The 72,089-nt window shown below is 31.4% G+C and overlaps 1 protein-coding gene and 2 long non-coding RNA genes across 4 annotated transcripts; 1 reads left to right on the forward strand and 2 right to left on the reverse strand.

Moving 5' to 3' along the window:
• Positions 1-4,509: 4,509 nt before the first annotated feature.
• On the forward strand, positions 4,510-7,235 carry LOC143044231 (TGF-beta-activated kinase 1 and MAP3K7-binding protein 1-like). The gene is made up of 2 exons (XM_076216162.1): positions 4,510-4,733; positions 5,117-7,235. The coding sequence occupies exons 1-2, from the start codon at positions 4,546-4,548 to the stop codon at positions 5,961-5,963; spliced, it is 1,035 nt and encodes a 344-aa protein (XP_076072277.1). The 5' UTR covers positions 4,510-4,545; the 3' UTR covers positions 5,964-7,235.
• Positions 7,236-8,744: 1,509 nt separating this feature from the next.
• On the reverse strand, positions 8,745-13,140 carry LOC143044232 (uncharacterized). Its single transcript, XR_012968600.1, has 2 exons — positions 12,925-13,140; positions 8,745-9,220 (listed from the first exon to the last, which is right to left on the reverse strand). It is a non-coding gene; the product is annotated as an uncharacterized LOC143044232 (long non-coding RNA).
• A 53,362-nt stretch (positions 13,141-66,502) lies between these two features.
• On the reverse strand, positions 66,503-71,670 carry LOC143044233 (uncharacterized). 2 transcript variants are annotated; one of them, XR_012968601.1, is made up of 3 exons: positions 71,536-71,670; positions 69,353-69,789; positions 66,503-67,656 (listed from the first exon to the last, which is right to left on the reverse strand). It is a non-coding gene; the product is annotated as an uncharacterized LOC143044233 (long non-coding RNA). The 2 variants fall into 2 exon arrangements; XR_012968602.1 differs by lacking the exon at positions 66,503-67,656 and having other exon boundaries at positions 69,311-69,789.
• Positions 71,671-72,089: the final 419 nt, after the last annotated feature.

Raw genomic sequence — 72,089 nt, forward strand, 5'->3', positions numbered from 1 at the left:
ATAGAAAACTAAAGACTCAGCAACACGAACCCCACCAAAAACTGGGGGTGATCTCAAGTGCTCCGACAGGGTAAAGCGCTTCTAAGGGATTTCTAAGACATGACTTAGCTTTGATTGTTCTTTCTTTTGATCGTTTTCCATGTGACTTTATTGTTCAGATTACAAACATTACAAATATAGCAGTATTTTAATAATTTGATAAAACTTGAAAATTTGAATCCAATACCAATTCACTATTAGCAGATTACTAACATGATAACAAACGTAACGTAGAAGAAGAAAATATACTAATTAAGGTATCATCGGTTTTTACCTATTCTACTTCAACATATTTAATATATACACACTGACGTACGCATTTCTTTTAAAAATGATAAAGAAGTTAATACATTCTTTATTTCAGCATCGGTTGATCCCAAATGTATAGCAAAAGCAAACAGTGGCGATTGTCAATTTTACCAATGTTTTGAACAGCAGAGACAGTGTGGTAAATCTGGTTATCTTATTGGATATGGCTTCAAGTACTGTAACAGATTCAAAAGTTTTAACTCGAGTTTTACCACAGCTGGGAACAAATGGATCAACTGTGTGAGGCCTTGTTTAACAAAAGCTCTGATAGGAAAATATAACGAATCTTTGGGGACAGGACAGAAATGTAATCAATTGAAGACGTTCGCCTTTGACACACATGTCAAGTGTTATCTGGATTGTGAATTCTGTAAAGTCTATACATCTAACCTTTCAGCATTGCGTAAAGTTCTGAGTTTCACGGATCTTCTTTCAGTAGATGCATTGAAACAAATCATAAAGGTTGGAAAAGAATGTATTTTTAGTTAGATTGAAACTGAAATTATTTATCCAATTAAAATATTGAATTCTGTATTCTCTGTTGAGTGTTAAATCAACTTTCTTTCAGGAAAGAAAACACTACCACAAACACACAGCTGCAAGACAAACAACTCTATCTATCCTTTAAAGATTGAAATAAACAATTAATTTCCCCATTGGCGACAATGGTAGCCGTTTTCGAGATACAGACTTTAGAAAGTTGATTTTTTTAACGAAACCTTGCTAGAATTAAAGAAAAGTTATTAGGACAGTATTTTTTGGTCCCAAAAATATAGGTTCGCGTTGCTTTTCTTAGCGTATTTTGTACTTATCAAACGGGTTATGATTTTGCCATGAATTAGAATTATGTGTTAAATTTTGCCATGAAACAGAATTTATTTGATTGTTCTTGAATTAAGACGTAAAATTGTTTATACAGCCATATATATGTATATACACGATTTTTGGAACTGTTGTTGATATTCACTGTGGCATATTATGTTTAGACTACACTAAAGATGATTTTTTGTTATATGTACCATTAACTCCACTGAATGTTGCCCACATTTCAATAGGCATAGCTATGACTTTAAAAATACATGGTCGAAACAATTTTAAAGGGCATGGTATTATTATAATAGCTTGCAAGTCAATTTTCAGCTGAAACTTAATGATCGTGTCGAAAATAACCTTAGTTCTGAAATGTTCAAATGTATTTCTTATCTGACATTGTTGAGAACTAGTTTCAAATTTGCGGTCATTTTATAAAGTGGACACTATACATGCTATATGAAAATTCAAAAGTACATGGTCTGCAATTGTTTTAGCATACTCATATCTTATTTCCATGGAGATTATTAGACCCAGTACCTTCGGTCATGATTTATTGACTTGAAATGTTTTGCATAGTTTCTAGTCAAGCAATGCCATTAATATTTCAACATTTACATTTTACTTCCTATCGAAATAACACAAAATGTGCTTGATATCTCTGTGTCAACAGTTTATCCTAAAACAAAATTTATATGAAATGCTGGCGGATCTATACAAATAGTAGATATTGTTCTTGTTAAATTCCTTACCTACTTCTTTAAACAAATGATAGAATGAGACAATTGAGAGCTTATCATGCTCTATGGTATGTTTTTTTAAAGATCATATTTCAGTAATTCTCAATGGACTAGCAAAAGTGTACTTTAGAAGGTTGCTTAACAATTCATACATGTTCACGACAAATCCAAGAACAATATCTTCACATATACAAATGGGTTTAGCCCTTTTTACAGTGTGCCAGTTTAACCCGCCACATTTTGTATGTACATGTTATTCATTAGTCTTTCATAGTTGCTGTTTAGCGTATTGTGTTTTCATTCATTAATAAAGATCTTATTTTGTACATAAATCAGGGAATTAGTTTTCTTGTTTGAATCGTTTTACTTTTGCATGTCATTTCAGTCCCTGTACATTTGTATAGACCTTACTGTCTGTGATTCAAGAAGTCACAGAAACAATATCCCTGTTTAAATGAACGCTCAGCTCTAAGAAATATTCAATAGACATTTAACCAACACATTATCTTCTTATCAATATAATATTAATATTTGAAATGGGTAATACATAAAAAAGTTAATAGCATAAGCTTTTTGAAATTTATTTTTAAAAGCACCAGCTCTTTACCATGTTTACTCTTGTTTTAAAATGTCACAATTATTTCCCATTGCTTTCTCAAAGCTAAAAGTCAGTAATAAAAATTATATAACACAGCAATGATATCATGTAAACATAAATATGGTGATTTATCAAAAACTTTGTTGATATAGTGGATTGCATTCATTCTTGTTTTATACAAATTACAAACTTAATGTTTAATGAATATTGAGAAAGCAGCACAATTCTTTTAAAATTTAAATGTTATTGAAACTCATGGATGAGTTATGGTAACTATAAAATGTTCACTATTTATTTGAAAAATTCCATCATGTTCATATTCTTGCAAACATTCTTTTTCAAAAGTAACCCTGAATATGTATGTGTTGACCCAAAATCTTATTAATTAAAGACTTAATTACAGACCTTTATAATAGAGACTAGTATTTTTCTAAATTAAAAATGTGTACACACTAATCCTAGTGTGTACAGATAAATCCTGGCAACTAAGCTTACATCTAAAAAGGTATAATCATATAATAATCTAAAGTTATTAAACTATATGTATTGCACAACAAGTGAGAAATATATAGTCCTGTGAAAATGAAGTAAATTCATCTCATAGTACATGGAAGTTATGATGGAACCATCAACTGTTTTATTTTCAACAGTCAACATTCTGAAAGATGAAGGCCAAAATGTGGCCTCATCTTTCCCTTCAACTACTGTGATTGGCCGTTTCAGAATCTGAAAAATCATTGGTAATTTCATTGTTCGTACCCCAAAATGAAAATAATTTTACATCATTTTCCATTGTTTATTACATCTTGAACCAATCACAACATTTTGGTGTACACTTTGAAAATATTACCCAGGATGCATTAGATCTGAAACGGCAAATTCCTGAAGGTATTGTGAACATTTATCATGATGGTTGTGATTTTTAAAGAAGGTACAAAGATACGGATTTATTATTGTGATAGGAAAATCTGAATACAAATGTAAACATCAAATATCTGAATGCAAGCTCTAACTTTAGCAATACTCATCCAGCTGCATTAATTCATAGTGACTTATACCCTGTAATGAAAATTACCATGTATTGCTGAAAAGACCACAATACAGTTACAACTACCAGAGGTAAAAATCCTTCTATGGGTAAAAATATTTCAGTAAGGGGTATTTGAACTTTTCCACAAAATATGTTTGACACCACAATAACATTTCTGTTACAAATGAAAATATGAATTATGGGTGGTGGAACATAAAAAAAGTCTTGTATGTTTATTTGATGAAGGTAAAATTATTAAATAGAATATGTAAATTGTTTTGGGATATTGGAAATCCCTTCTGACCCAACCATGTATGACATACATTTAAATAGAACCGTCCTGAAAATGATGTTTTGTTATAAAAGACAATGTAATTCTTGAAATAGCTCTACAAAAATTGTTGACGGCTTGCATGAAGAATAGTTTACAGAGTTTTGGTTTAAATTAAAGTAATTAAGGACGTAAAATCAAAAGCAATAGACAAGTATTTAAAAGAGGAAAACAAAAAAAATTAATTTGTTCATGAGAGTTGTATTGTTGTAAAAATTTGCAAGCTGGGTGTTTTTTTCTGTTATCTACTTATCTTGATAATATAATCCCAAAAATAAAACATCACCTTCCCGCAAATACTCTGCTTTTATGATCTATTATGAAAACTAAATTTTTTAAGCATTTATCATTTTTAAAGATTAATCATTTATGGCACACTTTTTAAAAAAAACTGTACATATTTTTATATTTTCTTTTTGTGGAATATAAAAAGATTTGGTAGTCAAGGCTATCATGTATTTATTTGTTTCTATTACTTTTTGTAGTTGGAGAACATTTTACTATTTTGATGTATTTTTTTTCATTACATTCATTCAAAGTAATTTAACTAAAAGTCTGTAGTATTCCACAAGAAAGATAAGAATATGGGTCTAAATTAATCCAAAATAACAACAGAATTTAACAGACATTTTGCAATTTTTTTGTAGATGATACAAGGGCCTTGCTATGCATCACTGACCAAGAGGGCATGCTTCGGGTCATGCAGTTGTCCGTGGACCATTCGTTAGTCAATGAGGAGGAATGTAACAGGATGACATTGTTAGGTCTAGACATGGAGAAACTGAAGCAACATAGACTGATAGGAAGTTCGGACAGTACAATATGTCTAGGAGATTATCATGTGAAAGGCGGATATAAAGATATTGATCTATTGCTGTATGTATACTTGGTTCTGGACTTCATTCATTACAAAAGTTACTTCCCTTAAAATAGTTTTATAAACATTTTCATTTGGGAAAAAATAAAATAACCAAAATACTGAATTGCAAGATTCAAAATGGAAAGTTCCTTATCAAATGACAAAATCAAAAGCTCAAACACATCAAATGTGGTAGAATAATAAACTTTAAGTTAACAAAATTGTAAGTAAATGTACCTGGTACAAAAAGATTATGAATTCCAAAAAACTGCAATTGTCTTTTGGGCCTATTTTGATTTAAAAAACTACTTTGGATTAATAATTTTTATGCATTGAATAAATCTGCTGATTTAATAACAAATCATCAATATTCTGAAGTTGCTTTTCAATTATTTTTCAGGGATGCAAGCAGGGAACCAGTGATTGCTGATCCCTTTGTTCATGGAGGTATACCTTTAGACAAGTCCTCCAGTTTCCTGATTATCATGTCAGATGGATTATATCAAGCCTTACAAGATGCCATCCAGTGTGATCGTGTCAATGTTGAAGTGGCTCGCATGGTGGCAGCAGAGTTTTCAATTCAGGGCACACTGCACGGTGTGGCACAGGCTGTCGTTGACAAGGTTGTGAGAATGCATCATGATGCATATATGACTGGCACCCCAGAAATAAAGAGTTTGTGTAAGAAACGAGGGGACATAACTCTACTGGTTCGAAATTTTAATTATCCATTGGCAAATGCAATTAATTCACCAAACCGAACTGGACCTTATAATCCGTTATCTCCACCCACTCCAGCAAGAATCCCGAGTCATTTACCGCTGACTCCATCTTTAAGTATAGAACTGTCAGATCACAGCAGTTCCCAATCCCCAGCAGGAACTCCTACTCCTACAAAACAGAGGTCACCACCTAGAGACATCATGCTAACCACAACAAGTACACTAGCATCAACCTTACCTGACTCCACTTTAAATACCAGTAATGGAGGTACCAGTACAGAATCATCAACACAAAGTAGTGGAGATACCAGGTTTCCGAGTCGATTTTACCAATGCGCAAAACTAGAACTTGATGAAGACGGTAAAATTGAACCATATGTTGATTTTTCAGACTTTTATAAAGCAATTGCAGAATTAACAGAAGCACAGAGAGAGACGTTGAATGCAGAGACCAATCCAAAATCTGGATATGAGACAATTACCGAGGAATCTGAGACTTCACTAACGTCTGGACCAGAAAATTGAAATTTATAATTTTGTGATGTTATTCTGTTTTCTTGACAGATTTTATATATGATGTAGCTCTGTGTTTGTATCTAAGGTTGTTTGTTGGATAAAGTTTGAAAGCAAATCATGAAGACAACTTAAGTAAGATTTGTTTTCACTTGAGTCACAATTGACTTAATACTAGTAGCTGATGCTTAACTTTAAATTGAACTTACAGTTGCAAGAATATAAAGAAATGTATGCAAGTTTTAGATAGTAATGTAATTTTTATGCAATTTTAGTACTTTCATAAAACATCATGGCAATCTGTTGTATTTGATTACAAAACTTAGAGCCCCAAGTGATCAATCAATTTACTTAGACAAGTTTATGACAAACAGAGTGCATTTTGTCTGATTATTTGAAATTACTGTTTTTGAAACTTTGTAACAGATATACTTATGCAAGGTTTTTGGGTAATGATTGCATTGATAGTTAAAAAAAATCAGATATTCAGATTTTGTCACCATTTTTTATGTACACAAAACATAGAACATAAATACCTTCAGGAATTACAGTAGTTAAAGGAAAATATATGATGAGGTCACATTTTGGTCTTCATCTTTCACAATATTGACTCTGGAAAATGAAACAGTTGATTGTTCCATGTACTATGAGATCAATCTACTGCTTATTAACATGACTATATATATATTTAAGTTATTGTGCAATACACACAGTTTAAAACATTGATTATTAATGTAATAAAATATTTTTAGATGGAAGCTTAGTTAACAGGATTTATCTGTGCAAACTAGGATAATTTCATTTTTAATTTAGAACAATACTGGTCCCTATTGTAAAGCTCTGTAATTAAGTTTTTTATGGATATTTTATTAATCAGATTTTGAATCAGTACATAAATATTCAGGGTTAATTAAGCATTTTGAAAAAGAATTTTTGCAAGAATATGAACATGATGAAATTTTCTAAATGAATAGTGAACGTTTTTAGTTACCATAATTTTTCCATGAGTTTCAATTAGATTTAAAGTTTAAAACAATTGTGCTGCTTTTTGAATGTTCATTGAACATAAAGTTTGTAATTTGTATAAAACTAAAATGAATGCAACTCATTATATCAGAAAGTTTTGGATAAATCACATTATTTATGTTTACATGATCATTGCTTTGTTATTTATAATTTTTATCACTGACTTTGAGAAAGTGATTGAAAATGATTGTGATATATTCAAAAAGAACAATAAAATGGTAAAGAGCTGGTGCATTAAAAATTAAATTTTAAAAAGCTTTTCTTGTTATCTTGTTTTGTGTATTTATAAAACCCATTTCAACTATTAATATTATATTGATAAGAAGATAATGTGTTGGTTAAATATTTATTGAATATTTCTTAGAGCTGAGCATTCATTTAAACAGGAATATTGTTTCTGTGACTTCTTGAATCACAGACAGTAAGGTCTATACACATGTACAGGGACTGAAATGACATGCAAATGTAAAATGATTCAAACAAGAAAACTAATTTCCTAATTTATGTACAAAATAAGATCATTATTAATGAATGAAAAAAAAATACGCTAAACAGCAACTAAGAAAAAACAATGAATAACAGGCACATACAAAATGTGGCGGGTTAAACTATTTTGAAGACATGCAAATCTTCATCTAACATGTGACAATGGTGTAATAGTACAACATAAACGCATACTTTAAAAATCAGTTGAAAAGGGCAAAACCAATTTGTATATTTGAAGATATTGTTCTTAGATTTGTCCTGAACATGTATGAATTATTAAGCAACCTTCTAAAGTACACTTTTGCTAATCCATTGAGAATTACTGAAATATGATCTTTAAAAAAACATACCATATATAGAGCATGATAAGCTCTCAATTGTCTCATTCTACCATTTGTTTAAAGAAGTAGGTAAGGAATTTAACAAGAACAATATCTACTATTTGTATAGATCTGCCAGCATTTCATATAAATTTTGTTTTAGGATAAACTTGACACAGAGATATCATGCACATTTTATGTTATTTCGATTGGAAGTAAAATGCAAATGTTGAAATATTAATGGCATTGCTTGACTAGAAACTATGCAAAACATTTCAAGTCAATAAATCATGACCGAAGGTACTGGGTCGAATAATCTCCATGGAAATAAGATACGAGTATGCTAAAACAATTGCAGACCATGTACTTTTGACTTTTCATATAGTGTCCACTTTATAAAAGGACCGCAAATTTGAAACTAGTTCTCAACAATATCAGAGAGGAAATACATTTAAATGTTAAAGAATTAAGGTTATTTTTGACACGATCATTAAGTTTCAGCTGTAAATTGACTTGCAAGCTATTATTATTACCATGCCCTTTAAAATTGTTTCGACCGTGCATTTTTAAAGTCATAGCTATGCCTATCGAAATGTGGTCAACATTCAGTGTGTTAAGGGTACATATAAGAAAATTCATCTTTAGTGTAGTCTAAACATAATATGCCAACAGTTCAGAAAATCGTGTATAGATGGCTGTATAAATAATTTTAAGTCTTAATTCAATAACAATCAAAATCAAGGAGTAAACAAAGACTCACAAAACCAAAGGACATTTACATCAACAGTTATAAATAATAAATAAGAAACAACACGAACTCCACTAAAAACCGGGAGTGAAATCAGTAAATTAGAAGGATTTCATGTATTCGTTTGAAGGATAGATAGAGTTGTTGGTCTTGCAGCTGTGAGTTTGTGGTAGTGTTTCCTTTGCTGAAAGAAAGTTGATTTAACAGAGAATACAGAATTTATTACTTTATTGGATAAATAATTTCAGTTTCAATCTAACCAAAAATGCACTCTTTTGCAACCTTTATGATTTGTTTCAATGAATCTACTGAAAGAAGATCCGTGAAACTCAGAACTTTACGCAATCCTGAAAGGTTAGATGTATAGACTTTACAGAATCCACAATCCAGATAACACTTGACATGTGTGTCAAAGGCGGACGTCTTCAGTTGATTACATTTCTGTCCTGGCCCCAAAGATTCTTCATATTTTCCTATCAGAGCTTTTGTTAAACAAGGCCTCACACAGTTGATCCAATTTTTCCCAGCTGTGGTAAAACTCGAGTAAAAACTTTTGAATCTGTTACAGTACTTGTAGCCATATCCAATAAGATAACCAGATTTACCACACTGTCTCTGCTGTTCAAAACATTGGTAAAATTGACAATCGCCTCTGTTTGCTTTAGCTATACATTTGGGATCAACAGATGCTGAAATAAAGAATGCACTAACTTCTTTATCATTTTAAAAAGAAATGCGTACGTCAGTGTGTATATATTAAATATGTTGCAGTAGAATAGGTAAAAACCGATGATACCCTAATTAGTTGACTTTCTTCTTCTACGTTACGTTTGTTATCATGTTAACATTATCATAATTCTGCTAATAGTGCATTGGTATTTGATTCAAACAATTTTAACAGATTATTAAAATTTGTCATGTTTATAATCTAAAAAATAAAAGTCACATGGAAAACGATCAAAGAAAGAACAATCAAAGCTAAGTCATGTCTTAGAAATCACATAGAAGCCTATTACGAGATACTGTTTAATGTTTACATTGATTTTGCTTCTTGTAAAGTTCATTTTCAATCTATATTCTTTCGATGAGACCAATTAGATTTTAGATTGTCTTTACAGACAACAAAAGATTCGAGAATACTAAGAATGAAAATTACTATAATTGAAATTACACCTTATATAAGAATCCTGGGTTTTGATTGGTTGATAGCCAGTGTATTTTTCACCAATTTACTGTTATCAAATGAATATCGTTCATTTTTAACGTCGCCGGGGTATATGCAAAAAGGATATGCCTTTTTTTCTGTCGTGGTATTTGCCAAAAAATACTCTATCCGACTGGACGCTTGTAACGTCACGATCACGATGCTTTTTGAATATTAACATTCGGTGTAATTAAACAGATATAGCATGTTCTTGAGGGTAATGGCCTTACGGCTCGCGAAATTTAACATTCTCTCGACTGGATATATCTGTTCAAAATAAGAAGATCTAGCATGATTGGCAACGAGACAACAGTTTCTCTCCGCCAAAGTCCAATTAATGTAGTAGGAATCAACTACAGGTCAGATTGTATAGGCAAATCAATACGACGCCAATTAAAGGGGCACTAGCTACGAGAAATATAAAAAATCTAAATTTTAATTTTTTTTCTGTTCAATCAATAATGAAAGTGAAATAGTGAAATAACAATTCGCTTTTTGCAGCAAAAAGGTTCAATTTTGTCAAATTACGCTGAGAAACATTGCTAATTAGTTATTCACTTGCAAGTGAATGAGTCGACCTCTTTAAATCCGTATTCATGTAGACTTCAATTTAACCCCTAGCTAGAGATTGACAACGCATGCATTGTACGTGTACCGGTTATTTAAAGAAAAAGAATGTCAACAATGAAAGTGAAACTACGGTAAATCATTTGATTACTAATTCGATGCACATAAAATCATTCTTTTACGGTTAAAAACAATGAGAAGCATCTATTTTTAATCTATAAAATAAAATCAAACAAACCTATACAAATCAAATTGCACGTGTTGGTTTAATCTATTCATATCTTTATTTATGTTTACATCGCTTATATGGTCATCTGAGGTCAAATCGATAGTTAATTAGATGGCGTCTGGACTAAAGTACACACGAAACGAACCTATATATTATCTACCCCATGCTCTATAAACTGTTTATTTTAGACTTTTGATAGTTTGGTTAAATGTTTTACATTGTTATAAATCAAATATGAGAATTTGAGTCAAATCGGTAACCATGAATTTGACAGCTAGTGCCCCTTTAAATTTGTGAACGGTTTCTAAAATGAAACTGCTCACGTTTTGTTTTCCCCAAAAGGATCAACATATTACTTAAAGAAAATAATGATCGTGGTTCGACTTCGAAGCATTCAAATGTTATGAGGGGTCGCGGGTCTAAATCAAATTTTTTTCTTAATATAGAATTTCGCTATTTTTTTCTATAAATGAACTTTATCTTATTTTTAATAGAAAAATAAAATAAAAAATGAGGTCATCGTTCATTTACGCTCACAATCTACCTTCGAAAGAAGCATACATTTTTGTAAAAGTACTTTTTTTTCTGTTGAACTAATAGGAGAAAAATAGAAGAGGTTATATCGAAATAAAAAAAGAACTAAATTACCGAAATCGCTATCTTACAATATTTTAGTTTAAGTACAGCTTATTTGAAAATAATAATAATAAAAATATAGGTCACCGATGATTTAAAACAGATTTTTCAATTCTATTGCAAAAAAATGGTATTTTTGCACCAAAGGGAGATAATTCGGAGTTTTTTTTAGTGAAACATACATTTAAAAAGTCATCTGATGCCAAAATGAATTGAATTGTTTGAATGATTTGTGTACATATGATAAAGTAACAACTGATAAAGTAATAAATAAAATTTGTAATGAAAAAAAAAATGTTAAATATTTTTTTCTGAAATTTTTATACCCTCGAGCCTCCTTAACCGGAATGGCTGGGTCTAAAATGTTAAATTACACAAATTCCAAACTCCAAAAAAAGCTCTAAACTGATAGTCCTTAAAGAAGTTAAACGAATGGGTACAGAACCCAAAGACAAATTGAAAAGTTGGAAGTCCATAAAACTGACAATCAACCGTAATTGACCAACGGAACAAGTATTAAACACTGTCATATTCTTGACTTGGTTTGGTAATTTTCAGAAGGGAATTATGGATTAACCCTGATTATTTAGCTAGTTAAACCTCCCATTTGTATCGCCGTGGGTTAAAGTTCAGTTCCCGGCATGTATCGACACAATTGCGGGAGTAACCCAAACAGACATAATAAGTGAATGTGACACTAATTGTGATGAGAAGTTGTAACTATGTAAACATATATTATATATAAACTCATCACAGATACCAGGATTAAATTTTGTATTTACGCCGACGCGCGTTTTGTCTACAAAAGACTCATCAGTGACAATCCCATCCGAAAAGTTTAAAAGGCCAAATAATATAATGTACGAAGTTGAAAAGCATTGAGGACCAAAATTCCGAAAAAGTTTTTTACCAAATAAACAGACAGATAACATAAGTGGCCAAATGCTAACAAACACAAACAAATCTAGCAAAGCTGCGATCAAAAAATGTGTTGAAGACCCGTATTGTATAAAACCCGGGCGGAACTGATATTTGCTATTATACAATAACATGCTTTTCTCTGTTTGAGACGTCATTTAAATCAATCTGTTGGATGCGTACCGATTGATAATTATATAATTAAGTTGTGATCTGTTCTGAACTAGCTTTCAGTAAATCTGATATCTGTACTGTGTGTTGTTTCGCTCTGTCGCTTTGTTATTTGATTTTTGTGCTTCGCACGATTTGATGATTCAACCCATTCCTTTTGATTTTTAGAAAGTGTTCTTATGTTTTCATTATGTATCACTGTCTCAGGTAAGGGCTAGACTGAGCTATCTATGTCTGTCCTTAGTCAGGTCCCTGTACTTCATTGGTATTTTATTTTTTGCTGTATATCATTAATACTTGTGTGATCCTAAATCAGGCTGGTATTTTTTCTTGTTTTATTTTTTTCACATTTTGTCATATCTCAACCTTTACTTGTATAGCTTCTTTTACAATATGGATTTTGCTCATGGTTGAAGACCATACAATCACCACTTCATGTTGGTATGTATTGAATTGTTTTTATACATTTTTGTCAATAAATACTTTGACCTATAATGGTTTACTGTTGCAAAATGTTACTTGGATGGAGAGTTGTCTCATTGTCAATCATACCACATCTTTACATGCGCATCCAAAAAGTGACAAACTAATCAGTTTGTTGATGGTTGCCGCAAAATGGTACAAGTAGAATAAGAAATCTTCTTATGTCTATATAAAACAAAATTTACCTGTAGTAAATGTGTTTAGAGTAACCAGAAAAATAAATACCGACTTCCATAGAGTAAGATCCATGTTCCTATAGCTAGATTTGTATGTAGTGCAAATTTAATTCAAATGGAATACAATAATCCTCTGAAGAATCCAGATTTTAATTTATATAGGCTTTTACTAACCAATGATACACTTGCACTAATTTAATCGCTGAAGAAAGAAAATGTCAACATTAAAACTATGTTACAAAAACGAATCGGAGACTAGAATATTTAACCTCAATGAAATGTTTACATGTTATTGTCAATGTTGTTTTAATTTTATCCATGTTTATGTAAATGTTGTCATAACATCAAAAGAGGATAAATAGCTAGGATGCATGACAAGGACTTATAAAATTGTACAATAATGTTACATACTTTTACAGGTAGTTCCATAGTCTAAGGTTATTTCCTTTTAGGAATATTTTTTTGTCATCTACGTTTTCCAATAGTCCCAACTTTCTAAACATTAAATTAATGTTTTTATTTTATCAATTTTATATATCGGTATAATATCTCAATTAAAATGGTCGAAATATTCCTTATAATCGCAACAAGGAATATAGTTCAAATGTGAAATATATCGCAATAATAATAAGATCAACAAGGAGAAGTGTTATATTGAACCAACTATCAACCAGACTACATGCAGAGACCAAAAAACGAGGATTTCAACGTTTGCAGATCTCAACTACAATGACCACATTCATATCGTATGATATATCGGATTTTTTTGGATCTCGATTTATGACTTTCAAACAGCGGGTTACTTTGTATAGTACGCTACAAAAACACTTTACATAACACAAAATGTAGCAAATCAAAAGAGAAAAACTGAAAAGAGATAGACGTCGCGTACGGTGTTGGTGATAATACGGGTTTTGCTTTCCAGTTCGCCTTTATTGCATTGTTTAGAAGTTTCGGAATTGATAACTATATAAATGTATATATCAAAATGAGCGTAATTAAAAGTAGAAATGGAATATGCCTTAAAATCAATACTTTTATTCATTTTTGTCGAGCCTTCGACTTTAGTCGAAAAAGCGAGACTAAGCGATCCTACATTCCGTCGTCGTCGGCGTCGTCGGCGGCGTCAACAAATATTCACTCTGTGGTTAAAGTTTTTGAAATTTTAATAACTTTCTTAAACTATACTGGATTTCTACCAAACTTTGACAGAAGCTTGTTTATGATCATAAGATAGTATCCAGAAGTAAATTTTGTAAAAATAAAATTCCATTTTTTCCGTATTTTACTATAAATGGACTTAGTTTTTTCTGCGGGGAAACAAAACATTCACTCTGTGGTTAAAGTTTTTAGAATTTTAATAACTTTCTCAAACTATCCTGGGTTTGTACCAAACTTGGACAGAAGCTTGTTTATGATCATAAGATAATATCCAGAAGTAAATTTTGTAAAAATAAAATTCCATTTTTTCCGTATTTTACTTATAAATGGACTTAGTTTTTTCTGCGGGGAAACATTACATTCACTCTGTGGTTAAAGTTTTTAGAATTTTAATAACTTTCTTTAACTATCCTGGGTTTGTACCAAACTTGGACAGAAGCTTGTTTATGATCATAAGATAGTATCCAGAAGAAAATTTTGTAAAAATAAAATTCAATTTTTTCCGTATTTTACTTATAAATGGACTTAGTTTTTTCTGCAGGGAACCATTACATTCACTCTGTGGTTAAAGTTTTTAAAATTTAAATAACTTTCTTAAACTATCCTGGGTTTGTACCAAACTTGGAAATAACCTTATTTATGATCATAAGATTGTATCCAGAAGTAAAGTTTGTAAAAAGATTACTCTGTTTTTTTCTGTAATTTACTTTCAAATGGACTTAGATTTTCTTACAATCATAAAATAGTAACAAGAGGAATATTTTTATTGATTTTTTTCCTCATTGTTGTTGAGCCTGTGATTTACAGAAAAAATAGGCGAGACACTGGGTTCCGCGGAACCCTTACAAATTTTGTTAAACGAATGATCCATCATATCACTGATTTTGAGCGTGTAGACAAGTAACACAGCGACATATGATCAGCGTTGCTTTGAAGTTATTCTTGTCATTTTTTAAACTTATTAAAAAAAAGTTGTACTCCTAGCAAGAGTAGTCTTTGGTGTTAATGGTGTATGTTTTATTTATGACGTCATCGTTAACTGGACGCGTCTGACCAGGACGAAAAGTTGACTTTGTTTTGTGGTCAAGCCGAAAATAGAAAAAAAATGTGGATAGGTGTAAAGTTAAGAGTGATTTTAAAAGGTAATTCAAATAGATTATTCCGAAAATGATATATCTTTTTATTCCGTATATAATAAGGAAAAAAAAATAAAAAGTTTTGTTACAACATTTCAAAAGATCGTGTCAGAATTACTGATTTTTTGAAATTTGTATTTCTGTCACAAAACCCAAATCTCGCATATTTTTTGGAGCTCTTTAAAATTCGAACGAATGCTGCAGATCCAAACCACAATTTACATATCAACCCTTCCTGTGTCAAAATTATATAATAAATATACAACTTTATATGTCTTCAATTAGTAAGTATTGTTTAAATTATGTCCTAAATTGTTCATTTTATTAAATCCGTTGACATGTCACACTCGCCGTTTTCTGACTTTTTGGCGTATTTGTTAAGTGTCTTATGAAAAGTAATAGGCAGTTACAGTCTTTTCTACGATATGAAATTTTATCCAAACGTGAAAACTATTTTTTTAAGTGTATGAAAAAAATTGTGTCGAAGTTTTAAGAGAAAATGTCGAGAAAAAAAATAAACGCGATCTTTTTGTTTTTGTCTAGTCAAAATGTCACAAAACGCCGTTTTTTACATTTTTGTTACAAGTATGATAAGTCATATTATACAGGTTTGAAGGGGGAAAATTTGAAATTATAATAGCACAAAAAATACTATATAACATTAAAATCTACTGTTCAAGGATTTTTTTGAACCCATTTTCGATCACATGTCTGAAGAATTAACGACACAGTCAGCGACTATACTTTTGTCTAGTCATAATGTCACACCATGCTTTTTATACGACCGCAAAATTTGAAAAATTTTTCGTCGTATATTGCTATCACGTTGGCGTCGTCGTCTGCGTCGTCTGCGTCGTCGTCGTCGTCGTCGTCGTCCGAATACTTTTAGTTTTCGCACTCTAACTTTAGTAAAAGTGAATGGAAATCTATGAAATTTTAACACAAGGTTTATGACCACAAAAGGAAGGTTGGTATTGATTTTGGGAGTTTTGGTCCCGTCATTTTAGGAATTAGGGGCCAAAAAGGGCCCAAATAAGCATTTTCTTGGTTTTCGCACTATAACTTTAGTTTAAGTTAATAGAAATCTATGAAATTTTGACACAAGGTTTATGACCACAAAAGAACGGTTGGGATTGATTTTGGGAGTTTTGGTTTAAACAGTTTAGGAATTAAGGGCCAAAAAAAAGCCCAAATAAGCATTATTCTTGGTTTTCGCACAATAACTTTAGTTTAAGTAAATAGAAATCAATGAAATTTAAACACAATGTTAATGACTACAAAAGGAAGGTTGGTATTGATTTTGGGAGTTTAGGTCCCAACAGTTTAGGAATTAGGGGCCAAAAAGGGACCCAAATAAGCATTTTTCTTGGTTTTCGCACCATAACGTTAGTATAAGTAAATAGAAATCTATGAAATTTAAACACAAGGTTTATGACCATAAAAAGAAGGTTGGTATTGATTTTGGGAGTTTTGGTCCCAACAGATTAAGGGGCCCAAAGGGTCCAAAATTAAACTTTGTTTGATTTCATCAAAATTGAATAATTGGGGTTCTTTGATATGCCGAATCTAACTGTCATGACTGTGTATGTAGATTCTTAACTTTTGGTCCCGTTTTCAAATTGGTCTACATTAAGGTCCAAAGGGTCCAAAATTAAACTTAGTTTGATTTTGACAAAATATGAATCAGTTAGGTTCTTTGATATGCTGAATTTAAAAATGTACTTAGATTTTTAATTATTGGCCTAGTTTTCAAGTTGGTCCAAATGGGGGTCCAAAATTAAACTTTGTTTGATTTCATCAAAAATTGAATAAATGGGTTCTTTGATATTCCAAATCTAACTGTGTATGTAGATTCTTAATTTTTAGTCCAGTTTTCAAATTGGTCTACATTAAGGTCCAAAGGGTCCAAAATTAAACTAAGTTTGATTTTAACAAAAAATAAATTCTTGGGCTTATTTGATATGCTTTATCTAAATATGTACTTTGATTTTTGATTATGGGCCCAGTTTTCAAGTTGGTCCAAATCAGGATTCCATATCAAGTATTGTGCAATAGCAAGAAATTTTCAATTGCACAGTATTGCACAATAGCAAGAAATATCTAATTGCACAATATTGTGCAATAGCAATTAATTTTCAATTGGAGTTATCTTTCTTTGTATAGAATAGTAGTTGATAATATATGTTGGAAATTTGCCAGACATGACTATGATGTCATTTTCTATTTTTATTTGCCAATAACTTTATGTAAATAACTTCATTGGAAATTTGCCAATATAAAATGTTGCTGATGAAGCTTTTTTTCCTTATCTTATCTAAAATGTTTTTAGATAATGTATGTTGGACATTTGCCAGACATGACTATGATGTCATTTTCTATTTTTATTTGCCAATAACTTAATGTAAATAACTTCATTGGAAATTTGCCAATATAAAATTTTGCTGATGAAGTTTTTTTATTGTTTTATACAATAAACAATGTATATTCACTTTTACTACCAACCAATCTTTACCATTCAGTGATAACAAGCACTTTATTTTACATTTTAATATTTTATGATGTATTTAAAAGAGTAGTTATTGTTGCAAACTCCATTAGAAATTTGAATTGATATCAGTTTTGGAAAAAGGGAAACAGGGATGTGAAAAAAAGGAGGGGGGGGGGTTTAAATTTTTCTCATTTTAGATTTCATAAATAAAAAGAAAATTTCTTCAAATATTTTTTTGAGAGGATTTATATTCAACAGCATAGTGAATTGCTCAAAGGCAAAAAAAAAATTTTAAGTTCATTAGACCACATTCATTCTGTGTCAGAAACCTATGCTGTGTCAACTATTTAATTTTAGATTTAAAAAGTTTAAAGAAGAAATCTTTAATTGATTTGTAAAATCTTGACATTTGTTTTGTGTAAAAAAAAAACCATGTAATGTCAAAAATTTGATCACAATCCAAATTCAGAGCTGTATCACGCTTGAATGTTTTGTCCATACTTGCCCCAACTGTTCAGGGTTCGACCTCTGCGGTCGTATAAAGCTGCGCCCTGCGGAGCACCTGGTTTTACTTGTTTTGACGTAACGTTCTGTAAAACTTGACATGTAGTGCCTAACCGTCGCAAATTACGGAAGCCTTTACGTGCCATGCTAATTAACTTTTTCCAATTTGATATGACGAATTATGAATTTGATATAACAGATTATGAATTTGATATAACAAATTATGAATTTGATATAACAAATTATGAATTTGATATAACAAATTATGAATTTGATATAACAAATTATGAATTTGATATAACAAAATATGAATTTAATATAACAAATTATCAATTTGATATAACAGATTATCAATTAGAAATAACACAAATTGTCAATTTGATATAACAAATTGTTAATTTCTCTACCAGTAGTATGATTTAATTATAATAATGAGATTGATTGAAACAACATTGGCGCATTTTTTTGTGTATTGAGACATTGTTTATCTGACGTCCAGCGACAAATATGTCATTGAATGCTTATTCAAAACTTTCTTAACAGGTCTGAAACCCTCACCCTCCCCTTTTATCTATTATTTGAAGTTTGAAGTTCTCTATTCAGTTCATGGGACCTGGTGTCTTAGAACGAACGATTATAATAGAAAAAGGATCAATTTATGCTGCACATTTTCAAATCAGAAAGAATGCACATGGATAGTGTGTTTCTAGGGACATGGGAACATGCAAGGATAAAAAATGCTTCCCCTCCTCAAAATCCTGGCATGCTTCTTTATCAATTTCGATGGGCACATACAAGGATTAATGAAACATCCTTAAGTTCATCCTTGCATTTTTCTTTATATGTTTGTTTCAATATTTATTTTATTTGCACACTTTTTATTAAAAACAAAGACCCATGCGCGAGATCTAGAAGAGAAAACCCATGCACAATCAGTGCAAAAGGGATCTGATATATAAAATTTATAATTTTTCATTTCTAATTATCATAATTTTGATACAATATCTTAACAGATTTTTATCGAATCTAGTTCAAATTAATATCTGTATCTGTTTCGGTGGAGGACATTTTAGCGCATTGTTAGGACATTTTAGAGAAAGAGAATCTAATGTTTTAGCGCCGAAGTAAAGCCCATTTTAGCCCAAAATTTTAAACGCATTCGAGCGAAAATGGAAATTATCAATGCCCACTTTAGAGCAATGCTTTAATCCATTTTATGATTAATGATTAATGATCAATATATTTTTTAAATAGAAGCAAGACAGCACAATTGAAAAAATTTCATGTCCATTAAAGTATATAACACTAAAATTTTAAAATCAAATTTTTAAAGTCCGTTCTAGTCTGGAATTTATATTCCAGAGAACGTACATAATGCGCTCTGGGTATACCCCCTGTACAATACTGTTCATAAAGTTGCAGTAGGAACTGATTTTTCTCTTTATCGTGTCTAGATTGTGGTGCACATTCGTCTATACATTGTATTTTTATATATGTTGTTGTTTGCAATTTGATGATAGTATCAAGAAAAACTATAGAATAACTTTTATTTCCATGATGAACCAAAATGAACATATATATATATACATACAACTTTAATATTAAGCCAGCATAAATTAATGCTCGTGGTTTTAGTATTATTCAACTAGGAAAGTTTTCGCTAAAATGGTCTATTGAAAATACAGCTGAACAGATTAATCCTGCGCTAAAATGGGCTCTAATGTCTGCGCTAAAATGTCCTCTAGTAGTTTTCCGCTAAAATTATCTGCGTCCATTTGTTTTCTTGTTCATAGGTGAGATTAAATTTGCTTTAATTTGTTTATGAAATGGGCAAATTTGATTAAATTAACTATATTGTGGTAAATTTTGAATTTGCTTTCAACTGTTGATTCTTTTAAAATTTAATACAGGCGATGAAACAAACCAGTCGGAAACCCGGTTGAAATAGAACAAAAGAATCGAAGCTCTTTGTTAGAGAAGGCGATAAATGTGAACTGTAATGTTTACTATAGTGACAAAATTTTTAAAAGTTAATAGAAACAAACAAAATTACAATTTTCTTCTCAATAACGAAGTGTTATATTTTAAAAACACCATTTGCATAAGTTTTAAATTTATCTAGACGTACATAGTTAAGCAGAACAATTAGATATCAGGTCGACGACATGGGTATCTTTCAAGTTGGATGCAGAAAATGCATATCATCCGATTTCTTTAAAAAAAAATTACCACGGACGGAAAACATATCAATCTATTAGTTCAGTAATTTTCGTGTCTGCCCTTCTATTATGTGACTCAAGAAAAATTCCAAAAAATGGGTAACAATAGTATCGAAAAGAGAAAATCGAGTGCACCTTTTTATGTTAGGGCGTGTGCTATAGCACCGACTGTTAAATACTTAAGGTTCATCATAACAAACGGACAAATATGGCTGTATTTACATGCCAAAAATTACTCTGAGTACAGACTTACCTGTGAAGTTGGAAAACTTTTTAATGCCTGGCATCCACTAGATATAATAAAGTTAAATGCATTTTGTGTTTCAGAAAGATAAAATCTCTTTTGGATTTTGCTGGGCATTTTTTTTTCCTTCATGCAAAAGGTCTGAAAATTAACTAAGTTGTGGAACAACTATGAGATGCTCCCTCAGGTAAAAACCGGTTTGTATTGTTTTGTTTGTCCTTAATTGACATGGACAAGAGGTATCTTCACAACTACAGGTGAGTTAAAGAGTATATCTGAGTCAGTGAGTGGACAGTATCAAAGTAATTCAGGTGTTTGTTTATTTTTACACCTTCTGCAGAAAGGGAAAAAATGCCCAGCAAAAACCAAAAAAGATTTTATCTTTCTTTAACACAAAATGAATTTAACTTTTATATATCTAGTGTATGCTAGGCATTAAAACTTTCCAAACAGCACAGGTAAGTCTGTACACAGAGTAGTTTTTAAGGTGAAAATACGGCCATATTTGTCTATTTGTTATGATGAACCTTAAAAAGACAAGACAAATACCAGGCTTGGAACTGCGCCGCGGTGCATGTAATTGATTGAGGTCACAAAACAGACGCACAAACGATAAATCCCTTTCATTAAAAGTTAAACAAACATGTTCGTTGTACAATGTTCTTTGAAAAATTTCAAACTATCAATGATGGGCAATGTTGTTACGATCTTTGAAAAGACAGTGTTCAACGAAAGAGGTTGACGTTCTGGTGTAGCGAGACCATTTTAATAATGCGTTTTGATTTTTGGTAAAGTATTTTTAGACCTTGCAATCGTTAATAGATTTATTGTAAATTTAAACAGTTGCATGACAACTAGACTTATAATGCAGGTGTTTTGTGTGTTTGCCATATTGTCTAGACAGGTTTAATACAACGACAGGTTATGTCTGTACCAAGTCAGGTTGTCTGCACGATGCGTTGTTTGCTGCTATTGAAACTGTATGAACATATACAAAAGAAGATGTGGTATGCTTGTCAATGAGCCAACTCCCCACCGAAGAATAAAGGACACAGAAACTAACAACTATAGGTTAATATACATCGTACGCCCTTCAACAATGAGCAAAGCCCGTACCGCATAGTCAGAAATAAAAGGCAATAAATGACAATAAAAACAATTCAAGCGAGAAAACTAACGAATTTATGTACGTCTATCTTCTCGAGGTTTCAGTTGTCAGTTAACTAGTTGATCTGGGCTGTACAGTCCTGATGATCTTGACTGTTGTGCAAAGTTTTTTTTTTTTTATAAAATGCCATCTTCATTCAATCCGTTTATACCAAACTACACCCATCTCCCAAATTAACAAAAGATGCATTGGAAAATAATTCCGAGCTGAAAGCTACAAGTTTCATATCTTCAGTCATAACGTTATAATCTACGTTAATGCCTTAAAATACGAATGGGTGTTATATGGATTATTTTCAAAAAATGTAGATATTTTGTAATGGTGTTTTTCAAAAATAAAATTACTCATATCGTTTTAAATTTTATTTTGTTTCAACACAGAACTATTCAACTGTATGAAAAAATAACAGAGCATTACTTTTGAATGCACAAAATGTCAAAAATTTTAAAAAATGTACATCTTGCTGTCTGCAAGTGTCACTTGTGTTACCATAACAACTTATTTGAAAAAAAATACTTTATTATTTAAAACCATCTTTGTAAACGTTCTAAAAGGATTATTAGTTGAAAATTACTCGAATGTTATATATTCTATCTAATTTTAAAGATTTTTGAATATTTTTTTTCTAAATTAAAAGTCAGTCACAGAAAAAGCAAATTTTAAGTAATAAACTTTGGTAATTTTTGTGAAAACAAGTTGAATAAAAATATTCGTTCTCTCTCGAATGAAATGAACTGGCAATGCATTGTCCAAAAGCGAAACAATTATTAATTTAATTCAGGGGTTCATCTTTAGTATGCATTTTTCTATCAGTAACGCAAGTGACAATTTGGTAACACAAAAATGAAAAAAGTAACACTAGTGACAATCATACAAAATAACAACATATTTGATACAGTAAAAAAACTATCAATGTTTCTGAAATATTTAATATGACATTCTTTGTTGTTCATTCATATCTAAAAACCTATATTGATCTAGACACACATTTGAGGTCTATCAGTTAAGTCACATTTTGATCATTTCAAGGGCTTGTTTCCAAAGACTGACATCAACGATGTACTTTTGTCCAACAAGTTTGGGTTCTGGCTAGCGAAGATGCCCCTTTTGTCGAATCTACGTTTAGTTATTGCACATAAATATGTCATAAACAACTTTTTTCCTATGGTCTTTACGTAGTAGGATTAGCAGGATTACACAATGCAACTAACAATTAAGAATTGAATGTTTCTTTTTGTAAATTTATTGGGGTGTAAAAGCGTTGACCGCAGTACATTTTGTATGAAGCGCGGAAGCGCTTCATTCTAAAAATGTGCGCACGGTCAACGCTTTTACAACCCTATAAAGTTACAAAAAGAAGCATTCAATACTTGTAATTACATTTTTTATCTATGATCATTAAAACACGAATTTTTATATATTTTTTTATTTAATTAACCTGTGCACTTTATTGTTGGACCACGTGTTATCATGAATGAAAAGTTGTATTGAGCAATGCAACTGCTTACGGAATAACACGTGATGTGCAGTTAGCCAATCAGAATAAAGTATTATAATGAAACATACATCTAATGTAATTATTGTGATATGATAACTCCCATAATGTCCTAAAAAATGCATTATAAAATTCCTGCCAAATATCTGTCCGGGTATAAAAGGAAAATATATTTCATTCCTTCATGTGCATTTATATATTGCACCCTGATCTGAGCCGGATCACCCCTACCAGATCACCCCAGTTTAAGTTTGTTTGTTATGCATGCTTTCCTTTGTTCTGTAACATTTTGGCGGGAATGTCAAATCCAGTATAAAACTTATAATCAATTATACGGAGAAGACTGTCTATCAAAGTTCACGTAGAAAAAATCCAGTGTATATGCATAGCGTCGCTGGGCTTCTAAAATGTCGTATATGACTTTTTTGGCTAAAAAAAACCTTTTGACACCAATGGTCTGGGCGGGAGGAAATCTTCGGTATTACAAAATAGCATACAGTTAGACCAATCAAAATGTGTGAAATAAGACATATTACAAAATTGCCAATGTCAGTTGTTTGTAAAGTTTGCTTCCAAAATGTTGTATTAAAACTTGAAAATCGTTGTAGAATGGCTTTGGGATAAAAATAATTGTACATTTCTTTTTTTCTCTGAAAATAGTTTAAGTTCTTGGATAATCCAGAAATGTCAAAGCTTTTATTTCACTGCTATTTACAAAAATGTTCAAGTTCACATACGAAATTTTGGAAGCATGCATTTTGCCAAAATTTTCAAAGCCTGTTTGTGAGATATTTTTTTATTGAAAATTTTGTAATTTATAACATTTTAGAAGCCAAGCGACGATATGCAACTATTACAGTCATAATAACGTTCGATAACTCTGCATGTTACTGGTTCAATTAGGATTATGTAAAATTACTGGTTACCTGATGAATGATTTAAAGAAAATTGAAAAAATATATTTATTTCACCTCGGTTTATATCCATTCGAGGTCTTCTTTTATAAATATAAAAAAATATCGCAATGAATTTCATTGGTAATCGGACAACACTATAACCTGCATAGGTATTGTTAAAACTTACATCTACATAGATATTGTCAAAACTTCCATCGTGATTAGGTGCCATATTTGTTTTCTTTGATCACGTTGATGTTATGACTTATCGTAAGGAAAACACCACACCCCGGTTGGAAATCAAATCAAAATAAGTAAATAATAGTATTTTATGGTTAAAACTCAGAGAAAGTTTCAGTAAATCCTAATGAGGGGTTTAGAAGAAATTACGGAAATAAAATAGATTCATTCAGAAAAGGGCAAAATATAAGTACTCAGGAAATCCCTCCCCCCTTTATTTGGGTTCTTCTGTAGTAGGGTTGTCAAATCAATGTCTGACAAAGGATTAGTATGTGCATAGACAAATGTTGCTTAATCGAATTTAGCACTTTTTTATGTGACTGTCATACAAGTAAGAAAATTAGCAAGCTTAAATACAAGGTTTAATCCGCCATTTTCTACATGAAAAATGCCTGTATCAAGTCAGGAGTGTGACAGCTGTTTTCCATTCGTTTGGTGTGTTTGAGCTTTTGTTTTTGCCATTTGATAAAGGACTTTCCATTTTGAATTTTCCTTCCTGTTCGGTATTTTTGTTATTTTACTTTTCACAGGAGTACATGTTTCACTTCTTAGCTCGTTTTATTTTAGTGGACATTCATTTATACAAATTCAACTTGAGATTCACAGGAATGAAATTTTCCTTTGTATGTCTATCAGATATTAATCATAGCTTAAAAATGTTCTCATTGCTCAGTCTTTAGTTTTCTATGTTGTGTGGTTTATTCTGTTGTTTGTATTTGTGGCCGTTTTGTATGATATGACTTTGTTGGTTTATTGTCGACTTATGAGTTTGAGTGTCCGTTATGTATCTTTCGCCTCTCTTTTAAACAGATAATTGTTAATCTATTCATTTCACAACATTATCAAAGATATGTTAAAAATCACAAATTCGTCGACCAATACCATGTGTCTACTTCTTAACTCTTGTTCTTTTGATTCCAACATAGACGTTAATTCTGTCATTTTAATGATTTTCTGTAGTGACAATTTGCAAAATATCAGCGGAAATGTAAACAACATAATACCTGAAACAGCCAATAGTTGTCAATTAAATATAGTTAACCCCATAAATTCATTCTAACGAACTAAACATTCATAGTACTGACTTTCTTTCTTTACATTGATATAACATTTTATCGTTGGACAAAAGGACGACTTTTCCTTTTCTTTTTTTTTTTAAACATTTCAAAATTTCATGATGTTAATGTTAATACTTCATTGGCTATAACGTTTTACTTTGGGTGGAAGTGAGCTTGTTTTTAGTTTCGACTTGATTTTAATAGGGATATCAAAAGTGGACATTTATCATGGAAATGATTAAAAGTGATCAAACACTTCCCACCACTACTCTGTATTTTTCTACAATAACGGTGTAGGTTTTGCATACGTTATCATTTTTGCATGACAAATATGGCAAATATGTTATTGTAAAAAGGAAAATCACAAAAATACTGAACTCCGAGCAAATTTCAAAATGGAAAGTCCCTAACAAATGGCAAAATCAAATAACAAAACACATCAAACGAATGGACAACAACTGTCATATTCCTTACTTGGTACAGGCATTTTCAAATGTAGAAAATGGTGGATTGAACCTGGTTTTAAAGCGCTGAACCTCTCACTTGTAACAGCTGATTAAAGTTTTTTTTTTCGTATGTAAAAACCATTATTTGCAATTTTTCTCAAAAGAGTAAAAAATGAAAAGCTAAATTGGTAATCTCACATATTCATTAACTTCATTAATAAAGAATGAAATTCTACAAAGTCTCAAATCTTTCCCTCTTTCCTTTTGTATTAACATCAAAGAAAACAAAGACTCATAGGTCATTAAACTGGATACAAAAACTTCACAAATCCTTATAAAGAACGATACATAGCTGGATCATCAAGATGTTCCATTAAGCATCTTTTTAAAGTGATGACTATGTTTTTTTCTACGATAAAAGATGGCCTTCAAAACTATTGTGATGAGATATATTCAACCAGTTGCGTCAATCAGATGTGGATTCGCAAAACTACTTACGATCTACTATTAAATCTTAAGTTTACATCACAATCTTTGTAATTTTGCAGCAACATTAAGACCTTTAGTTTTTCTACACTCTATCCTTCTATTCGCTTTGCATATTAAATGATCGACTTCACCAACTCATTAAACAGAGCTTTGTCTATAAAAATGGGAATCATAGATGTAAATTTCTTGTTTTGGGTTATGATAATTCTTGTTTTGTAAAGAACAACACCGATTCTGCCACGGAATACACTAATGACGAAATGATCAAAATGATAGACTTTTAATCGACGCTATATTTGTTGAGTATGTAGGATTGATATTTCAAAAGACAGTCGGTATTCCATCGGGTTCTAATTGTGCACCTCTTCAGGACGATTTCTTTTTGAACTTGTATGAAGCAGAATTTATACAGAACCTTCTTAAAGACAAAAAAAAAACACCTTGAAAATTCTTTAATTTCAAATATAATGATGATGTCATTTCACTTTATAACCCATATTTCAGTCAGTACTTGTATCTAATATATCTCAGTAGATTTGAAATTAAGAGTACAACTGATACTAGAAGGACTGCTTCGTACCTTTATCTTTTCCTCAATATTGACACAGATGGACAACTTCACAATAAAATCTATAAAAAACAGGATGATTTCAACTTTCCAATTATCAATTTTCTGTTTCTCAGCAATAAAAAATCCTCTTCTTCATCGTATTGTGTTTACATATTTCAACTGATTTGTTATGCTCGTTACACAATACGGACTCCATGTACTAGAGAGTGATTCTTCCGCAGTAACTACTCCAACAAAGTTATGAGGAGGAAATATTAAACATAACACTCCATAATTCTTTAGGAAACCATCACGAACTGGTTGATCTTTACGATGTATCTCTGTCTAAACAAGCTTAGGGCATTTTAACCACGTCTTATATTGTAGTTTTCAATCTACGTCGTATGTCTGCTTACCACCGAATGCGACTTATTACCGAATATGACTATTTTGCCGAGTGTGAATTTGCATTGTTATACGACCTGTCTCGGTTTTATACATCCAACGTTAATGTATTTAGTTATGATGTTATTTGTTATTTGTAGGTACGGTTTAATATTGTGTTATGTTTTATCTTTTACGTTTTGAATTCTGTATTTTCGATACATTTTATATGTCTTATTTGTCAGTATAGTCTAGTTAATTTTCATTTTCCATGGGTAAAGTATTGTGTTGGTCTAAATAATTATGACGTCCTCACAGCATCAAATCAATATAACCTTTCAAGACCGTCGAAATCATGATAATTAGGAATAGTATTTTTGAAATAATTGTGAAATGTTTGAACATTGCCATATAAGCGGAAGGTTTGGCTAACCATCAAACCAGGTTCAATCCACCATATTTTCTTGCAATATCCTTGCCAAGTCAGGAATATGGCAGTCCGTTTCTATGTATGTTTACGTTTGTTTTTGTTGCAATTCAATATTTATGTTGTTCCATTGTTTTCCTCTTATAGTTCATGTGTTTCCCTTCTTTAAGGATTTTTCAATTTGCGGATATGGATAGTAAACTACACATTGCTCGTTAATTTATACATAATACTGCTAACTTATATTATTTCATAGGAATCTTTCAAGAAGATAGGAAATTTAAATTACAAGTAGATTTTTACTTGTCCAAAACAATTAAACATCCGCTTACCAAACTCCTTTGTAGGAGGCCTGAAACGTTTCACACAAACTTTAGTATTTCAGCTATTTCACTTTCAAACATTTGTCTTTTTTGTTTCTTTATGAAGAAAACACATACCACAAAAATACCACATTCCTCCTTATCACTTCAGAAACTCATGATTATCATTGTGAAATCATACAATTATGATAACCAAATTTATCACAATATACACGTTACAAATACTTTTTAAATGAATAACATTTCTCTTTTCAGTAAATTAATATTGCATCATTCTATATTTAAAAGCGAAAGTTTAATGTATGTTCGTTTCTTGTTTATATTAAACACATTCTGCATTGCTTGCATTTTGCAACTTACGTTCTGTAATTAGTCCTATTATTAAAAAAAAACATCAAAGAGTACTGTAAATACATTTGCGTTTTTTCCGTGATAAACTTAAAACTTAAAAATAAGAAGATGTGGTATGATTGATTTTGAGGCAACTCACCACCAGAGACTTTCAGAATTAGAACTTAACAACGTTTAATCACCGTACGGCCTTTAACAATAAGCATAACCCGAACCATAAAGAAAGTATGAACGGCTCAGAAATTAAAATGTAAACTATTCTGACGAGAAAAACCAACAAACTGATTTGTGTACAAAAGAATGAACGAAAATCAAATATGATATGCAACAACAAACGACAACTGCTAACTAATAGGCTTCTGACTGACATATTCAGAAGTAGGCAGGGTAAAACATATTCGCTTGTGACTTATCATTCACATAACCTTGGCATAAACAAAGTAGATTAAAAATTCAATACTGTATTAATAAATATCCATTGTAACAGTAAAGCAATTTACAACATATAGAGTAGTATTCTTTGATTCGTCGATTATAATTCATAAGGCTATCAATTTGCACCTCTTTAACTTAGTATTATAGATAATAATAGTATTATGATAGATAATTAATCCCACTGACATATTAAACCGTTACAATTACTTTTAATCCATTTCCACTTTGACTTTTACCTATAGAAATGTTTGTCTCTCAGCGCATCTATGCCACTGCTGGTGGACGTTTCGACTCCGAGGGTATCACCAGCCCAGTAGTCAACATTTCGGTGTTGACATGAATATCAATCATGTGGTCATATTTATAAATTTCCTGTTTACAAAACTTCGAATTTTTCGAAAACTAAGGATTTTCTTATTCCAGGCATAGATTACCTTAGCCGTATTTGGCACAACTTTTTGGAATTTTGGATCATCAATGCTCTTCAACTTTGTACTTATTTGGCTTTATAAATATTTCGATTTGAGCGTCACTGATGAGTCTTATATAGACGAAACGCGCGTCTGGCGTACTAAATTATAATCCTGGTACTTTTGATAACTATTGATATGCCTTACTGTGTATTCATATCTTTTCGTGCATACCAATCTTCGTGCATCAAGGAAAACTTATATATTTGTGGATGTTTAATTTTGTGGTTTAGTCGAAGTCTGCATACAAGCCAATTGAAAATTTGTTATTCGTTAAACATTTAATTTCGTGGTTCGCCTGTATCCACGAAATCCACGAAAATTGGTATCCAACAAAAAATAATGAATCCACAGTATTTGAAAAAAAAAAGAATAAGTCTTTGAGTTTAGTAAAAATTAAATGAAAGATGTCTGATGATAAAAAAAGACCATCTTACAAATAAAAAAAAAATAACAATAGGAAATCACGAACTTGACCTCTTTGTACTTTCTTAAAGAGTATTTTATAAGATTTAAAAGTTTATGAAAATGATACTTGCTCTATAACAGTAATGCAATTTACACAATATAGAGTTGAATTATTTGATTCGTCGATTATAAGTAATACGGCTAACAAATTGGACCTCGTTAGTTTATTATTATAGATAATAAAAGTATTATGATAGATAATTAATCACACTAACATGATAAAACGTTATATGTTTTACTTTGTCTCTAACCGTATCTGGCTTTGCATTACGGTGTGTTCATTTCTTTTCGTGCATACCAATTTTCGAGCATCAAGGAAAACTTACATAATCGTGGATATTTCATTTCGTGGTTAAGTCGAAGTCTGCAGACACGCCATTTGAGAATTTGTTATTCGTTAAACATTTAATTTCGTGGTTCGTTTGTAATAATAGCCACATTTTATGACCTTGAGGCTAAGTTAATAACATCAGAAACTGAATTTCTTCTGAGGCATTTACATCGAAGGTAATCACGGTACTTCTTGATCCGTAAAACGTAGATTACTGGATCTAGTAGAGGATTTAACAATGCGAAAATATTGTTGAAAATTATGAATAAAGTATCGTTTATGTCAGATCCATTTCCTATGTATAGAAGGCCTATAGAAATATATCGTAGTAGAATTAATAATAAAATAAGTGTAATTATCAGACCAAGCGTTATAACGTTTTTACGCATTCTTATTGTATCTGCCTTTGTCGACTGACTAGCCCTTACTCCAATAGTTCCAGCACGTTTACGGGTTATCCGATATACCACAACTCCGTAACAAGAGGTTATCAAAACAAAAACACTGATATAAGGAATGTCGTGTGAAAAAAGAATCAACGGAACAGCGCTGTTTTTAGGGTCACATGCTATAGGTCCACTAATTGTTTCTATACCAAATCTCAACAAAGCACTAACGTGACAAACTATAAAACAAAGTATAACAGATTTGTTACTTGTTAAATAATTCAATATTGTTTTCTTTGTTGTGAATGTAGCATTAAGTCGCTCAAGGCATATCAATAAAGTTTGTATGAGAGACCATAATACTGTTCCACATATTAGATTCGTCAACATCATGCACTGGTATTGGAATGTCGCACTTTGCATGCTTTGTGTATCAAAAAGACGCAGAATATTGTGATAGATGAATTCTAGAGCTAAAGCGATATCACTGAGACTTAGGTACAAAGCTAATACCACAAAACGGTTCTTCCTTAATTCTTTTGAAGAGCGCAATGTGTATATGGAGCAACCATGAAGCAACAACATTATAGTAACAATTCCAAAATTAGCTATCTTTACACCTTGCCGCATTTTTCAGTAATACAATGGCATGGAATTTAGTCCACACAACAGCATAAAATGAAGTCCATTCAATAGCAAGAAACTTAGTCCATACAATGGCTTAAAATTTAGTCCACGCACTGGCATACAATTTAGTCTATACAATGGCACTAAATTAAGTCAATACCAGACTAAGCAAACCATAATAAATGATTATAATATAATCAACTGACATTTAACACCTGAGTTATATATATGATAATAGGTATTATTATAGAACAAAAATCAGTGTAATGAAAATCGTATAATCATTACTAATCAGAAATCAAGGTACCTCCTGAGAAGATAATGGAATAACTGTCAAATCTTCTTTGTAATAAAGATTTAATTTCTTGTATAGGATCTCAAAAAAACATATGAAAAACAAGAACTATCTTTAAAAAAGATATCCGACGTATTTGAATTTGAGTATATGTTTAAAATTATCATTTCGATAACCTTCAGAAGCACAAAGATACCATTTGAATAACGTTTTCTCTTGTTTGTGTTCAGTATTCTCGGTCCGCGTATTTTTCTGTTTACATTCACTAAAACCCCGCGGAAATCTCACATGCGTAGGTGCCTTCTAAAAGTCATGTACGTTCGTACAACAAAGTTTACATTAAAAATTATATAATTGTCCCAAATAAACAGCTGTCACGGATGCAAAGAGCTATTGGAGAAACAATTATTTTAATAATAATATAAATCTTTGTAAGATCTAGTTCAAATATTTATAGTTTTCACTTGCTTTCCATCACGATATAATTAACGAGACGTTTTTTCAAACACAACCAAATCACCCACCATAACAGCATTTTGTCCAATCATAGAAAGGATTTTAGAGCATGCGTATTCTGTTGCCATAGTTAAACGTCCTTAAGTTCAAAGGGCACAAACCGAAACTATACCGATTTTCTTATAATTTGCAAAATTGAATATTTGACTATGCTTTTTAAAAAAAAATATAATAAAAGGTATGGGTCATCTCGCTATTTTTCAAGCTACAAGTCGTGCAAAATTTCCCAAATTCATGAAGAGAAAAAAACATTTTTGAGCATTAAAAGAAATCTATGAGATAGAAATTTAAAATAAAGTATAAAAAGATATGTTTTAAAATATGCTGTAAGAAAATGAAAAGAAAAATTAGGAAATGAACTAGACCGATTGTGTACTGTGATTGTTTAATCCAAGATGACGGTATACCAGGAATCTACCTTAAACTAACCAAGGAGTTCATTAAGAACCAAAAGAATAATATAGTCAAATCAAATTAAATATATTTGAGGGCCCTCATGGGGTTTTTGATTATGTGATTACTTGGCCGTTTTTTTAATGATTATTTGATTATTAAGCCAAAAATTTCATGATTATTTGATTACCTAGGACTGTATTTTTAGTTTATGATTATTTGATTACTAAAGATAAGCAAATATTTAATGATTATGTGATTATATTGGCAAAAAAATGGTGATTATGTGATTACTAGGACCCCCCCCATGAGGGGCCTCATATTTGAAGAGGTTTTATAATGGAAACTATTTTAAAGTCTTGAACGTGTGGTGCCTTTCGATTGTAACAGCTTGTTATTATTAATAGTTTTTGATTGTGTGTCTGGTTTTGTTTCTTTTTATTTCTGATTGTTTTTTGTTGTTTGTTTTATGAATCAGTTAAGAAGAGAAAGGTTAAGATAGATGATTTATAACTATATTTGAGATATATACGTTGGTTAAATATTTGTTGTTTTATACGTCATTTATGCCTGTGTTCCCGCGGTTGTGTTCCTTCGGTTTTGGTTTTTAATCCAGATTGATTTATGAGTATTCTACTGTTCTTGTTTTCTTTTTTATGCCCCACCTACAATAGTAGAGGGGCATTATGTTTTCTGGTCTGTGTGATCGTTCGTTCGTTCGTCCGTCCGTTCATCCGTCCGTCTGTCCCTCTTCAGGTTAAAGTTTTTGGTCAAGGTAGTTTTTGATGAAGTTGAAGTCCAATCGACTTCAAACTTTGTACACATGTTCCCCATGATATGATCTTTCTAATTTCAATGCCAAATTAGAGTTTTTACCCCAATTTTACGGTCCATTGAACATAGAAAATAATAGTGCGAGTGGGGCATTCGTGTAATGGGGACACATTCTTGTTTATCATATTATAAATCGTCAATGGTTTTTTGGGTACAATATTTAGGCAACATTATATTTTATCCAATTACGTAAATTTGAGTTTGAGTACAGACCATTGTATTTGAAATGCCGAAAGTCACTCAAAATGATTAGTTGATTAATAATTTGGCTATCATTGATCCTGCAGAAAGGAAGTCTAATTTTGTGCTTTCCGATCATCTTAAAGCGACTAACAAAACTTACGAAACAAAGTGTAAAAACAGATTTTTTTCAAGTTCAAATCTGCCATAGAATTTGGAAGTGGTGAGAACATATGACAAATAAAAGTTTACATTAATTAATATTCAAAATATAAATTGGTGCATGAATATACATTTATGAATTAAGGGAGGTAATTTACTATAATTCAAAGAAAAGTCGTCTATAGAGCTTTCTCGATTTACCAGTCTTAACTGCGGATGAGGGTGCCTTCGTTTGATTTGTTTTATCATTTGATTTTACTTTTTTTTTAATTTTTTGCTTTGTTTTGAAACTCTTCTAAATTGCCTGATTTTTACAAAGACAAACACGTAATTAAATCTTTATTTAGCAAAATTAATGTATGTTGGTTAAAGAAGTACATATATATAAGGTTAATAGGTGTCACCCAAAATTGACTACGTTCATTTAGGTTCTCTGTTTTAAGGAGTATCCAAATTTTATTTTCTTTTCAAATGAATAGTGTGATATATATGTTCGTTATTAGATGAATTTTAAAATAAGTGTGCTAACCTTAATTAAAAATTTACAGTTTTTTGTTTGGTTTAGTCATTCCATAGAAACAGTGAATATGAAGACAATGATACAAGTTATTAAATGAATTTGTACAGATAAACAGACAAAATTTCACCATGTAAAGTGTGGAACTTATTTTATAGCGATGGAAAAAATTATATAGAAATCATCTGTTAAAAAAGTTCTCCCAGACCATATTTCCTGTGATATTAGTTCCACTGGAACTTTTATCACAGGAACAAATTTTGACTCACACTAATACGTGAATCTCACGTGAAAATGTTCATTGTGATTTGACCTGAATGAATATTATATGAAATATTTCTCATGAATTTCATGTGAACTTTAAACCCCTCTCCAAAAAAATAAATAAAAATCACATAAACTGATTTCCCGTGAGTTTCGCAATGCGCACACTATACGGATGTCATATACAGAAGTGCTCTCCTTACGCAGAAATTTTACCACGTCTCAGATTGTGGTTTACCATTTACGTCGTTTAGTCTTTTAAGTACCGAATATGACCTATTTCCGAATATGACTGTTTTACATGAGTGTGAATTCGCATTGCTATAAGACATGTCACGGTTTTTGTGTATCCAACATTCATACATTTAGTTAAAATGCTGTATTTTCAATTCTGATCAGATATTGTAAAAATGTCTTATCGTTTGTAGTTGTAATTCTAATGTTTTGATTTTCTATTCGTATGTAAAAGTATAGCTAATTAATCACCCAGTCATTTATATGGTTTTTAATCAAAATTAAGTATTATTTACAAGGCAGCTAAAATCAAGTGCATCATAGACATTGATCTGAAAAAGTTTCTTATCATCTACATCCGATTTCACCTGGATAGATGCACACTTGATAAAGCTAGTTTGTCTAGCGAAATATTGCGTTTATTTTTCATCATTTTGTAAATATTTTAAATTAGATATTTTTTTCCTCTTTGTCTTACGAATTAGATGATATTAAAAAAAAATATGGTCACCGACTTCGTTTTCCCTGTAGAAGCGACGCAAACCCAACATTTTGACAAAAAAAACCCATCAAAATTAGTGACGTCGTAATTTTTATCATATAACGTCAAGTTATCATGCTAATAATTTCCAACGTTCTTCGTGTTGATTCTGCACGATGATTATGTGTTTCGTATTGATAGATTCTTTTTATCATAAGAGTCTGGATAATTATCATAAATTTTTATTTAGCATTACCAATGTTCTTTATTCTTTATATTTTAGCACCTCATTATACACTTTTTCTTTTTTTTTTTCTTTTTTGCATTTTATTCTGCAATTTTTGTCCATTATTCTGTATTGCGTAGACCCCAATCAGACTCTTTTATGGAACATTTAAAAAAAAAAAATTATACGTTGTAAAAATTGTGATACATGTATGTTCATTATCAATATACATATCTAAAACAATTACTAATTCAGACAAAAATACATTGTAAGTACATGAACGCAAAAATGGTAAAATCTTAAAAATAGAAATCATCAGGGTTACTGTCTACAAGTTGACGCAATAAAAGATGGAATTGAAGCTATATTTTTTTATGCCCCTCAACTACCCCTGTACGTCTGTCCGTCCGTCATTCTGTCTGGCCACCCGTCCTGGAAAGAGTGTCGTGTGGTCATTTATACATCTTCAAGTTAACAAGTAAAACACGCAGACAAACTGACATCTTTGTTAATATCTTTTTTGTTCTGTATAAAATCTATTGTATACAAGTCTACAAAAACGTTTTAAAAAGTTTACTAAATGGTTATTGTTCCATAAGTGTACATATGTATGCTCTAAGTATATATAGAATCAGTACATGATGCACAACATGTGACAAATAAAAGGGGGGATAGTAATGGACGTCAAGTTGGTTACCTATTCCCTATTCCCTATCCGTAATGACAGGAAACTAAATTAAACTAAGGCTTTGGAGAATGTAAACTTTAATAAAACTGGAAGTTACATAAGGGGAACAGAAAAATAAGAATATATTGCATCACTTACAACAACCTTTAAATTGACCAGTGATTTGTTATTCATTACTGACCAGCAACACCGAGATAATCCAACGATTTTTACTTGTCCAAGGGTCCATATGAAGTGTGGACCTAAATGTTCTTTATCTTTAGATATAACGCTTATTCTGTAAAATCTTCAATTAACGATTTTGTAAAATTCTGTACATGGTCTACACTATTATATTAAGTAATTATTTTATTTTCCGTTGTTATTCTTTATAATTTTGCAAACTTTTTTGTTCAATTTTGACATTCGCCAGTATTCCTTATTCTGCAACTCCCTTTGAGATGTAATCATGTGTGACAATAAATTATTGTGCTTCTCTCTCTGAATTTCGCTTTCTCTCAAGACATTTATAGTCTTTGTAGTACAGTGTATTTTCCAGAAAATACATCGTGTAAAACATCTCCGAGGAAACCAAATTAACGTAGGTTAAGACATATGACATAAAAACAGATGTACATATTTATGTTTGATATATCTACAACCCCCCCTCCCCTAACCGAAAAAACAAGAAAAAAACAATCGCACACAGGCTGAGACATGACTGGTAATATTGTGTCTGTTATTTAGTCAATCTGCACAAATGAGGGGGGGACCTTAAACGGGACTCCGGGATCGGGTGTTTTTCAGCACGGGATTTCGGGATTGATCCTTTATGAATACGGCTATTCTTTTTTCGAATTTCGGTATGGCGGGATTGAAATTTCTATAAATTCGGGACCTCGGGATTTCATGTTTTTCAGTCCGGGATTTCGTGATCAGGACCCCTGCACTCCCCCCCCCCCCCCCCAAACACCACCACCCCACCACCACCCCAACCCCGTCAAATGCATATTATAAGATGTCTTTTCCTTTTTAATTTTCTTTTGGCCTTGTGTTGTTGTCTGGTTGCTGTCTTATTGAAGTACTGACTACTTACGGGATTTACATTTAACTTTAGGTACTGAAAGTCTGTGACACTGTGCATATTTTTCAGTCGGTATATATAGTAGTACTATGATATAGAGGTGATCGATATAATCTCGTTCTCAACCTTCAAGTTTTATGAGTGAAATAGAACAGTTCTATTGCATATTTGAGATGCTACTTTCAGCTAGGGTACATTTTGTTTATTCGGTTAATTTTTACCCATATATATATAACAATTCCTTTGAGAAGACAACCATACGAATCAATACTATTAGGATATTAAGCCCTGTATAAATCTTCAAACCATATACTATTTATACATGTATCTATTTAAAGATTTGTGTTCTATTTTTAACATCGAAATTGCGGACGTGAAAGAAAGCACCATTACAAAAACAAAAAACAACGTTAGATTACAAAATGTAGCGATGGATTAATGATCGTGAAACATCATTTTTGCTTATTTTTAATTTGTTATAGTCTAAAACTGTGCATGAATATTAAACTATTGTTCCAACCGAGAACAAGGTTAACTAATTTCATAAGTATTATAGTTTAGTGCCATCTATAATGACTGACTGACAGCAGCGGCGAATTTATGACCAGTATCACATGTAGTTTATGTGGTTCATTTCCGTTTTCTCTAATTTGAAAATATTTTTACTTGTTCCGACTCGTGTGATAATTTTCAAAATATGGGAGATATTATAGTCTTACCGACACCGTACAATACTGAGTTTTAACTTTAGTATTAAAGTCCCAAACTTGCACCCTTCTGCTTATTTTCTGCTAGATGATGTCTTTTCCCAGTGAATATAGGGTTTTTGAAAGGACAGTTTTGACATACTACATATAGAATACTTCCGAGACCACACTGTTTTTTTCTCATCACAATTATGTAGAAATATCGTCTTGGTACCTGTTTTGACGCGGACCAGAAATGACGCACCAATTTAGTTTTGGGTTTTATATTTCTAAACAAAAGCTGTGACGTCATCGATAATTACTATTCATAACATGATGGTGAAGGTCATATGACTACAACATAGATGCCTCAAACTCTGTCCAGAAATGTTATTATTGCTTGAATTAGTAAAGATAATGCAATTTCCGCCATTTTATTGAGGTAAAAAACAGTCGACCCTTCCCAGAATGATTATCAGTCCTAAATCCACTATGGCCGGCAAAAGTATGTAAGCACATGCTGCCCCAGTTTGTGTTTTTCAAATCATATGACTGTCATGTGACATAGTTTTACATTTAAGCGGGAATCACTGTAGAACAAATGATCGTCGCTTATATAATTTTCTATTGTTTATCGATTTTTTTCATTCATTGTACGAAGTATACATTGATAAATGTTTTAATGTCAATGTTGTTTTATGAATGCAATTACTTCTTATTTTCAAGTATATGGAATATATATGTCACTTTGATAAATTTTGAACAATTTTATATAAAATTTGAAATAAAATATAGGTTACAATTAAATTAATGAAAAAAATTGTGTTGCTATCAACATGATCATAAAAGTGACTGTAAATGTCAACATTTGTTATTAAAATTAAATTTGTTGAATAGTGTCAACTTTAAATTATCCGGATTGAAGCAATTTTTCGAACACCAGGTACACTGCAAGTGGTTTTTACTGGTTTGTTTATAGTGCGTCATTACTGGTACCCATCATAAGTTGACAGTCCGTTTGTAATGTTAGCAAACATGATTTTTATTGCTTTTACTGTTTCAAAAATCAACTGTTTAATGATTGAAATACATTAACAAGTGATCAACCTTTCATTCTATTCCGTATTTCTTTTTCTTTTAAATGGTAGATTAAATGCAGAGACAAACACAACGTTAGGTGCGTCATTACTGGTTCCTCGGGGATAGTAGTGAGCAACAGTTTTCACACTTGTTTTAACTGGTCGGCAGATATACAAACTCTACGACCACCTTATGTCCTGATTTTCATTTTGAAGATCGTCTTCAGGACTGTTTTCATATTCATTTTCAATTTTTAATTTTAGAAAAACAAGTTCATTCTCCTAGAAGTAACATACTTTCCGTCAAATTTACCGTTGACGTTGTCCCATCGAAACTTCGCCGGGTGCAATTTAACATTGTAACATCTGGTCAAAGGGACGTAATTCGTACAAAACGTCGCAATATTTCGCGGAATCCGCTAGACGGCGTTCATTTACTGTTACTTGACCTTAAACTAAAACCATAGTTTTTTTAGTTTAAACATATTTTATTTGCTCAAAGCGAAAAAGGATCAGACACAAGTAAAACATACTTATAAAGTCTTCTCCACAATACAATATATATAACAATACAAATTGAACGTGAGCATACATCATATAATATAAACAACATAAATATAACTTATCTATACTGAAAAAAGTAGAGGGAATGAGGAAAGAACGACAGAGATTAGGTTGATGATGATAATGATGATGATGTGTGTTTTACCTATGTTGATACTATACTACGAGGAATCGTTTTGATCTCTTTATAAAATTGAATACTTGTTTAACAATTTGCACATTTTGATCATAGGAAAGAGTGTCTCTTCCAAAAACCAGTAGTGTTAAGTCCAAATCGCAGCCTTCGGGAAGCCAGCTGAGACCATTAAACAGAATAGCCCTTTCATTTAGATAGAAAGGACAATTAACTAAAACCATATAAATGACTGGGTGATTAATTAGCTATACTTTTACATACGAATAGAAAATCAAAACATTAGAATTACAACTACAAACGATAAGACATTTTTACAATATCCGATCAGAATTGAAAATACAGCATTTTAACTAAATGTATGAATGTTGGATACACAAAAACCGTGACATGTCTTATAGCAATGCGAATTCACACTCATGTAAAACAGTCATATTCGGAAATAGGTCATATTCGGTACTTAAAAGACTAAACGACGTAAATGGTAACCACAATCTGAGACGTGGTAAAATTTCTGCGTAAGGAGAGCACTTCTGTATATGACATCCGTATAGTGTGCGCATTGCGAAACTCACGGGAAATCAGTTTATGTGATTTTCATTTATTTTTTTGGAGAGGGGTTTAAAGTTCACATGAAATTCATGAGAAATATTTCATATAATATTCATTCAGGTCAAATCACAATGAACATTTTCACGTGAGATTCACGTATTAGTGTGAGTCAAAATTTGTTCCTGTGATAAAAGTTCCAGTGGAACTAATATCACAGGAAATATGGTCTGGGAGAACTTTTTTAACAGATGATTTCTATGTAATTTTTTCCATCGCTATAAAATAAGTTCCACACTTTACATGGTGAAATTTTGTCTGTTTACCTGTACAAATTCATTTAATAACTTGTATCATTGTCTTCATATTCACTGTTTCTATGGAATGACTAAACCAAACAAAAAACTGTAAATTTTTAATTAAGGTTAGCACACTTATTTTAAAATTCATCTAATAACGAACATATATATCACACTATTCATTTGAAAAGAAAATAAAATTTGGATACTCCTTAAAACAGAGAACCTAAATGAACGTAGTCAATTTTGGGTGACACCTATTAACCTTATATATATGTACTTCTTTAACCAACATACATTAATTTTACTAAATAAAGATTTAATTACGTGTTTGTCTTTGTAAAAATCAGGCAATTTAGAAGAGTTTCAAAACAAAGCAAAAAATTAAAAAAAAAGTACTCGTGCAACAATTATATTTGAAAAAAGTAAAATCACAAAAATACTGAATTCCGAGGAAAAATTTAAAACGGAAAATCAAATGGCAAAATCAAATGATAAAACAAATCAAACGAAGGCACCCTCATCCGCAGTTAAGACTGGTAAATCGAGAAAGCTCTATAGACGACTTTTCTTTGAATTATAGTAAATTACAGAATTACCTCCCTTAATTCATAAATGTATATTCATGCACCAATTTACATTTTGAATATTAATTAATGTAAACTTTTATTTGTCATATGTTCTCACCACTTCCAAATTCTATGGCAGATTTGAACTTGAAAAAAATCTGTTTTTACACTTTGTTTCGTAAGTTTTGTTAGCCGCTTTAAGATGATCGGAAAACACAAAATTAGACTTCCTTTCTGCAGGATCAATGATAGCCAAATTATTAATCAACTAATCATTTTGAGTGACTTTCGGCATTTCAAATACAATGGTCTTTACTCAAACTCAAATTTACGTAATTGGATAAAATATAATGTTGACTAAATATTGTACCCAAAACACCATTGACGATTTATAATATGACAAACAAGAACGTGTCCCCAGTACACGAATGACCCACTCGCACTATTATTTTCTATGTTCAATGGACCGTGAAATTGGGGTAAAAACTCTAATTTGGCATTGAAATTAGAAAGATCATATAATGGGGAACATGTGTACAAAGTTTGAAGTCGATTGGACTTCAACTACATCAAAAACTACCTTGACCAAAAACTTTAACCTGAAGAGGGACAGACGGAAGGATGAACAGACGGACGGACGAACGAACGATCACACAGACCAGAAAACATAATGCCTCTCTTATTGTAGGTGGGGCATAAAAAAACAAAACAAGAACAGTAGAATACTCATAAATCAATCTGGATTAAAAACCAAAACCGAAGGAACACAACCGCTGGAACACAGGCATAAATGACGTATAAAACAACAAATATTTAACCAACGTATATATCTCAAATATAGTTATCATCTATCTTAACCTTTCTCTTCTTAACTGATTCATAAAACAAACAACAAAAAACAATCAGAAACAAAAAGAAACAAAACCAGACACACAATCAAAAACTATTAATATTAACAAGCTGTAACAATAGAAAGGCACCACGCGTTCAAGACTTTACAGTTTTAAAATAGTTTCCATTATAAAACCTCTTCAAATATATTCTGATTTGACTATATTATTCTTTTGGTTCTTAATGAACCCCTTGGTCAATTTAAGGTAGATTCCTGGTATACCGTCATCTTGGATTAAACAATCACAGTACGCAATCGGTCTAGTTCATTTCCTAATTTTTCTTTTCATTTTCTTACAGCATATTTTAAAACATATCTTTTTATACTTTATTTCAAATATCTATCTCATAGATTTCTTTTATACTCAAAAATGTTTTTTTCTCTTCATGAATTTGGGCAATTTTGCACGACTTGTAGCTTGAAAAATAGCGAGATGACCCATACCTTTTATTATAATTTTTTTAAAAAGCATAGTCAAATATTCAATTTGGCAAATTATAAGAAAATTCGATCTGAGGAAATACATACTAATGATTTTAAGAACGAAGAAGATACATATAATATTTTTTTTCCGACGTAGTCGTTATATTTAAATACGTCGGATATCTTTTTTAAAGATAGTTCTTGTTTTTCATATGTTTTTTTGAGATCCTATACAAGAAATTAAATCTTTATTACGAAGAAGATTTGACAGTTATTCCATTACCTTCTCAGGAGGTACCTTGATATCTGATGAGTAATGATTGTACGGTTTTCATTACACTGATTTTTGTTCTATAATAATACCTATTATCATATATATAACTCGGGTGTTAAATGTCAGTTGATTATATTATAATCATTTATTATGGCTTGCGTAGTATGGTATTGACTTAATTTAGTGTCATTGTATAGACTAAATTGTATGCCAGTGCGTGGACTAAATTTTATGCTCCTGTATGGACTAAATTCCATGCCATTGTATTACTGAAAAATGCGGCAAGGTGTAAAGATAGCTAATTTTGGAATTGTTACCATAATGTTGTTGCTTCATGGTTGCTCCATATACACATTGTGCTCTTCAAAAGAATAAAGGAAGAACCGTTTTGTGGTATTAGCTTTGTACCTAAGTCTCAGTGATATCGCTTTAGCTCTAGAATTCATCTATCACAATATTCTGCGTCTTTTTGATACACAAAGCATGCGAAGTGCGACATTCCAATACCAGTGCATGATGTTGACGAATCTAATATGCGGAACAGTATTATGGTCTCTCATACAAACTTTATTGATATGCCTTGAGCGACTTAATGCTACATTCACAACAAAGAAAACAATATTGAATCATTTAACAAGTAACAAATCTGTTATACTTTGTTTTATTTCACGTTAGTGCTTTGTTGAGATTTGGTATAGAAACAATTAGTGGACCTATAGCATGTGATCCTAAAAACAGCGCTGTTCCGTTGATTCTTTTTTCACACGACATTCCTTATATCAGTGTTTTTGTTTTGATAACCTCTTGTTACGGAGTTGTGGTATATCGGATAACCCGTAAACGTGTTGGAACTATTGGAGTAAGGGCTAGTCAGTCGACAAAGGCAGATACAATAAGAATGCGTAAAACCGTTATAACGCTTGGTCTGATAATTACACTTATTTTATTATTAGTTCTACTACGATATATTGCTATAGGCCTTCTATACATAGGAAATGGATCTGACATAAACGATACTTTATTCATAATTTTCAACAATATTTTCGCATTGTTAAATCCTCTACTAGATCCAGTAATCTACGTCTTACGGATCAAGAAGTACCGTGATTACCTTCGATGTAAATGCCTCAGAAGAAATTCAGTTTCTGATGTTATTAATTTAGCCTCAAGGTAATACAATGTGGCTATTACAAATTGGTTTGTACATCCTAAGTTAACGGTGATGTTGCTTACCAAGTCAGTAAGCTTAGATACGACACATATTAACATATAAATCCTTTTAAAACCGTTTTCCTAAATATTACAATTTCAACATTTAAATGTTGTTTTTATTGGTAGAAATATTGATTTTGTTAAACAATAAATAAAAACTAAACTAAATATCCTTGCTATGCACATCTTTACAATCACATTCCGACTATCAGTCGATATCATTTTGTCGTTGCACAAGGATGTGTTTCTCTCTGACTGTTTATGACGTTTTAAACTCAATCCATTGGATGTTGAATTTATACTGATTGATATTTTAGTCTTAGATACATGATAAGTTTTTATGGGATGTTAATTTTTCAGTAACTACGAGTAATCTCGGATCTCTACATTGAGTTGTTTGTTCATTTACTAGCTTTCCATGCATTGTATCGGTTAGATATGGTAAACCTTTTCAGATCATTTCCATAATTTGTTCGTATGTTGTACTGTTACACAACTGTGCAAGTTTAGTGCAGGGTTTGGCGCCATCGAACATGTCACATTCTGCATGTGCCGATTACAAGTCAGAAGCCTATTCTGTATATCATATTTGATTTTCATTAAATCTTTTATACTCATATCAGGACGTTGAGTTTTCTCGTTTGAATAGTTCACATTTTCATTTCTGAGCCTTTTATTCTTTACCTTACGGTTTGGGTTTAAACATTGTGAAGTTCTATACATCATTTGGTCTCGGGTGGAGAGTTGCCTTATTAATCAATCATACCACATTTTCCCATTTTTACATAAGTAACCTCGATTAAAATGTTAGGGGCAAAAAAGAGTATATTGATTGTTTGCCCTGATTCTTAATGATGTGACGTCATTGCATCATTAACGATAATTGATTACACTTTTGTGACAAAATGTTTAAGATTTTACCTGTTATGCTTTATTAAATTGTGATAATAAAATTTTTTTTTCTCTTTTCTATAGAATTTGAATACTTGATAGATAGATTATAACATGTCTTTTCCATATTGGCTCCGGTATAAAGCCTCGGGCCGATATGGGAGTCTCAGGATGATACCAAGGCCAATATGGAAAAGGGCATGTTATAATCTATACATATACATATTAAGACTTATTACAAAAAATAAGCTGCTGATAAAACCGGACGGGTTTGGGACACTCAACAAAACAATGTTGTCTATGCGAATATCATTTTCATAAACTTTTAAATCTAAATATAAGGAACACGTTTAGAAAGTACAAATGATGTTAAGTTCAGGGTTTTCTTATTGTGATTTTTATTATTTGTTAGAAGATTTTTTTCTCCATCAGACATCCTTTATTTTATTTTAAATTAACTGAAAGTCTTATTTATTTTTTTCAAATATTTATTTTTTGTTGGATAACAATTTTCGTGGATTTTGTGGTTTCAAGCGAACCACGAAATTAAATGTTTAACGAATAACAAATTCTCAAATGGCGTGTCTGCAGACTTCGACTTAACCACGAAATGAAATATCCACGATTATGTAAGTTTTCCTTGATGCTCGAAAATTGGTATGCACGAAAAGAAATGAACACACAGTAATGCAAAGCCAGATACGGTTAGAGACAAAGTAAAAAAATATAACGTTTTATCATGTTAGTGTGATTAATTATCTATCATAATACTTTTATTATCTATAATAATAAACTAACGAGGTCCAATTTGTTAGCCGTATTACTCATAATCGACGAATCAAATAATTCAACCCTATATTGTGTAAATTGCATTACTGTTATAGAGCAAATATCATTTTCATAAACTTTTAAATCTTATAAAATACTCGTTAAGAAAGTACAAAGAGGTCAACTTAGATGGTCTTTTTTTTATCATCAGACATAATTTTTACTAAACGCAAAGACTTATTCATTTTTTTTTCAAATACTGTGGATTCATTATTTTTTGTTGGATACCAATTTTCGTGGATTTCGTGGATACAGGCGAACCACGAAATTAAATGTTTAACGAATAACAAATTTTCAATTGGCTTGTATGCAGACTTCGACTAAACCACAAAATTAAACATCCACAAATATATAAGTTTTCCTTGATGCACGAAGATTGCAATAGTTATCAAAAGTACCAGGATTATAATTTAGTACGACAGACGCGCGTTTCGTCTATATAAGACTCATCAGTGACGCTCTAATCGAAATATTTATAAAGCCAAATAAGTACAAAGTTGAAGAGCATTGAGGATCAAAATTCCAAAAAGGTGTGCCAAATACGACTAAGGTAATCTAAGCCTGGAATAAGAAAATCCTTAGTTTTTCGAAAAATTCGAAGTTTTGTAAACAGGAAATTTATAAATATGACCACATGATTGATATTCATGTCAACACCGAAATGTTGACTATTGGGCTGGTGATACCCTCGGAGTCGAAACGTCTACCAGCAGTGGCATAGATGCGCTGAGACACAAACATTTCTATAGGTTAAAGTCAAAGTGGAAATGGATTAAAAGTAATTGTAACGGTTTAATATGTCAGTGGGATTAATTATCTATCATAATACTATTATTATCTATAATACTAAGTTAAAGAGGTGCAAATTGATAGCCTTATGAATTATAATCGACGAATCATCACTATATACTACTTTATATGTTGTAAATTGCTTTACTGTTACAATGGATATTTAGTAATACAGTATTGAATTTTTAATCTACTTTGTTTATGCCAAGGGTATGTGAATGATAAGTCACAAGCGAATATGTTTTACCCTGCCCACTTCTGAATATGTCAGTCAGAAGCCTATTAGTTAGCAGTTGTCGTTTGTTGTTGCATATCATATTTGATTTTCGTTCATTCTTTTGTACACAAATCAGTTCGTTGGTTTTTCTCGTCAGAATAGTTTACATTTTAATTTCAGAGCCGTTCATACTTTCTTTATGGTTCGGGTTATGCTTATTGTTAAAGGCCGTACGGTGATTAAACGTTGTTAAGTTCTAATTCTTAAAGTCTCTGGTGGTGAGTTGCCTCAAAATCAATCATACCACATCTTCTTATTTTTAAGTTTTAAGTTTATCACGGAAAAAACGCTAATGTATTTACAGTAATCTTTGATGTTTTTTTTAATAATAGGACTAATTACAGAACGTAAGTTGCAAAATACAAACAATGCAAAATGTGTTTAATATAAACAAGAAACGAACATACATTAAAGGGGTAGACCTTGGTTCAGGGAGATAACTCTTTAAATCAGTTATGCGTTTGTAAAAGTATTAAATCAGTTATGCGTTTGTAAAAGTCAAGTTTCGTCAATGAATTTTAAGCATTTACCTGAAACAGATTGGAATTAATCTATGTATCCTAGAAGCTTAGAACATATTTATGAAAATGGCTGACACAAACGTACTGATGATTTTAAGAGTTATTTCCCTTAACCTAGGTCTACCTCCTTAAACTTTCGTTTTTCAAATATAGAATGATGCAATATTCATTTACTGAAAAGTGAAATGTTATTCATTTAAAAAGTATTTGTAACGTGTATATTGTGATAAATTTGGTTATCATAATTGTATGATTTCACAATAATAATCATGAGTTTCTGAAGTGATAAGGAGGAATGAAGTATTTTTGTGGTATGTGTTTTCTCCATAAGGAAACAAAAAAGACAAATGTTTGAAAGTGAAATAGCTGAAATACTAAAGTTTGTGTGAAACGTTTCAGTTTCATGTTCATGTTTTAAGAAGCAGACACATGGTATTGGTCGACGAATTTGTGATTTTTAACACATCTTTGATAATGTTGTGAAATGAATAGATTCACAATGAGCTGTTTAAAAGAGAGGTAAAAGATACATAACGGACACTCAAACTCATAAGTCGACAATAAACCAACAAAGTCATATCATACAAAACGGCCACAAATACAAACAACAGAATAAACCACACAACATAGAAAACTAAAGACTGAGCAATGAGAACATTTTTAAGCTATGATTAATATCTGATAGACATACAAAGGAAAATTTCATTCCTGTGAATCTCAAGTTGAATTTGTATAAATGAATGTCCACTAAAATAAAACGAGCTAAGAAGTGAAATATGTACTCCTGTGAAAAGTAAAATAACAAAAATACCGAACATGAAGGAAAATTCAAAATGGAAAGTCCTTTATCAAATGGCAAAAACAAAAGCTCGAACACACCAAACGAATGGAAAACAGCTGTCACAGTCCTGACTTGATATAGGCATTTTTCATGTAGAAAATGGCGGATTAAACCTTGTATTTAAGCTTGCTAATTTTCTTACTTGTATGACAGTCACATAAAAAAGTGCTAAATTCGATTAAGCAACATTTGTCTATGCACATACTGATCCTTTGTCAGACATTGATTTGACAACCCTACTACAGAAGAACACAAATAAAGGGGGGAGGGATTTCCTGAGCACTTATATTTTGCCCTTTTCTGAATGAATCTATTTTATTTCCGTAATTTCTTCTTAACCCCTCATTAGGATTTACTGAAACTTTCTATGAGTTTTAACCATAAAATACTATTATTTACTTATTTTGATTTGATTTCCAACCGGGGTGTGGTGTTTTCCTTACGACAACATAAATTTTGCAATTGCTTTTTTTGAATTCAAATAAATTTCCTTGAATCTTCAGCATATAAATGCACATACTATACTTCAAATTACTTATTATGGGGTTTCCTTTGCAAGCTAAGCAAATACTGCAATGTTCACACTGTCGAATTCCATTAAATTATCTGATTTCTTAAGGTACAAATGTATATAAACAATATTTTTTCAGTGTTTTTGTCCAGGAATTAAATAAAACAAAATTTGTTTGTAAAATTAGATATTACATTCAATCGCCCCAGTTCCGACATGATCATTAATCTGTATAATAGACATCAGATGCACGTTCGAACACATACATTACTCCGGAAGAATCATCTGTACTGCCAGTCATTGTACACTTTATAATCTCGAGGCCAGAGTGATATCCATCACTTCACGTGAAAACAAATCATATTTTGTTACACTACTAAAAGTTCTATCCACGCTATTAAAAGTTCTATCCACTAGAATATCGTATGGGAATTAATGTTCAACCATTTATAACCATTGCATACCAGAGGGACAGTCAAACTTATAAATCGAAAATAAACTGACAACGCCATTGCTAAAAATGAAAAAGACAAACAGAAAAACAATAGTACACATTACACAACACAGATAACTAAAGAATAAGCATGATGTAAGACCATACAGTAAAATAGATACTGTTTTAGGAAGAACCTGACAGTTGCCTCGATATTTATGGAATATGTACAAGGAGGAACTTGACAGTATTTCTTTAAACAACTTTTTTTGTTGTATCTGTATCAGGAAGGGCCTGACAGTTATTTAAACATATTTTGAACTGATAAGGAATCAGTTTTCTTAACTTATTTATCTTAATCAGAAAAGGTTTTTGATTAACTTCTGTTGAAATTATTAAACTTTATATTGATAGAAATGTTAGTTAAATAAGTAAATTATATAGCAAGACTCAAACATGTAAAAGTTCGCGTATATATCAATTCATTTCTTTATATGGGATTAGATCACAACCTCCTATTTTCCATGAATTTTAAAACAATAAATAATGCATTTTGTTTAACTTATTTAAAACTGACTTATTTGCAAAAGATAAGAGTTCCTACATATTTTTTGGAGCTCTGAGACTGGTTTAGAGAGATTTAGAGAGGTGCTATAAATTTTAGTATTATATAATTCATGCAAAAATATATTGTATTGTGAAATACTTATTTGATGTGGAGCCCCAATAGTATATAAAACCTAATAAAAATGGAAACTTCAAAACTTGTTTCAATTGGTGTTCTTTTCACGAGGATACACATGCAATATCTGATTGTCCGGGTTTTAATCAAAGCAGGGGAACAACTTATAATTTATTTATAGAATATTCAGTTTTCAAACTTATCAGTAATAATCTCGAGTTTATACTTTTCCAAGTGGTTCGAATAAAGAGATTAAAATTTTGTTTTCTGTTGGGTTAGTCACCCTGGCTCGCTACAGTAAGTAAGCCTTTGTCCTTATTTCGTTGTCATTGTGGTCTGAACACATACTATTACAAGTTCAATCCACTAGAATATCGAATGAGAATTATATGCTGACTTGTTGTCTGTCTATTTCGTATGTGGTTTGAATTCTGTTTTTTTTTCTGTACATTTCACATATGTCTTTTTGTCAGTAACGTTGGTGCTCGTGGTTTGTCTACATTGTTTTTGTTTCATGTTCATGCTTTTAAATTGTTTGTATTTATGTGTTTTTACTGTATGGTCTTACATGAGCTACCTAATATTATATTATATTTTTTATTGTCTATATGTATGTACGATTTAGGATTAAAATCAGCTTATTCATCTATATGATTTTAAGTTGAAAGCAACAACATGCACAGTCTTGATCTAGAAGAAAAACCGACATGGTTAGAAAATACAAATAATAACACCATTACAAACACAAATCCATTTTAATAGTCTTGGCATGGTTAAAATATATAAAATAACACTATTTAAAATTAATTCCCAAGTTTATCTTCTTGAAAGAAATCTATTCTAATTTAAAAAAAAAATACCTCTGATGACGTTGGTCCATCGATGTGGCGGGCAGCTTATATTTCGTTTGTGGCTTGTTTGTTTGCTGTCGTAAACTGATGGGAAGCGCTCGTTGTTATTCTGAAGTTAACATGTTGTTATGTGCTATTTTATTATCTATTGATGTAGTTCTCTGTGTTGAGAGTGTTTGATTTCGTTTGAAAAGAGTAAAATCATAAAAATACTGAACTCCGAGGAAAATTTAAAAAGGAAAGTCTCTAATCAAATGGCAAAATCAAAAGCCCAAACACGACAAACGATTGGATAGCAACTGTCATATTCCTGACTTGGTACAGGCATTTACTTGTAATTTATATGTAGAAAATGGTGGATTGAACCTGATTTTATAACTAGGTAAACTTTTCCTTTGTATGACAGTCAGATCAAAATATACTATATTGAAAACGCTGCATGAACTAAACCAACCAGACACAATAGGTAAAATTGTCAAAAATAGGGGTACAGCAGTTAACATTATGTTATTATCTTCATGACTATAAAACAAACAAATGTAACAAAGAAACACAAACAGGCATACATCAAATGTGACAACCTCATTTTGCTTTTTAATTATACGATTCAACTTTATCCCTGTCAAACAATATTGTCATTTTAGCGGTATCTTAAAAATTGCCATATAAGATGGAGGTTTGGCTAGCCATTAAATAGATTCAATCCACCATTGTTTATAAAAATGGAATGATGAATATTGAACAGCGGTATACTACTGTTGCCTTTATGTAAGGGTACTTTTAAAACTGGTCATATTCAGTGTTCCTTTAACGTAAAATGACGATGAATATCAGCAAGACTGAAAAATCATGTATTGATACATACCTGTTCCCTACTGTTATATTGGGGGGAAATGAAATTTGAGGAAATTGGCGTAAAAAATCCTGACTTTTTATTTCGTTGTCAGTTTGGTCTGAAGCTAATACACAAGTATTATTAAACTTTAGTAATTCATAATGCTACTTTGTTTATATAATTTTACGAGTTGACCGCCACAAAATTTTAATATAACCCATATAAAAGTTTGATTAAGCCATTCTTCGAAAATATAAAGGAGATATAGTTTAGAGTATGTCCGGGTCAATTATAAAATTGTAGGTACCAAAACGATTTAACCAGAAATCTACTGGATAAACCTCATAGATTTTCAAAGGAAAGTAGTGAAGATCCTCATCATTTTCATTATTTAATTGTTTCCACATTAAATGAATAATTTTAAGTCTTGTTTTAAGGTTTTTTTGTTTGAAGCTTAAATGTAGATGCTTGTTTGTCTTGTCGTTGTTTGTGATAGTATTTACCTGTGTTGTTTTAAGTTAGTGTTTCTTTCTCAACTACAACAACAAATACAGTATGTATATTTTTATTAGATACATAATTATTTACTGTTTAACCAATATTGCACTTTTTTCCTATCGTTGACATTTGTTTCCAAACTTCTAAAACAGGATCGGTAGAATTGTAAACTTTACGCAAAGCCAAATCGTTGGATGATAAAAGATATCACAGGATGCACACTCCTTATAGGTATAAAACCACTAATTCAGGCCCGGTCGGAAAGAACATACAAGAAAGTAGCACATATTTTTACGAAATAGTTCTTACGCATAGCTGTATCTTTGCCAATTGCGGGTATATTTTGTTATTTGTGGTATCAAATGAAAGCTTTGAGACTTGGGATCACTGTAGAACACTTGTTAAGAGATTTATTTAAATTATAAAGAAGTATATTAAATTTTGATAGAAGGGCACATCTGACCTATTGTTCAGATCAGAAGTTCCTGTTTTTGTGCTATCAAACTTCAGGGAACCAGTACGCTCTAATATGCAATTAAAGGTATGTTGATTTTTGCAGCACAAGACAGAATAAGATACAGTTTTGACATGAAATAACTGCCACTTTTATTATTAGAACGAACTTAAGACAAAGAAGCTATTAATGCTTCAAATTGTAGAATTTAACATAGAAAGCAAAGGGGCTATGAATTAGTGGTTTTACACCTGTCCTATTAATGATAATCTCTACCCAGTTTTGTGTTTTTAGAATCAATTATTGCAGTCGGAAATCTAGTCGTTATAATTGTGATCCAAGGATTTTGAACGATAACTGAAGTTGATTACACAACTTTGGTACTTTTTTGTCGATATTTTGGTGATATATTACCACGTTTCCATGTCTGACAAACTTAGTGTGTTCTAGCTTTCTGAGACAAACCAAGGATCTTGTTGAAAACTGTTTCTACAAAACACGTACCGACACATGGTAGCAATTTTAATAAAATATCAATTGCAGTTATCGTCCTTTAAAATGGATGTTTGCAATTTTCTCAATAATTTATTAAATAAAACATGTTTCGACAATTATATTTGAAAAGTACATAGAATGATGAAAAACCATCATGCAAATGATAGCAAAATATCATAAACATCCTTCTGTAAGATAAAATTGCAAGAAGTCATTTGTAAGATTTAAAGTTTCATGTCAAAATACAAATAAACTTGCTCCACACCTAATGAAGTTTAACTGAAGGTGAAAGTGTCGCCCTTTCCCTGATACTGGCAGACAATGGTGTTCTCCTGGATATACTGTGATTTTCACAGCGGAGTAGAACATAAGCATTGCTTCTGCCAGTCATCATAGAAGTGGATTAAGTCCTATTGGGTTGTAATTTGCCTAGGAGGATGTCTAAGGAAAGGTAATATTTAATGGTAAGTAAGAACGAGAAAGTGAGTGAAAGAGCTGGAGAGAGTTAGTGAATGAGCTGGAGAGATGAGTGAATGAGCTGGAGAGATGAGTGAATCAGCTGGAGAGAATGAGTGAATGAGCTCGACAGAGTGAGTGAGTGAGTGAGTGAGTGAGTGAGCTGGACAGAGTGAGTGAACTGGAGACACTGAGTGAATGAGCTGGAGAGGGTGAGTGAATGACCTGGACAGAGTGAATGAGCGAGTGAGTGAGCTGGAGTGAGTGGGTGAGTTGGACAGAGTGAGTTGGACAGAGTGAGTGAATGAGCGAGTGAGTGAGTCAGTGAGCTGGAGAGAGTGAGTGAATGAGCGAGTGAGTGAGTGAGCTGGAGAGAGTGAGAGTGAGAGTGAGTGAGTGAATGAATGAATGAGAGAGAGTGAGTGAATGAGTGAGCGAGAGAGAGAAAGCTAATGAGTGCGCGAGAGAGAGAGAGAGTAAGAGTGGATGAGTGAGTAAGCGACAGAGTGAGAGAGAAAAAGAGTGTATGAGCGAGTGACAGATACAGTGAATGAGAGAGAAAGGGATAATGAGGGATGAATCATGTTACATTATTTATTTTATGTAATAAATATGTTAGTGTCAAATTACAGCCTTCAAATTGTTACACTAAGGTAGTTTACCCTTTTATGGACATTCAGCATGCACACAGTTAAGATTTTACCTGAAATTTTAATTTTTGCATTTTCTAACACTTAAAGCAATGAAACTTGTATATTATGATTAGTTTATAGATAAATAATTACATTAGATGTATGTTTCATAATAATACTTTATTCTGATTGGCTAATTGCACTTCACATGTTATTCCTTCAGCAATTGTATCACTCAATAGAGCTTTCTTACAAATTGACGAAAGGTACGAACGAACGTAAAGGGAGCACGTATTTCATTTCTACAATAACAGTTAAAAGAGTCTTTGTTTTATCCAGTAAAACAGCATTCTTTTCTAAATAAAGTTTATTTAAAAAAAAAATATCTCAAATAATACACGATTTTAATATAATCAAACAGAGAAAAATAGTGTCAAATACACTTGTGTCCGATACGTTACTTACGTAAACCACGAGTACACACATTTCCGCGGGAATTTTTTAAGCACGAGTTTCACGATTTACATTTCAATGACATTATTGAAGTACGTTAGTCTAAATTTAACGACAAGATTCACTTTTATTTTTATTTGTTACAATACACTTTCAGCAAATTGTCAAAGTGGAATATCGAGATTTGCTAAAAAATGATGCTACAATGTTTTTAAAAAGTAATGTTGAATAATTCTAGAAAAAAAAAGACTTTGTATATCAAGAAAATAAATCTACAATTTTGCACGATATATATTGTGGATTTTATAATGACGATTTAACAGTACACATGTTTGGAAGATAAACATGACGTTGTCACTTATCGTCCAGTTGCTAATATTTCATGAATGTTCAGGACTATAGGCAAACGCAGTTATACGCTAAAATAACCGTTCCATTGCTCCGGTGTATCATATATCACATTAAGGGGGCAATGAATATTACGAGGGGAGAGGCGATGATTCAAAAGTTATAAAATGAGCACCAGCATATGGCATAGTATGAAGATCATCTTTTTTTCTTCATTTTCATTTTATTATTTTGAGCGTTGCAAATTTTAAATCAAGGAAGTATTTGTATTTCTGTTAGGGAAGAAGACAATGTATTTGCTTTGACATTTTCTTAGGTAAAACAGTCCAACATTGTAATATTGAAGAGTTGGGGAGGAGTCGGTTTTTAGTTTTCTAGGGGACATTTTTTTGTCTGACTACTCTATATTTAGAATATTTTGTAGTGTTATCTCCTCCGACATGCTGGTATCAATAATCATATTCTAACCTATCGAACGTCCCGAAATCCTAAATATATCTCAAGAAAAATCCAATTTAATAAGTGTCGTTGCATGCACGATAATTGTTCGAAGTTCCACGACTATTATTTAAATATGTCAAAATAAAGGATCCCTAAAACGAGTCTTACGTTTGATTCGTTAAGCATACGTACCTTTCGTCAATTTGTAAGAAAGCTCTAATAAAACTTATCATCAATGATAACACGTGGTCACACAATAAAGTGCACAGGTGAATTAAATTAAAAAATATATACAATTCGTGTTTCCGTGATCATAGCTAAAAAATGTAATTATAAGTATTGAATGCTTCTTTTTGTAACTTCATAGGGTTGTAAAAGTGTTGACCGTGCGCACATTTTTAGAATGAAGCGCTTCCGCGCTTCATACAAAATGTACTTCGGTCAACGCTGTTACATCCCAATGAAGTTACAGAAAGAAGCATTCAATTCTTAAATATTGCTTTTGGTTCAATTATCTAGTGAGTGTTTATCTTTTATTGGTTTGCTTAGTGAATTATTTATTTCAAGGAAAATTGATGTATACTTATATAGGAATTTCAAAATCTCACTGGAAATACATTTCATAACCATTTTAGCAAGTTGTATAGCTTGGAGATATATAAATTACTCTTGTTGATCCATGTTTATACACAAAAGTATGGTTTTTATCAAATCACTCTCCTTTTTTAACATGTAGAAAAAAGGGGAAACACAAATATCAATTATCTCTATATATAATGAACTAAGTGCCCCAGTAGTTTCAGTGGAAAATGTTAGTAAAAATTTACAAATTTTATGAAAATTGTTAAAAATTTACTATAAAGGACATGACTCCTTAGCGGGTCAATTGACCATTTCGGTCATGTTGACTTATTTGTAAATCTTACTTTGCTGAACATTATTGCTGTTAACAGTTTATCTCTATCTATGATAATATTCCAGATAATAACCAAAAGTTATGAAATGAGCACCAGCATATGGCATAGTATGAAGATCATCTTTTTTCTTCATTTTCATTTTATTATTTTGAGCGTTGCAAATTTTAAATCAAGGAAGTATTTGTATTTCTGTTAGGGAAAAAGACAATGTTTTTGCATGTTTAGGTCAATGTGAACACGGCCTAAGTCATTGTAATGAAAACCTCGGTAATAAGTCTGATTCTTTTTTCAAAATTTGTACATGTAAGTACAGTTTAGAGCGGTGTGAACTTTACAAGTATATAGGAGGTTTTGCCATGTGCTATTTTTGAAATACCTTTAATCATACCAGTAGTACTCCTGCTCATAATACATACTAATAAACTCTTTAAAGATACTATTTTGAACAAAATTATGCACGCAAGGCGGGTAATTAGTCTTTATACAAAAGACTCTTAATTGACATTTCAATCAAAAACGTGAAAAAGGACAAAAAAAGTGTAAGAGCAATGAGGACAGAAAAAGGTGTAAGCCAAATACAGCTGTTATTTTCAGGTCTTATGTTGGGCCTTTGTTATTTATGTTGTCTTTCGACCATGATGGATTATAGCATCTTTACACATAGCAAACAACTTATAGATTAAAAAATGATACAAATATAGCAACTATTTTATCAGTGAACGATTTTCATTGAAATCAAAATCGTGTATTTCTAATAGTGTCAACTAGCACTTTTGGTCGTGACCTTGACAAAAAAACATTTTCACATTAGACGACAAATTCCATGTGCATAAGAATCAAATTTTACAAAACACTTTGAAATGTATATCTGTGAACTTTTTAATAAAGAGATCATATTAAAAAAATAATATCTTTAAAATTTACCTGTTGTGAATATTGGAAAAGTCACAAGAAAATAAGTACAAACTTGCACAGATTAAGATCCATTCCCTCAATTGTGCACAGTGTAAATATGATGATTCCGCGTAGAATGTTGTCACGGAAAAATCAGATTTTCCGTTTATATATTTTACTAAGGAATAAAAAATTTGATGCAATTAAAAGATGTGACAAATAAAATTGACAGCACTATTAATCCAGTCTGCGTTGAGACTAATTAAATACAATTAATTTGATTAATTACACCCTTAAAACTATTGTTTTAGCTATTATATAATACAGACAACAACAAAAAACATTCCACAAATCCGGTATATCGTAAAACTATTCAAAGAAATATCATTAATAAAAATGAATTTCTTCGAAAGTATTTTAGGACTACGACATGTCATAAACTGACATGCTCCTGCACTTAGAGACCGTTTTTTAGCATCATTCGGCAAAATCTGGATCATGCCTGTTCCAGAAGACACTGTCCAGAAATGACATAATATTGCTACGATTATGATCCGATACAGCAGAATCAGTCACGACATATTGACGATTGTAATCCGACTAGACGGCAGAGGTAGCAATACAGGCAACAGTAGTATACCGCTAAATGTATATATGTGTATTTATGGGGCAGATTTTTCTCCCCACCTTTGCTGTTCTTTGTCACCTATTCAATTGATATGATATTAGTTGATGTAGTTTCGTATCAATTATGTATTATTATTTCATATTTAATATGAACTTTTATGTCAAATGTTTCATTTGCAAAATGTATTTTGTGCATTTTATGATTTTGAATAAATGACCTTTTTTCATCAGCTATTATAAAGTCAACAAATCATGTGTATAATGGTTTTGAGTCTTTTTGTGTGTGTTTATCTATTAGAGTTTTCAAGACAAAAAGATGATCACTTGTCATTTTACCTTTAGAGAAACCAATTTGTTTTTGGAATAATATGTCATGCTTTTCTAAATATTTTTCTAGTCTGATATTTGATAATTTGATTTTGGATGTAACACGTCTTTTGATTGGCTGACGTTGTTTTGCTTATCAGCTCATAGACATAATTTTGTTATGTGACCGTGACGTCGTCTACGTTTTTTCATGATTTTCTCCGGTTAAAATGGAATTAAGAATTAAATCATAATGTAAATGACTGTAATATTTTTTCTGCCTATTCGAAATAACATAAAAAAAATGTGATGCACACTTTAAATAACCCGCTACGCGGATTATTCAGTGTGCACCATATTTTTTATGTTATTTTTCCATAAACAGAAAAAATATTACAGTCATTCCTTAAATATTCTAGTAAACAACTTACCAATATTACTACTTACTGCAGTTTCCTGTAGTTACTAGGTTCTTAGGTGTCACCTGACTTATGTATAAGAGTACTTTAACACCAAATCTTAGGGGAAATTTCACAGGTTATTAATAAATATTTTCAAAAGGGGCTGAGAACAATGTAGAAACCATATTTTAACATCTCAATTGATATTTGGTAAAATCCGCAGGCTTTTTTTAAATTTTTAAACATTTCAGTGCATCAAGAACTTCTATTACATAAATTTAAAATCAAGCTCATTTAACTGTTTATATTTCCCTGCTTCAGCTAACAATTTATTTAGATCATGGCTATTTATATTTTTAGCAGTGTTTAATTGCCTGAATTATTCAACCATTATTCGGCTGATGTACTGTCTTGTGACTGTGCTCTAGAATCTCCACCATCACTTTAAAACTTATTCAGAAGTTTCCAGTAAGCTTTAGGATTTACTAACTTTTGTCTATATTGGGGGTTTTCCCTAGATGTTCTATAATGCATTAAATCACTAAGTTACGATGATTTAATATATGGATCTTTATCAAATGTTTTATATTATGTAATTAATTTTCTTTATCAATAACTTTATTTTTAAGGACTGATAGAGATAGATTTTCCCCAATTACTTTTTTTCTTTTCTTGTAAGATTTTCTTTTTTCAAACTATGATGTTTCTTTCTTATACGTTTGTTTGCTACATCATAAATTACCTGATTAAAGTCATTAATTTAAGTATAGATTCCTAATTCTGTTTGATCAACATGTAATTTCATGAAATTGGACAGTCATTCTGAATTTCTGATGAAGACAACACATTCCGCAGAAGATTTATCTGTCCATGTTATATGAAGGCGAAAGAGGTTCAAGAGGACAACCACCATGTTTACAAGCATATATATTCTACAGAGTATTTAACATCGAAAAAACTAAGGATTTTCTTATCCCATGCATAGATTACCTTAGCCGTATTTGGCACAACTTTTTGGAATCTTGGATCCTGAATGCTCGTCAACTTTGTTCCTGTTTGGCTTTATAAATATTTTGATATGAGCGTCACTGATGAGTCTTATGTAGACGAAACGCGCGTCTCGCGTACTAAATTATAATCCTGGTACCTTTGATAACTACTGACATCATAGATATTTGACAATGGTCAGACATGGTTCCAATAAAATAATGCACATGAAAGAATGAAATATATTTTACTAAATATTCAGATACAATAAAATAATATATGACACTTCTACCATTCGGTTGGTATGAGTTGTACTGTTCAACAATATCTCCAAATGCTCTACCATTTAGAATTCTTATTTTATCTTAAATACATAAATCAGTTAAATATGTTCCCCCTTTGATAAATTATATTATCTTGACTACTTCTAGAGGGTTAATCTAAATCAGGGCTGTATGAATAAAAAGGGGTGTGATTTGAACTATCGCCTTGAATTAGGTTAGGTTCATCTCTTGTCCTGGCGTTAAAACTCCCACCCAAAACAATATCCCAATCTTTTGAGTGTTTAGAAATATCTTTCTCAATTAGTGACAGAATGTCAGCATCTAATTAGCGACTATAAGTTGATTCCGCTGGTGGGTCATATAAAAAACATATATAAAAAACATGTATGTGTTGATATTCCAAAATAATATTTATCTAATTCTAACCAGATGTAATCTTTGGGGCCAAGACAGAAATGTAATTTGTTGAAGACGTATGCTTTTGACACATATCATAACCTCCCGCTTATATAGCAATGTTTATACTTCACAATTACATGTATTTTCACAATACTATTCCAAATTATCATGATTATGAAAGGCTATTTTGAATTGATGCTATGACGACGTCATATCAGGAAAAAAAGAGTCTTTGCGGCCAGAAAAAAAAATGTAATCCATTGAAGACGTATAATTGTGACACACATTAGAGTAAATTTAAAAATTAAAAAAAAAATCTGTTATATTAACCAAATCCGGGATTCAAGAGTAAGTATGCATGTTAGATGAAAGGTTATTTACATACTAATTGTTCAATTTACATATTTTATTAATTGTATCTTCATCTAAGACGTGACTAACAGGACTAGTTAAATTGTGACAAAAATGTTTACGTCTTTGTATAGGGATAATTGTATTGTCTTAGATGATTTCCCTTTAGGAATTCTAATCGCCAGTGATATATACTAGTAATAGATCTTTTTAAATAGTTGCATATTGGTGACGATATCAACTTCAGTCTACCGGATAATTCCTTACAACATCACTGAGTTAATGTAATAGATACTATAGACCATTGTTGACAATTAGAACCGATATCTTAAAGTCTGCATTGAGCTTGTTTTGTATAACAGCGAGCATTGATGCATTATAACTATGGTTTAATCCTAGTTGTATCTCATATCTTTTGTCTGCTATTATAGAGTGCTCTGCACAGTTTAGTGTTTTTCTTTGTTCTGATTTTTATTCAACTTTGTTTTTTTTTTATTTTATGCCCTCCTCCGCTGATAGTGATTAAAAAGGGTATTGTTTAGACCTTCAAAAATAAGTATCCTCAAGATGTGCATGTGCGTTTCATAAGACTGTTGTCTTGTCGATGATTATTCTTTGTGCGGATGTGTTTATCAGAAGACGGTTTTCTTAATTAGCAGATAACCTACATTAGCACAAAGATAGTACTTTGATAATGAAAGACTGTCAAAGCATTCATTTCGCGTCTGCTCGTCTGTTGACACGGGCATTTTGAAGTATTTGTGAGGGGAAGTAGTATAACGTATTTTTAATTCGTCGCAAGGGTAATTGTTCCATCCCTTCGTAAATTTTACTGACGCCATCACAAGTTGTATAACAATTATGGAAGATCTGTCTCACATGTCGCACTGTATCTCAAAAACGATTCTTGATTATGACTTAAAACTTTAAACACTTCTTAGTTATATTAATCTCAATATCTGTATACTTTTTGGTGATGATTCAAAATTTCATTTTTGAGTTATTGAGTATTTTGTAAAAAAGGGGGAGGTTTTTTTCACTTGTCGCGCCATATCTCAAAAACTATTTATGATTATTGCTTAAAACTTTACACATGTCTTTGTTATATTAATCTAAAGATCTGTATACTTTTTGGTGATGATTCAAAATTTCATTTTTGAGTTATTAGTATTTTGTAAAAAAGGGGGAGGTTTTTTTTACATGTTGTGCCGTATCTCAAAAACGATTTATGATTGTTGCTTAAAACTTTACACACTTCTTTGTTCTATTAATCTAAAGATCTGTATACTTTTTGGTGATTATTCAAAATTTTATTTTTGAGTTATTGAGTATTTTGTAAAACAGGGTGGGGGGTTTCACATGTCCCGCCGTGTCTCTAAAACAATATATGGTTATTGCTTAAAACTTTCTCAGAAACTATTTATGATTATTGCATAAGACTTCCACAAAAGACGTCGGGCGTATCATGCGCTCATGGCGCAGCTGTTTATTACTTTATCATGCACATTGGTCTTTTGATGTTGTCCCTAGAAACTTAAGTCTTACACTGAATTTATACATTTTGCTTTGAGACCAAAATATTGTCAAAAAGTTATTAATACAAAACTTGCATTTTCAAATTATGAAAGGGTCTTCGGAACACTCAGAAAGCATGATTTTGCATCATTTGTTCTATAGCTTCTTGGGCCTTCAGTGGCTCCAAAACCCTTTAAAAAATTTGCCTCGCTCCGCTCGGCGAAATATGTTTGCCAATACTTTTAAAAGAGGCCTTACAACCAAACTTTAATACTATGAATGTATGCAATACATGTATATGCAGTTGGAAATATAAAAGATTCATTTCTGCATAGGATGATGATTAATTCTGATTAAAATGGTACATATTAATGTCTTGACTATACATGTATTATTTATAATAAACAAATCATTTAAAAATTGTATGTTTTTGATTATCATAAATATAGTAATAAGTTGTGAAAATGAATAATCAGTCCCTTGTTTTAATGAAAATGAAAAATCTTGCTTCAATAGTGCAGAAAATGAATAATCTGTCCTCTTAGTTTACAAAAATAAATAACCGATCAAAAACAAATCCTCCTGCCCCCCCCCCCCCCCCCAGAATATCAAATGGTCGTCCCCTTAGGTATCTTTTGACTCACTTACACTGAATAATGTATACCTGCAGTTGGGACCATGAAATGTACACGTATTCGATCATTTTAAACCATTTATTTACATTCAGGCTACACCTACAGACATTACCATGAATTTCCGATTACTTTAAAATATGTTTCTAGTACTCATTTGGACAATCATTGATATACCTAATGAGAATGATATCTGCTACTAGTAGATGTTTTTGTGTTCTGTTAAGAGGGTGTCCATGGAAAAACCAGGCAGTGGATGGCACATGACATATTTTGTTTTCAATTTTTTTTTCATCTATTTCATATCACAAATTCATTCTTTCTCAAAGTTAAATTTTGTTTTTTTATTAACTGCAACAAATAAAGAGAAAAAAATTACATAGAAAGCACTGAAAATTCATTGAATAGGGGAGATAACTCTTCATTTTGTGCAAAATTTTGTTGCATTGATAGTGAACTTTAAAATCATTTTCTGAGTCATCCACTGTTGATTCAAAAATATCTTTGACACATATATCCTTTGTATGATATACACATCGCATTGGAACCAAAAATTCAGTGGGAAAAAAATTATGTTGTGCCACCCATATCATAGGATTTGCCTGATATTTACTTGGACAGCCTCTTAAATTGTTCCTTTTAAAATTGTTATACGATGATGACTGATGTACCCATATTTTGACTATTTTATTTATTGTGTCTGTTTATTTAACGCATCAATGTAAATATAACGGAATTTGATGATACTGTCATTAAAGTGAGAGTGTTAGCGCTATAGAACCAGGTTTAATCCACCATTTTCTACATTTGAAAATGCCTATACCAAGTCAGGAATAAGACAGTTCTTGTCCATTCGTTTTTGATACGTTTTGTTATTTGATTTTGCCATGTGATTATGGACTTTCCGAATTGATTTTCCTCTAAGTTCAGTATTTTTGTGATTTTACTTTTTGTATTTTCGGCCGTTTTCAGGCTACCCCAAAATTTATCATATTCACTCTACCATGTAAAAAATTGAATTTCAATAAAACTTTGGCAGATGATGCATGGATCTGTTTCAATGGTGTAAAAATCTGGGGTTAACAAGGCCTTCCCCCTTGGCTTTGTGATTTTTTTTACCATGAGAAATTCGGTTTTCGTATTGAATTTTAAGACTTCTTAACGAGGTATGATCAGATACGCTTCGATCTGAAAAAATCTAAGGTTTGAAAGCAAAATAAGAGCAAATTGGATGAAAAAAAAACCAATATTTTAACAAATAAACAAAAACAGATATTCACATTGTCTACCAACAAATATTTATCAGTGATAACTTTTTATTGGTGCTCAATCCTAAAAATGAAAACAATTTAAAAAAAATCTTTATGATTTCAAAATTCTACAACCACGATATTTAAAATCTTTTTACCGCTCATAATTATTAGATTTGTTTTAAATATTTTACAAAATTTGCAAAATTGAACATTACCTTAAAGATGTTCTTTCAAAATGTACCCATATTAAATTGTTTTCACTTTATGGCACATAAATGAAATTATATACATGTGTAGGCATAACTATTTACCAGTGACAACGATGGAGTATTTCAAAGCTCCAAAGACTAATGCAGACGAGACTTTTCCTGTACCCGTATTAACTTATTACAAAATGTAGTGCATATCCGAATTTTACGGGGAGCTTGTTTAACAAGCCTATATAGTTGTTAATGTCTGTGTCATTTTGGTTTCTTGTGGACAGTTGTCTCATTTGCAATCATACCACATCTTCTTTTTTTTTTTATATATAAACTAAGATACGCTCCGAAAAATATTTATTGATCCTTTAAAAAAACTCATGCTTAAAAGAGACCTATTCCAAAATATACTACAATATCTTAATATGTTAACGGTATAATATTGATTTTGTTATCAATTATCAAAGAAAGTAACTGAATATTATTGCTATGTACATGTCGTAACGAAAACCGAGCGGTCGGGTCTTAGTGTTAAACTATAAATGTTTATCCCTTAGTGTGTTGCTTTAAGAATGCGTTTTGTTAGAATGTACGAGTATATATACGGAATAAAAGGTATAACTGGTGACCTTTCTTTGGTAGCGTGGTACTTTGGTAATTAATATACGCTCTGGTTAGGTTGGTTCCTCTTGGTAAGGTGAAGACGCGGATATAAAGGGTAGATTGGAGTAGAGATTTTTGTATGGTTACTCTCAATGTTTGTAAGAATAACAGACTCGTTAAATAAAAATCAACTTGTATTAACTTTAAGATGCATTAAATACCAACAATACATACAAATATTAAATAACTTTAAATTTTCCAGTCTAACAAATAAACACTTTATTATCGTGAATTAAAGAAAATGGATAGCGGAAAAATATACGCAAGAAAGTTGACTAATTGTAGTACTTTCGTAATCGGCAAATGGTAAATCAAATTCCTCTTAAGTTTTTCTTAGGTAAACCAATCTATCGATTAAGTTTACAGCTAACCATTTTGGTTTATACCCCAATTACCAAAACCGGAACTGGTGACTACCAAAATAGGTAGTGACGTCATTGTACGTCATTTGAAGTAAAAGAATTCAAAGGTGTTCCGATTGTAAAAACATAGGCAAGAATAACAAAAAGTTTTAGAGTTAACAATGTTTAAACATAGTTATACGGGTCATTTTCAAAAAATGTCGAATTTTGAAATTGAAAAAAATATTAAAAGTTACTTATTCAAACAACCCTCTACATAAACAAATCAAAACAAACAGTACTTTAAGAACAACATATTAAAAGATGCAATCTTAATGATGTCATACAAGAATATGTTGAAACATTTTTTGATCGGTGGTACATTATTTTGTCTATCCTGTTACCATTTTCAAAAGAAATTTTGGGTTATTAAGAAAAGGTTTAGATAAAATGTTAAGCTTGTTTTAAGTAGACAATTAGATGGGTTTCAAGAGAATAAACTTCTATATATATTCATTCTGTAATATGATAGATTATTTGCCAATTTTCCAGGTTGTACTGAAAAATGCCTCTAAAAATTGGTTTTCAAAGGTTGTAAAAATTACCACCAGTAATGCAAGTCTAAGATAGCAATTTATATTGTTCGGCATTTTTTCACCCTTTCAAATAAACCCAACATCAAGTAAATCCCTCATAAGTTAGTTTACTTTTCTCTATATTTCATTGGTAACAGGAACGTAAGTTTCTGATATATTACTATATAAAAGTCTATCCTGTTACCTTTTTGTCTATCCTGTTACCGATATCAGTATTGCACCTGCGAATGCCTAATTGGGAAGATTAAGACGTTATAACCTTAAGATGACTTCAAAAAACGAAATATTTCATTCGTTTTGCACCTATATGTTAAGATAAAAAAATTAACGACGTTTTTGTCTACAATTGTCTATCCTGTTACTGTAACCATAGTAACCATAGTAACAGGATAGACATAACAGGATAGACAAATTTCTTCGTTTTTGATTGCTGTTGTGAAATAACTACTCCCTTTGGTGAAGTGATTATGTTTTTCTATTGTGAATTTGGTTTCCAACACGTTATTGCAATTTTTACAAGTATACTGTTGGTGTATTTAATCAAAATTGGTGGTAACAGCATAGACATGAAAAAAAGTACGCTATATTTTTTTCACTAAATGTCTTGAAATTTCTTTTCTCTACACTGTCGTTCAAGAAACGAGGCGTTTTAAATGTAAAGATTACTTTGTACTTTTAAGATCAACACTGACTGATTCAATATTCATAGGGAGAATAATTTAACGGCTGATTTAAGTAGCGGTAACAGGAAAGACATGAACCTCCTGTACGCAGATTCGATTTAGTTTGTAGATAATATGTTACATACAATGATATAGAAGCTACGATTTTTCGTTAAAGTAATATTTAACGTTCTTAAAAAGTCCCTTTTGCAGATATCAAGCCGATCAGAAAATCGCAAAAAAATCATTTGAAATGTGATTTTCTGACACTGTACGCAGACAAATACCCCCAAAATGGGTCTTAAATGCAGTTTAATCTTATCAAAATAGATGTAAGGTGTGTTTATTATTAATGTACTGAATCACAAATCTGACAAGCTTTCATTTAAACCATTACAACTGAAATTTCCATTAGAAATAAAAAAAGTTAGCATGGGTGTACTGAAAATTCGACATTTTTTGAAAACGACCCATACAAGAAATATATAATAAGAAAAGTCAATTATCAGTACGATTTAAACAACGTCATCACACAATAATAGGGGAAACAAGTTCCATTTCAGGGAACCCACATTTTGTTACAATATAAACATTCACGGTATCACTATCTGTCGATATCTATATTTTGCCATTAGACAAGTTCGTGTTTTTATCTGCCTGTTTATGAACTCTTTACACTTATCAATTGAATACTATTTTAGTCTTAGATACATGATGGTTTTTTTTGTTTTTGTTATTGGTTTTAATCTAGCTTTCAGTAACTTGGACTACTCTCGGATCTGTACTTTGTGTCTTGTGTGTTTAAATAGCTTTTTTTGTGTGCTGTGTATCGGTGTTTGATGGGTTATGGCCATTGCAATTAATTTTATAGTTTGTTCTTATGTGGGACTGTTTTATTTGCACACCACTGTGAAAGGTTTAGCGCCAGCATCGGTGATTTTCGTTTGTTGCTGCCTATCATATTCGGTTTTCGTTAACTGTTTTGTACATAATCAGGCTGTTTGAATAATTTTAAACTTGACATTTCTGGACCTTTTATAACTGACTATGCGGTATGTGTTTTGTTTATTGTTGAGGGTCGTTCACTGAACAATAGTTTTGAATTAATTTTCTACATTATGTTGTCTCTGGTGGAGAGTGGCCCCATCATCAATCAGATTCCATCGTTTTATATTTTTTACAAGTTTATCATGAAGAAAGCCAAAATGTCTTCGCAGAAATCTATGAAATAAACTCATCATAGATACGAGGACTAAGTTTTGTGTATACACCAGACGCGCGTTTCGTCTACAAAAAGACTCATCAGTGACGCTCGAATCCAAAAGAGTAAAAAGGCCAAATAAAGTACAAAGTTGAAGAGCATTGAGGACCAAAATTCCTAAAAGTTTTGCCAAATCCAGCTAAGGTAATCTATGCCTGAGGTAGATAATATGTTGTCTGTCAATATCAACAAGCCTTGAAAAATTAGATCGTGTCAATATAAGAAAAATGACAATTATATATATATATAATGAAATTGAGAATGGAAATTCGGAATATGCCAAAGAGACAACAACCCCACCAAAGAGTAGACAACAGTCGAAGTCCACCAATGGGTCTTTAATGCAGCGCGAAACTCCCGCATCCGGAGGTGTTCTTAAGCTGGTCCCTAAACAAAAATGAATACTAGTTTAGTGATAATGGACCTCATACTAAACTCCAAAATATATACAAGAAACTAAAATTAAAAACCATAAAAGACTAACAAAGGCCAGAGCTCGAGTATCCTGAATTGGGAAAGGCGCAAAAATGCGGCGGGGTTAAACATGTTTTTGAGATCTCAATCCCCGCTGATACATCTATTCAATGTAAAAAAAACAAACACACAACAATACGCACAGTAAAACTCAGTTCTTAAGACGTCCGAGTCCGATGTAAGAATAAGTAACAAACGAAATTATACAAAATGACAATGATACCTTTATAACAAAGGACTACTAGCAGTTACTGACATGTCAGCTCCATAACTCAATTAAACTGATTGAAAGATTATGTCTTCATCCTATAAAAATCAAGTTCAATCCCTCCCATTAGGGAATTAGTATTATACCATGCATCATAAAATATATGAAAACAACATAACCCGTATCATACCAATAACTGGTTTTAGAATAAATGTGTTTATTTCCGATGCAAAGACCCTATAAGTGAATCAATAATAAAGCAAAATTTGCCATCTTGAATGACCTGACATCAGTATCGTAACTATATCCCTTCTGAATAATTATGTTTACAGGTTTTGTTAGCTTTTGAGGTAAATGCCGACATTTTCGTGCTTTGTAAAGAATATTACTACAAAAAATGGATGTGAAATACCTGAGCGTATGAGATGTTTGCATGTTGAATTATATTTACGAATAATGTCCTTGTACCGATGATAAAATTTAGTAAACCATTGTGGAAAAGTTGTTTTGACTAGTTTGTGTTATCGAAAACCCTGGTGTATTTATAAGTTTTCTGTAATACACAAGTTTCTCTCGCTAAAATCTAATACATTGTTACATACACGTGCGAATCGTATAAGTTGAGATATATAAAAACCATAAGATGGTGACAAAGGAACGTCACCATTATGAAAATGGACAATTAACGATAGGAAATGAAAATTCGTCTCTTTTATAAGTTGTTCCGTAAAACTAAAAATCTCCAATTTTTTAAATACAGAAACATATGTTCGAAACATCACAGATTTCTAAAGAAAGTAGAGTAGATCCTTATCGTCTTCACGATTTAATTGTTTCTATTTTAATTGTTTCCACTTTAGACTAATGAATTTAAGTCTTCAGTTTGAAGGTTTTTTTTAAGCTTTACTAAGCGTCACTGGTTGGTCTTGTGTGGACGTAACGCACGTCTGGCGTATCAAATTTTTAACCTGATACCTTTTGTTGGCTATTATTCATCGGGGGATTTGGCATGCCACAAAACCAGGTTCAACCCACCATTTTTATTTTAAAATGCCCTGTACCAAGTCAGGGAAATTGCAATTGTTATATTATAGTTCGTTTATGTGTGTGTTACATTTTAATGTTGTGTTTTTTTTGTGTGTCATAGTTCTGTTATATTTGATGCGTTTCCCTTAGTTTTAGTTTGTAACCCGGATTTGTTTTTTTTTTCTCTATCGATTTATGAATTTCGAACAGCGGTATACTGTTTTTGCCTTTATTTAAATGCAGTTGTTTGTTTGTTTTGTCTTTATTTATTTGTTTGTGACAGTATTTTTTTTTGCTGTAACTTAATGCTTCCTTCTCAACTACAACAATAAATGCAATATGTATATTTTTATTATTTACATATTAACTACTTACTATTTAACCAATATTGCACTTTTTTTCGAACGCTGAGATTTGTTTCCAAGCTTCTAGTGTTAGAGGATCTGAGAAACTGTAAACTTTATGCACAACCGCCTTGTTGGATAAATAGACATCACAAGATACACAGTTCTGGTAGCATTTGACATGTGCGTTAAACGCATACGTCTTCAACTCATTACATTTCTGTCCTGGACCCAAAGATTCTTTGTATTTTCCTATCAGAGCTTTTGTTAAACATGGCGTCGCACAGTCCATAGATTTTTGTCCAGCTGTTGTAAAACTTGAAAAGAAACTCTTTCGTCTGTTACAGTACTTGTATGCAAATGCCAGAAGATACCCAGACGAACCGCATTGCCGTTGTTGTTCAAAACATTTGTAAAATTGACAATCCCCACTATTCCCTTTAGCTACACATTCAGGATCAACTGATGCTATAAAAAAAATGGAAAAATGTTTAGCATTGGTAAAACTCAAGTGTAAAATAAAGGCAGAATGTACCAAAGGATTATTCAAACTCAAAAATAAAAATTAACTGCCAATGCCATGGTTAAAAGAGAAAAAGACAAGCATAGAAACAACAGTACATAAAACGTAACATAGAAAACCACAAACTGAGAAGCACGAAACCCACCAAAAAGTGAGGATGATCTCGGTAATCATGATGCACCTGTCGTGTTAGTCATTGTAATACAAACCTCGGTAATAAGTCTGATTATTTCTTATGCAGCAAAAATACTGCAATCTGATTGGTTAATTACCCCGGTGTAAATAACACCCCACCCTGGTTCACCCCGGGATAAATAAAATTTTGCCAAAAATTTCAGAATTTTTGTTTTTGCCAAGATAAAGAAAAAAAAGACAAAAAAAGACAAAAAAATAAATAATCAAAATAAAATGTTCAAAAAATTCATAAAAAAAAAAAAAAAAATTCAAAAAATTTTAAAAAATATTTTTAAAAAAAAATTTTCCCGGAAAACTCAAAGAACACAAAAAATTTTCTGATTTTTTCCAAAAATTAAGTAAAAAATATTTTACAATGTGCAGCAACATGGACATTGAAAAAATGTTACACTGTAAATTTTTCATAACCTTTTTTTCAATTTTACATCCTGGTTTCAAAATGAGTAAAGGAATTGTTCATAAGAAATAAATTCGTTATCTTGGTGTAATCAGGGGTGTACGGAATTTTACACCGTTGTTTAAAAATCATACACCCATTCGGCTGCGCCTCAGGGTGTATGAATTTTCAACAACGGTGTAAAATTCTGTACACCCCTGATTACACCAAGATAACTAATATTCTTATTCGAAGTTTGTTTATACAACTTACATGTAAGTACAGTTTAGAGCTGTGTGGAATAAACACGTATATAGGAGGTTTTGCCATGACCCGTAATTGACACTAAAATAAAAAAAGTTAATAAGGAGAAAAATGTGTTAGAGCAAAGACACGGGGGGTCTCTTCCTATAATTAGGTATATACAGATGTGCCGCTGGAATGGGTCTTTTTTTACACATCAAATGTATCAATGGGTTGCGATTTCACCAAGTTAATATGTCAATGGGTCAATAATTTTCATCTTTCGATTAGATTTTTGTATAAATGATTGTTTTTTAAGTCAAGGTGTAAAAAATGTAATATGTGATAACTGGGGAATATTTGAATGGTTTATTATTTTGCTATGAAATATGTTACTGGGTCAGGATTTCACAAGACTACAATAAATGAAAGGGGTTTGAAATTCCTGCTGCACATCTGTACCCAAAAACCCATGTTGAGACCCCCTCCCCCTCTGAGCAAAGATGACAGAAAAAAGTGTAAGCCAAATACAGCTGTTATTTTCACTTCATATATGGGTCCTTTGTTATTTATGTTGTCTTTCGACCATGATGGATTATAGCATCTTTACACATAGCAAACAACTTATAGATTAAAACATGATACAAATATAGAAACTACTTTATCAGTGAAAGATTTTCATTGAAATCAAAATCGTGTATTTCTTATAGTGTCAACTAGCACTTTTTGTGGTGACCTTGAAAAAAAAACCATTTTCACATTAGACGACAAATTCCACGTGCATAAGAATCAAATTTTACAAAACACTTTGAAATGTATATCTGTGAACTTTTTAATAAAGAGATCATATTAAAAAAATAATATCTTTAAAATTTACCTGTTGTGAATATTGGAAAAGTCACAAGAAAAATAAGTACAAACTTGCACACAGTAAGATCCATTCCCTCAATTGTGCACAGTGTAAATATGATGATTCCGCGTAGAATGTTGTCACGGAAAAATCAGATTTTCCGTTTATATATTTTACTAAGGAATAAAAAATTTGATGCAATTAAAAGATGTGACAAATGAAATTGACAGCACTATTAATCCAGTCTGCGTTAAGACTAATTAAATACAATTAACTTGATTTATTACACCATTAAAACTATTGTTTTAGTTTTTATATGATACAGACAACAACAAAAAACATTAAACAAATCCGGTTTATCGTAAAAATATTCTTAGAAATATCATTAATAAAAATGTATTTCTTCGAAAGTATTTTAGGACTACGACATGCCATAAACTGACATGTTCCTGCAGTTAGAGACCATTTTTCAGCATCATTCGGCAAAATCTGGATCATGCCTGTTCCAGAAGACACTGTCCAGAAATCACATAATACTGTTACGATTATGATGCGATACAGCAGAATCAGTCACGACATAG

Source organism: Mytilus galloprovincialis, chromosome 9, assembly GCF_965363235.1.
Source record: "Mytilus galloprovincialis chromosome 9, xbMytGall1.hap1.1, whole genome shotgun sequence".
NCBI lineage: Eukaryota > Metazoa > Mollusca > Bivalvia > Mytilida > Mytilidae > Mytilus > Mytilus galloprovincialis.

Excerpts from the sequence above, each read along its gene's own strand:
- LOC143044231 (XM_076216162.1), top strand. The coding sequence starts at position 4,546 with ATGCTTCGGGTCATGCAGTTGTCCGTGGACCATTCGTTAGTCAATGAG. Across the intron at positions 4,734-5,116 it reads AAAGATATTGATCTATTGCT|GGATGCAAGCAGGGAACCAG; the intron begins GTATGTATACTT and ends ATTATTTTTCAG.